This window comes from Dipteris shenzhenensis, chromosome 23 (assembly GCF_047967505.1).
Source record: "Dipteris shenzhenensis isolate YYH24624 ecotype China chromosome 23, Dip_SZ_1.0, whole genome shotgun sequence".
In the NCBI taxonomy this organism is placed as follows: domain Eukaryota; kingdom Viridiplantae; phylum Streptophyta; class Polypodiopsida; order Gleicheniales; family Dipteridaceae; genus Dipteris; species Dipteris shenzhenensis.
The window spans coordinates 35,785,692-35,854,676 of NC_141618.1; the positions used below are offsets into that span (position 1 = coordinate 35,785,692).

A 68,985-nucleotide genomic window follows, 5' to 3' on the forward strand; every position below is an offset into this window, starting at 1 on the left:
TGGGACATTCCATTGGGAGAATGGCATTAGTGCCATTCTCCATTTTCCAATGTGAGAATGGCACTAGTGCAATTCTCCATTTTCCTATTCCTAGTGCCATTCTCCATTTTCCTATTACAAAGCCAAAAAATTAGGACATTCCATTGGGACATTCCATTGGGATAATGGCACTAGTGCCATTCTCCATTTTCCTATTCCTAGTGCCATTCTCCATTTTCCTATTACAATGGAGAATGGCACTAAACCTATAGATTGACATTCCACTAATTCCAATGGGAGAATGGCATTGGTGCCCTTCTACCTTTGTGAAGCCAAAATTTTGAATTAGGACATTCCGTTGGGAGAATGGCACTAGTGCCATTCTACATTTTCCTATTACAAAGCCAAAAAATTAGGACATTCCATTGGGAGAATGGCACTAGTGCCATTCTCCATTTTCCTATTCCTAGTGCCATTCTCCATTTTCCTATTACAAAGCCAAAAAATTAGGACATTCCATTGGGACATTCCATTGGGAGAACGGCATTAGTGCCATTCTCCATTTTCCATTGGGAGAATGGCACTAGTGCCATTCTCCATTTTCCTATTCTCCAGTTCCATTCTCCCATTGCAATGTCCTAATATACAATTTTGGCTTTGCAAAGGGAGCATGGCACCATTGGCATTCTCACAAGGCAAAGTCCCAAGTCAAAATTTTGTCTCCAAAGGAAGAATGGCACTAGTCTGTTCTCCTCTTATGAAGACAAATGTTTTTCTCAAGTCAATGCATGGGGAGAATGGCACTGGTACCATTCCCCTTTTCAAAGATGGGATATGCAATTCTCCATAGGTTAGCCAAATTCACATGGAGAATGGCACTGGTGCCATTCTCCCCCTGCTACAAGGACAACTTTGTTGGTCTTATGAAATTCTTTGGTTGTAGTTTCGTCATCGTAATGAGAGGGGATGGCTACTATTAGATGCATGAATCTAGTCATGACAATGGTGAAAATAATTCATGCTTTAGAAAAAGTTTTATCAAATCGCTAAAATTTTTAGGGAAATAATTCGTGCTTTCATGAAAATTTTGTATAGACTCATTCATGCTTTATAGAGATTTGCACCAATGCCATTCCTCCCCTCTAGAAGGACATGTTTGATGGCCTTATGAAATTCTTTGGTTGTAATTTGTTCATAATTAATTCTCCGTAATCGTAATGATAGGGGATGGCTATCAGAAGCGGGGAGAAGGTCATGATGATGGTGGGGAATGAAGTGGTTGGAATTGGTGGAGTGTGTGCAATAGATCCAAAGGCCTACTGTAGTGGTGTGAAGATTGGGACAGAAAATGTATCGGTGATAGTGGAGAAGTCTATCAATAGTGAAATGCTCTTGCCATTTCCCACTATGGATGCAGTGCTTGTTGGTGAGGCAATTTGGAGCGTTGTCAAGTGGCCTAAGGGCTCTCTAAAACATGTTGGTGATTCTTTAGATGATGCGGTAACTGAAGAAGCTGCACGTGAGCCTGAGCGACCTTATGTTGAGGCAATACTAGTTTCTTCATTGTAAACTGACAATTTCATTCGTGAATCTTGGAAAGAGAAAAAGTTTGTCTTATGGGATGAGAGCAAAACAAAGACCGTGGGGGAAGGTGTGATCTTATATGTTTTCCCGGGAGACTCTATAAACTTTGACCTATTGGGTAACGATTGCATTGGTGTGGGTATTGAAAAGAAAGAACAAATTAGAGGAAGTGACTCAGGGTCTTCTATGCAAGATGTCAGCTCTCTCAGCCTAGTAAAGTGGCCCATCAAGCAGATTACCTTACTTGAAGGAAGCCCATTGCAACAATATGTGCCCATGGACCACGTTGCTGGTATAGATGAGTTGGTCAATGATCAAATGTTGAAAAGGGATGATCCAACATCAATAACAGCAATGTACAAAATGTCACTAGATTCGGTGCAGCAAGTTTCTTCCATCGATTGTTGTGGGAGTAGGTGTTGCCAACATGCAGAGCGAGATCTCTTAATGAATCTAAGGAAGAACTTTTGGGGCAGCTCCTTGGAGTCTCGTACAAACTTTATATACGATGTGTTGTCAACGGCTTGGCATCACGAATACATAGGGAGGATATGCTACAACTTCGGGATAAACGGTCGGGATGTCTGTTGTAGAGCATGGTATGAGATGCATGGAATTCCAAGGACATCATTTTATCGATACAGGGAGCAATTTGAGAGTGGTGTGCAGCGATATGTGCATGGCAATTCAGGGATTATGAAGAGGAGCAAGGAGCACATAGGTATGGGAAGGGCTCTCATTCAACACTTTGTGGATAATAGCACAGAGCATATGCCTCACAAGAGTAGAACCATGCAGGATGGTTCTAGAGAGTCACAGCAAGTGATACCTCAAGTGTATAAGAAGATAGACGTCCTACGTGAGGTCAACACTTCACTTAATCAACGTGGTTATCAGAGCCTATCCACATCCACATTTGGTAGGATTTGGAAATCAGACTTAAAAAATGTAGCCCTTGCTAAGACGAGCGAATTCTTTAAATGTAGCTTGTGCAGCCGGATCAAGGCTCAATTAGCAGCCACAAAAAGTCAAGATGAGCGCAATTCGCTGATGGAAGAGAGAAAGATGCATATGATACAGCAACAAAGTTGTAGGAACTTATACTATGCATGGTGTAGGTACGAGATGGATCCAAAAAACTATGTATGCATAATCCATGATAAGATGGACCAAAAAAAGATGGCAATTCCAAGACTTCGGGTGAGGTCCAAGGACACCGATTCTGCATGGCAATTACAGGTTTCACTCATTGGAATGATTACCCATGGGCATGGAAACGGTCATTATGGACACTTCACCCTCAATGGTTTGTGGCCATCTGATCCCAACCTGACGATTGGATCGCTCTCAATTTGTTTGCGCAACCTCAAGAGGATGATATGCATGACCTTGGAGACCTTGCTACCAATGGGATTCCTAGAAGCAATGCTCGCCTTTTGAATGCTCTATGTTTAAGAAATGCTTTGGACTCCCATTATAGTTCTAAAGGTGCACATGTTTCCACAAGTGGAGCTAGCTTGTCTGAAAATGTAGATGTCACGATCACAAATGCAAATCTAGAAACTGTATCGGAAAGTGACCCGAAGTCTGTCACGGAGGCCAGGACAACTTCCATTGCAAGGGCTACAGACACATGTGTGAATTTTTTTCCATCAAATACAAGAGAAAACCCACCCTCTTTAGAGGGGAGTGTTGCTATTGAGCCACCATTCCAAAAGTTGCAAGAGAACTTGCTACTCCAACTAGATAATTGTGGTTCTGAGAACAAAAATAGATACTTGTTTGCATACCTTTCTCTTCTTGTAGCAAGGGGCATTTTCAAGACAGTTCAATTGGGCTTCTTGATGGTAGGGCACACACATGAGGACATTGATGCAATGTTCAGCAGGTTTTCTGAGAGCTTGTGGGTGGGACAAACATTCACTTTCCCGCATCTGATGGATACATTCAAAAAATGTACATCATCTTCACTGGCACCATTTGTTCTTACACGGTTTCCTAACTTCAAGGATTATGTAGATGGCTACCTATGTGATGGGCAAGAAATGCTAGTTGGACATGCAAAGCCATTACAATTTCGATTTTACACGCAAGGTGACATACCAATGATGCATTACAAGGTACATCCAAAATCACCGAATTGGATGCCCATTGAAGGGGGAATTGAGCTATGGAAGAAAGATAGTGAGGGTCGATCATTGTTGCCAACAGGTTGTTTGGATATACTGCCAATGGCTGCATTTGTGAGAGATCACTTGCAAGTAATATCAGGGATAAAGGATTACATTAAGTTTTGGGAGAAATGTGCAAGTGGAAAGAATGCATCCTATGAGTCCTACATTAGGCCAGTGATAGACTATTGGAAAACCATGATCAGTGAGCTCGAATAGGAAAACATCTCAGAGATACGAGTGTACAGAGAGTTTTGGCTAAGAACACAATCTCCTGATGAGGAGGATGATATAGATGCTTGCATTAATGATTTCCAAGGCTATGAGGAATGGAATGATCACTATTGTGGGCCTCTAAAAGGTAAGCCGAGGGAAGAGTTTAGACCATTGGTGGATGTTAAGCAAGGTGACTTCGTCTTGGTGAGGCCATCAGATCCTATATACCCTATATGGCTTGGGGTTGCCATATCAAGTGCCGAGATGGATGCTGCTTCTCCTAATTTCAAGAAATTATTAGTTCAGTATTGGGCACCATTAGTTAAGAGAAAGGGGCTCAGTGATGCAGATGCCTATGTTGATTGCTGGAACAAGTATTGGGCAGAGAATAGGTTGGATCCATAGGTATGGGAGTGTATTGATGCAATTGTCTGGTCATGGACATCAAAATCCATAAATAGACCCAAGAAGATCAAGATTCCACAGAGCGTATGTATCAAAGCACAGGAGAGATTGCTTGGTATCAAAGCATAGAAAATGGTGTTTAGAATCCACCAACAAAAATAATATGCATTATCGTCACCAAGGTAGTAGAACCACAGCGTTTTGATTGGGCAGAGAAACTAAATGCTACCTTATGGGCATATGGAACCACATTCAAGGTCAGTATAGGGAACACACCTTTTCAATTGGTGGACGGCCTTGAAGCTGTGGTCCCACTCGAATTTATAATACCAAGTCTACGCATCACAGTACAGGAACGCATGGGTCATGACCATGAATCCTTGAAAGAAAGGCTCTATCAAAGCATACAGAGACAAGACTAGTCGCCTACCATGCCATGACAACAGAAAAATGCAAAAGAAAGGCATGGTTTGATAGAAATCTAAAAGCTAAAGACATCAAGGAAGGTGACTTAGTCCTGTTATACAATGCCAAAGTACACAAGGGAAAACTGAAGTATCTAGGTCAAGGACCCTACTGAGTACGAAAGATGAATCCCATCAGAGCTGTGTTGCTAGAAACATTGGATGGAGCCCAATTCAACACAACAGTAAATGGGAGCCGACTGAAGCACTACTACATCAACACGCAAGCCATCCTCGACAAAAATGAATATTTGGGAAACCAAGTCTTCCTTAGTTAGGATTAGATTGTATCACGAGCACTCACTAGCATATGCATGTTTTTGCACATGTAATTTGCACTAGATTGTTACACGCACACTCACTGGCATATGCACGTTTTTGCACATTTAGGAAGACCTAATCAATTTCGTATTAGGGATGTTTGAGTCTTAGTCAAATAAGCATATAGTTAGACACATCACATGCACTCACATGATTTTGCATAGGCACATAATAGATTGAATCAATAATAGTATCACACACTTTCCATACTCTCAAAGCTTGCAATGAATTCACAAGCAGTACAAGAAGCTATGTCAAAACTCAAGATGAATTGGCAAAAAAGTCTGCAGCCTCCACAACGAGATCCCCACCAAACATCACAGCCGTCTCCTATATGCAAAAATATCAGACTTGCATACTAATTGTCTACAAGCTCAATGATATGGGTGCAATCGCATCTAACATGTATGCAAGATAGCAAGAAATGCCAGCCTCAACAATGCGACCCCCGCCAAACCTCTTCGCAAGAAGATTCAATGGCAGAGTCTGCAACCTCAGCAACGAGATCCCCTCTGAAATTCACAGCCGTCTACCCCTCCTTAAGAGGAGATAAGCTTCTTGACTACAGACTATAAATAATATGGTGCAAAAGCATTACAGCAGGAATGACTCGCATGCCACAAGCTAAACAACCACTGGATTACGCACATGGCATCGCAACTCTGAAATCAAAATAAGCCATAACCCGAGGACAGGTAATAAAATGGATCTGGGAGTATGTTGACTCTGTGCCAACATGAACTTATGTGGAAAGAGAATGTGATACGACTTTGTGTTACAACTTCTATATACGATTTCTACATGTAGAAAGAGAATGTGTTACAACTTCTACATGTAGAAAGAGAATGTGTTACAACTTTGTGATACAACTTTTGTATTACAACTTTGTGATACAACTTTGTGTTACAACTTTGTGATACAACTTTGTGTTACAATTCCTACATGTAGAGAGAGAAGCTCTCCAACTTGTATAACTACCCCATAATGGAATGAAGCCCACACTCTTTGGGGCATTGTGTTGAGTCTACTTTGGTATTCCAAGCATTTATCTCAAGTGTCCATGCTTCCTTGCACTCCACATCCAAAAGCATGTCCTAACCTTGCAACTCCTCCTCCCCTCTCCTCCAACCTTGCAACCCACCCTCCCTCTCCTCCTCCCTCCTTCTCCCGGCCTCCTCCTCCTCCCTCCTCCTCCTCCGTCCTCTCTCTTCTTTCCCCCATGATCTTACACCTTCTTCCTCTCCCACTCCTATGCTCCCCCTAAACCCTTTTTTCCTTATCCCTTAAACTCCATGATCTACGAGGGAGACGAGTTCTACTCCTTCTAAACCCTGGAACTTCTTCTAAACCGTGGAACCTTCTTCTAACCCTACAACCTCCTTCTGAACCTTGGATCCTCCTTCGAACCTTGGACTCCTAAACCCTTAAACCTCCTTTTGAACCTTGGAATCTCCTTCTAACCCTGGACTCCTTCTAAACCCTGGAACCTCCTTCTAAATCCTAGAACTCCTAACTCTAGAACCTCTCTATAAACACTGGAACCTCCTTCTAAACCCTAGAACCTCCTTCTAACTCTAGAACCTCCTTCTAACCCTTAGCTCCTCCTAAACCCTACAACCCCCAATGAAGGCATAAGCCTTCATTACCTCAATCATGATGATACATGTTCCTTTTACACATGCATGCACTTTGTTTGCTTACCACACTTAAGCCTACGTCTCTCACCGGAACACGACTCGAGGTCCTAAGCTACACATATACTGCAATCGATAACTCTAATATATCTATAGGTAACAAAAAGCCTTGGAACCCTACATACTGAGAGAACCCAGCCCTTCCTTAGAAAGCAGTAGGAAAGAACCAACAGATGCCATTTTCCCAATGTAGGCTTCCCTTTTGCATCTTCTAAGAGTGGGTACAATACAAGCATGTCCAATTTGCATCTGCACTTGTATCACAACCATACAAGCACTTGACGGTCTTCAAATCACTAGCTAGATGCCATTCAACTTGAAACGTTCTATGCCCATCCACAATTAATGTTTTTCCTACCTCTTGTCTTCGAATAATCGACGGGATGCCGGTTCTCTCCAAAACCCACTTCAATGACTCGTGGCACTCCTATGGGGTCTCAAAAGGCTGCAAGCCACCATATGTTCTTCTCAAATTGGACTGAGAAACCTTGCTCAACTTCCTCATCCCCTTGAGGAAAATGCAAGGCGTCATTCATAATACAAATGCTCACCCTCTCTAGCTTGTGCTTTTTTACCAACTAAGCTTCATCCATTTTTATAACAAATACTAGCTTGCCATCTGTACAATGAAAGAGAAATTCAGTAAGGATATAGAAATCAGAAGAAATAAAGTTGAATGTGGAGGGAATTTCTCTTACCTTCTTCTCTCATCCCATAGAATTTGACCATGGCTCTCTGCAAATTCTCTACATCCACATAAACATTATTGAAAGCATTCATCTCAAACATTTGGATGCCAGATTTCTTTTTACTCTTCCAAGTCATTGTGCCACTTACACAATGGTATCCTCCAAGCTTTTCTCTAGCACATTGGTTTGTTTCTTGATGTGCAAGCCTTACAGACCATGGTGTTGGCAATGGCATTGTAGATATCCTATACTTTTCCTCCATAGTAGACTTGAAAATTTTAAAAATAGAGTTACAAGCTTCACGACTTACACCAGCAGCATCACAAGCTCCAAGCACCTCCTTTGCTTGGACGCGGCCCTTGAAATCCTTCATTACCTCTCTAGCAACTTGCTTACGTAGCCCTTTTTGTCTAGCATCCTTCAACACTTCCATGACATCACTTGGCTTTATTAAACGTCTTAGAACACATGAAGGATCACTATCGTCCATTTCCATTGTTCCCATCACATCCTCCATGAAATTCCTAGAGTACAAATGAGTCTTAGTGGAAATAATGCAACACCACAAATCTTTTGGGGTAAGAAATTTTATTGAAAATTTAGGGAACTAAACTTGCAGCCCGTATTCTCCTCTTTCGGGCACCACTATTGATTGATAATGCATCCATAGATTGCAATTGTCTTTTCCTCTCCTTCAGTCCCAAAGGTGTTCCCTTCAACTTTTGTACTCGTTCTATCGACTTCTCTCGTTCCTTCTCCACAGCACGTTGAACTTGGCCATAGATAGACCTTTCCAAATCTTGTTTGCTTCTGGATTGATTCTTCCAATTCATGTCACTCCAAGTCCAGTGCATGTGCTTTGTCACTGAGTTCTTTGTTTTGCAATTGGAGATACTGCATACTATTATGCATTGCCACAATAGTAATATTTCCCAAATGTGCAAGTTCTTCTGCTTGGGCTCTCTGCACCTCGCTTGCTTGCATAGCAAATGTCTGAGAATGGTTCAATCGATTGCAATAACCGAGCAATCCACCATGTCCCTTGCCAACAAACCAAACAACATCATGCACTGTATGAAAAGGAGGACTCTTTTGGGTGGTAGGGTCTAAAGGATACAAGTTTCCATCCACCCAAAGGTCAAGATGCTTCTTCCCTTACAATCGAAGACTGTGGAGCACACCTTGAGGAGTTCCACTATATCCCAAAGAACGTGTGCTTGCATATTCTGCCTCCAGTTGTAGGTTCACATGGTACTTGTTGGATATGTCCTTGAATGGTGCCATGAGTACTTAAAGAGAGGTATCAGTGATGCAGGCTAAAATGTAGGGGACAGCTGGCAAAGATGGAGCAGTGAGAGGGAGAGAGTAGCAAGGAAGAGGGAGGAGGAGAAGCAGATGAGGGCAAGAGTAAGAGGAGGAGAAGAGTAGGGCGACAGGTGTAGAAGGGAGGGAAGGAGCTACTGTAGAAGGGAGGAGGAGGGGAGAGATGCTACAAGAGCGAGGAGGAGGGGAGAGATTCTACAGGAGGGAGGAGCAAAGGAGAGGGATCCTGGGCGGCTGGACAGGAGGGAGGAGGAGCCAGAAGGAGGAGGAGGTGACAGAAGGAGGAGGGGAGAGGGAGGAGGGAGGAGGAGGAGCAAGACGGAGGAGGGGAGAGGAGGAGGGAGGGGGAGGGAGGAAGAGGGAGAGGGAGAGGGAGGAGGAGGAGGGAGGGACGGAGGGAGCGAGGGAGAAAAAGTGAGGGAGGGAGAGAGAGAGAGGGAGGGAGGGAGGGAGATTCGAAATTTGAATTTCAAATTTCAAAAAGTGGCCTCCTCCCCTCATTGATGGGGGGAGAGGTGGGCTCAAATGTGGGCTTAACCCACCTAGGTTGGGCTAGTTAGGCCTTTTTGGGACCCTCCAAGCCCCTTGCATTAGCCCACTAAGCATTCCCTAATCCATTCCTTATGAGGCCCTTTTGAGACCCCAATTCTCCCTTAATGCACAAAACAAAAACCATGTGGTCATGCAAGTGCCTACATGAGAATATTTAGATGCACAGAACAAAAACCATGTGGTCATGCAAGTGCCTACATGAGAATGCCTTTGAGGAATTGCTTGGGGTGAATTGGGGATGTAGGTCAGGTGAACAAAAGGGTGATCTGTTTCAATGCCATGTATGTAAGGACAATGTGGTTGTCAAGTACCACATCTCCCACCAAATGTTATATTTTGCTTTCCAATATAGGCTCTAGAAGAAAACAGGTGCCAATTGGCTCCCCCTTGACTCTAACGACGATGATAATACAGGGGTAAGTTTATGTATTGGTTCTCATTTAGGAGATGTCAAGAATGTCACTGTCACATCACAGTGACGGTGACCTATTCTCATCTCAACGATGCCTTGTTCACAGTAGCTCCCCGACCGAGATCACTCATCTCAACAATGCCTTGTTCACAGTAGCTCCCCGACTGAGATCACTCATCTCAACAATGCCTTGTTCACAGTAGCTCCCCGACCGAGATCACTCACTGGCACATTACCTTGGCCAAGCAAAAGTGCACTTTGTGGTTATCCACAAAAAGTTTTCTCCACATGGCACTCATGACCTCCTAAAGTGCAAGGCCTTGTCACAATTGATTGGTCATGCTGGCATCAATCGCAATGCTGACAAGGTCATTTTGGTGAACCGCATGGCTGCCCTCAATGCCTTTGGAACCAATTTTCAAGGTATGGCATTGACAGCAGCAGCCATGTCCCTGGCCAGCAACAACAATAGCATGGACTCTCTATCGACTAGGTTTAGTGCTAGGAGTGTATTTGGAAATTCAAAGCCCGATGTTCTCAGTGTTTTAGAGAAGAGAGAAAGGCTCTGAAGCCTTATTGTATAGAAAATTTATTTTATATGAATACAGATATACTTTTTATACATTGCCCCATTTTGTGTTCTTTTACAAAATTTATTTTATACTATCATTGTATTTTGTAACTTTAATTGTTGTTGGCATTAATATTTTCATTCACTATTATGTTCAAAAGCATGCTATCAGATAAATATTTGCGCTATAATGGTCATTTCTGAGAAATCCAATAAGAATCTCACCACGTGACAGAAGGCAAATGTGTTTGGCATCGTGCAGGGAGCCCAGAAATCCCAAAACCCACTATGGCGTGTACATCTAGGGCCTAAGGGAGGGATCGGAGCAAATGCGCTTGGCGAGTGCAAGGTCCTTGTACATCATTGTTAGTCTTTTGGCATGGATAGCACATAAGTTCACGTCTTCAAAAAGACCTATTGTCATCTGCTCCGTTGCCTCGAGAATTGCTCCCAGAGCGCCTGCAGTGAAATGCACATCATCCTTGTAATGTTGTGCTATTTAACGTACAACACGCTAGAAGGGTGCACGGGGAATGAGATTGTCCACAGTGGTTTGGAACTTGCGGATCTCCTGAAGTGCCTTCACACCCGATTTTTTACGCCTCTTAATCTTTGGGGGACCCTACACTAGCCTCTCGACATGGCCCCATGGCCGCTTGTCCGCTTTGAACTTCTTTCGCCTCTTCTCCCTTGCAACCACCTCTTCAGACTCCTCTTCCTGTGTCTGGTGGGTCCTTCAAGGTGGCTTGTCGCGCCTAGGGGTCTTCTTTGTCCTTGGTCTCTTTTCCTTTTCATGAGGTTGTGAGATAGCAGGCTGAGGCTATTGCTCATCTCGTACTAGAGGCTCCTCATATGTGATTATATCGAGGCACAGAGGGTTGATGGTGCTCTTCCGTGCAGTCTGCTTGGTTGGAGGATTGGGGCCAAGGTTCATTATATCTGCAAGCCCACCAAGTATGTCCTCTTGTTGTGGCCCCTGTAATCTCTCCATCTCCTCTCTTTGCCTTTCTTGCTCCCCTTGTTGGTCTAGATGCTCCATGCTAGGACCCCACGAAGGAGGGAGGGGCAGTTGATCACGATTGACTAGACTATTTTACCCCTCTTGGGAGACCTCTCTACTTCCATGGTTAGTTGTGTGGAAGGATTGAGAGGACCCCTGATCGTGCTTGGACCCTTCACTGTGCTGGGATTCCTCATGGTGCTGAGATCCTTGGGATCCCCCATACGATTTGGATGGTGGGTACTCGCGTTGCTTCGACTCCTGATGATGAGAACCGCCTTCAAATCCCTGTTGATCATTGCCCTCTTGGCCACTAGGGCTTGCAGTGTGTTCAGAGGCCATGGAGTTGTGAGGAGGAGAACGGGTAGCATCTAAATGGCGTCCAGTGGGTCTAGCAGTTTGTTTAACTCATTCCATAGAAATGAAGGATTTAAGGGTTTTGAAGTGCTTTATATAGTCTTTTTTAAAGCACTTTAGGGTTTTTCTTTTAAATTAGGATTTTTTAAGTGCACCCCCTCCCCTCCCAATCTTTTGTCGCCAGTTTGGTAATAGTTAATCTTCACCACCCTCCCTCCCAACCCACTCACCCCTCCGCCCTGCCATGTCGCACATGTAATTTTGCAATTTCCAAACAAATTTGTGAATTTTGGAATCTATAATTGACTCAAAATAGTCTTAACTTTATTCATCAAACATTTTACATTTTGGGCTCTCTTAGGACCCAACGCCTCCCCTGTCTGACTCTACGTTGCAACCAAAGTGCAACCGCTTAGCTCCCTGTTGAGGACTTCCAAGCAGCACATCTCCTTGTCTTCTTGACATGTTGAACGTCTTTTGCGAGACCTGAGACCTCTACCTTATCACGCTTAAGAGTCTTGGCCTCTAGACATCTATAAATCCAATCGAACATTTCGTGTACTGCATTGCTTCGCACAATACCACCCCCATGCCTTGTATTCTTGAAGTATATTGCCTTTGCTCTGTAGTGCGATTTCTCTATTCCTTGAGTATTCCAAATGGACAGAGGGCCCCATTGCTCCACAAACCATGGTGCATGTGCGTAAAGAATATGCTATAAAGAAAAACATTGTATTAGAAACATAAACTGACTCAAGTTTAAAGCATAAAATTTCAACCTAAGGAGGATTACCGTGTAATGTGTAATATGTGACTCCCCCCATGCTTCTACCATCACAAGCTTTTTCCACAGTTTTGCTCTCAAAGAAGCAATTTGCGGATGTGAAGCTTGATTTGTAGTACACTCACACAAAGCTTTCTAGTACTCCCAACCTAGGGTGCTTTGAGCCAATCTATGTTTTTCTTTATCAGCATTATGGTTGAACAAGAACCTTCTTGCCTTTCCTCCATCCATGGACAGTTTAGCAAGAAGATTTTGTGTCTTTCTTGATTGTTTCTTGTCCTTCTTAAGTTTCACATTGCCTCCATGAAGTCCCATTAGTGAGAGTAGTTCTTCAGCTTTTGCAATGCATTGTGCAGATACTTGTTGTGGCCTCAAATTCCAAGCATAAACTAGATGGAGATAGAGTAACTTATCAAGTATACGTAGTTCACATGCAAAGTACACACGTGTACCTGCTCTAATGGAATTGGTAGAATGGGGTCCCACGCAGGATCCTTTTTGTGACGATCAAGGACTGTACTTTGGTTGCAAGAAAGGATGCCATTGTCCCACTGTAGGCTTCCCTTTTGCATCTTCTGAGAGTGGGTGCAATACAAGCATGTCCATTTTACATCTGCACTTGTATCACAACTATACAAGTCCTTGAGGGTCCTCGAATCACCAGCTAGATGCCATTCAGCTTGAAACGTTCCATGCACATCCACTATTACTGTTTGCCCTACCTTTTGTCTTTGAATAATCGACAGGGTGCCGGTTCTCTCCAAAACCCACTTCAATGTCTCGTGGCACTCCTTTGGGGTCTCAAAGGCTGCAAGCCACCATATGTCCTTCTCAGATTGGACTAAGAAACTTGCTCAACTTCCTCATCCCCTTGAGCAAAATGCAAGGCGTCATTCATAATACAAATGCTCAGACTCTCTAGCTTGTGCTCTTTTACCAGCTGAGCTTCATCCATTTTTATAACAAATACTAGCTTGCCATCTGTACAATGAAAGAGAAATACAGTAAGGATATAAAAATGAGAAGAAATAAAGTTGAATGCGAAGAGGAAATTTCTCTTACCTTCTGCTCTCATCCAAGTCATTGTGCCACTTACATAATGGTATCCTGCAAGCTTTTCTCTAGCACATTAGTTTGTTTCTTGACATGCAAGCCTTACAGACCACGATGTGGCAATGGCATTGTAGATATCTTATGCTTTTCCTTCATAGTCGACTTGAAAATTTTAAAAACAGAGTTGTAAGCTTTACGACTTACACCAATAGCATCACAAGCTCCAAGCATCTCCTTTGCTTGCACGAGACCCTTGAAATCCTTCATTATCTCTCTAGCAACTTGTTTACGTAGCCCTTTTTATCTAGGGTTCTTCAACACTTCCATGACATCACTTGCCTTTATTAAACTTCTTAGAACATATGAAGGATCACTATCATCCATTTCCATTGTTCCCATCACATTCTCCATAAAATTCTTAAAGTAGAGTACAAATGAGTCTTAGTGGAAACAATGCAACACCGAAAATATTTTGGAGTAAGAAATTTCATTAGAAAATTGGGGAACCAACCTTGCATCCCGTATTCTCCTCTTTCGAACACCACTATTGGTTGACAATGCATCCATAGATTACAATTGTCTTTTTCTCTCCTTCAGTCTCAAAGGTGTTTCCTTCAACTTTTGCACTCGTTCTATTGGCTTCTCTTATTCCTTCTCCACAACACGTTGAACTTGACCATAGATAGACCTTTTTAAATCTTGTTTGCTTTCAGCGAACTTCTGGATTGATTCTTCCAATTCATGTCGCTCCAAGTCCAGTGCATGTGCTTTGTGTCACTGAGTTCTTGTTTTGCAATTGGAGATCCTGCATACTATTATGCATTGCCATATAATAGTAATATTTCCAAAATGTGCAAGTTCTTTTGCTTGGGCTTTACACCTCGCTTGCTTGCATACCCAATGTTTGAGAATAGTTCAATCGATTGCAATAACCGTGCAATCCAACATGTCTCTTACCAACAAACCGAACATCATGCACTGTATGAAAAGGAGAACTCTTTTGGGTGGCAGGGTCTAGAGGATACAAGTTTTCATCCACCCAAAGGTCAAGATGCTTCTTTCCTTGCAATCAAAGACTGTGGAGCACACTTTGAGGAGTTCCACTATATCCCAAAGAGCGTATACTTGCATATTTTACCTCCAGTTGTAGGTTCACATGATACTTGTTGGATATGTCCTCGAATGTTGCCATGAGTACTTAAAGAGAGGTATCAGTGATGCAAGCTAAAATGTAAGGGAGATCTGGCAAAGATGTGGAGCAGTGAGAGGGAGAGAGTAGTAAGGAAGAGAGAGGAGGAGAAGCAAATGAGAACAAGAGGAAGAGGAGAAAGAGAGTAGAACGACAGGTGTAGAAGAGAGGGAAGGAGCTACAATTTGAAATTCAAATTTCAAAAAATGACCCCCTCTCATTGATGGGGAGAGAGGTGGGCTCAAATGTAGGCTTAACCTACTTAGTTTGGGTTGGTTAGGCCTCTTTGGGACCCTCCAAGCCCCTTGCATTAGCCCACTAAGCATTCCCTAATCCATTCCTTATGAAGCCCTTTTGAGACCCCAATTCTCCCCTAATGAGACCATGAAATACTAGAGGAACTTAAATCAATTTGGATGCAAGTTGTGATGGACTTTGAATCTTCAGAAGACTATTATTATTTAAATATAAAAAAACAACTTAATCACATTTATGTCCTTGACTTCTTTGACAAATATCAAAAGCAAAACAATAACTGTAAACAAAGCTCATAAGCTCTATTTGGAGATATTGTCAATCCGAACAAATTTAGAGAGGGCCCTGTTTTGGAAAAACTCATTTGATTCGCATGTACATGTGCATTCCCTTCAACCCGGTGCTTGTTCAAGTATGGTCCTTTTTGTTTGAGAGCAATATTATACTACATGTAATAGGTAGGACAAGAAACTATTACTGTCAATGCTTTGTACGTCCAAAGCTATAAATTCATGGACTATTTTTTAAGATGATCAACTCTTCTAAGCAAGCAATTGATATAATGAAGGAATTGATAGATTTTAGCAATAATAATTATTTTTGTACTCCCTAGCATTAACAGATTTTACCCTGGACGTGGTATACTGAATTATTTGCTAGCAAATTATAATGTTAAGGAGCATATAGAGTCTCGAGTAAGAAAATACTTTACACTTCTATTGCTACCCATGTGGGGAATAAATTATTAACCATGATACTCATTAGCCTTATGTTGAAACTTACAAATCACTCCCACTACATCCTTTCTAACCTCTTTGACTTTCATAGGTCTAAGCTCATGAGAAGTCTTCTCCACCTGGTTTCAAGTTAGGGAAATCAGCTTGATATTATAAATTAGAAGTGAAACTATGATTACTTTCAAACTGTATCAATGTAATGGAGACATGTATCCATTCCAAATACATGTTTACAATACAATTATGAAACTATAATGTTGTCTGACTTTCAAGAGTTGAAGCATAAATCAGTTAGCCGAGTACTTTCAAAAAGACTTCCATAGCAAGAAGCACAAGCAAGAGTTTGATCCACATGAAATTGTCAAAACTTGTGGAGCGGGCCATCTTAGTCTTGCAATCATGCCAGCTTGCAAGAATCTGGTAAAAATACATACGTTTATTAAAAAGTGATGAGCATTTCAAAAGCCAAAAATCAGATGAACATGAAAAGCATATACACTTTCGTATATGTGATCTAGGAAGAGATCAATGAATATCTGAATCATGCAAATATCCACCCTTTCTTACAAGATACAAATAAGTAACAGATCATGCAAATATACACCCTTTCTTACAACATACAAATAAGAATATTGTTACTGTGTCTTAAAGGATTGCTATATAAAAGCATGGGTCATCTGTGTTAGTTGGAATGGAAATGAATGACTAAAGGGCAAGAACATCACTTCAGCTCTTGCAATGGCATCAAACTTACATGTTACAAGCAAAGAATGGTTTGAGCATTAGTCCTAAATTCTAAATTTTAACATACTTCAATTAGTATCGCTATGCGATGCTTTCCAAGAATGACTTGCCTTATACAACTGATATACATTCAATCTTTTAGCCAAGCTGTGAGCTCACTGAAAACCTGTTAGCCAAAGATTCGAACATCAATATAAATGGAGAGAGAGAGAGACAGAGACAGAGACAGAGAGAGACAGAGAGAGAGTTATGACCTGTAAAGCTAGACCCAAGCTGTAGAGTTGTTTCGGCTGCGATCTCGCATGATTTGTGCTGTTGTGACAGCGAGACCCGTACCTTAGAGGGAGCTTGCACAGTTGAGGAATCCTGAGAATCTTGACACTTTATCGCCAACGTCGTAGGGGCTCCTTGCTTCCTCAGCACCTGGACAACCTTCAAGCTCAAGGAGATTAATGTTTAGAAAGCAGTAAAGCCGCCATTCAAACTTAGACGTGATATTACCGTACCTTCGCTCTAAGCATCTCATTTTCTTGACGAAGCGCATGATCCTGGAGAAACAGAATCAAACATGGTGAGAACGACGATAGAGCAATCACACAATCAACTTCAATCACCCAGTGCAAGAGACTTTCGTCTGGAACTAATTGAACAAAACGATCACTAACCTTTCGACTAAGCTCCTCTATTTGTTCCACCAGCAATTGAGTCTGCCCAAAAGTTTAATCGGACATTTGAATGTCACTCTTAAGGAGTTGTGACATGTTATTAAGTTTTGACGTTTCATTAAGATGACTTAATAGCTTTAAGAGTTCTCTTTATATTTCCACTATATTGATTATGACCCACGTCTAGCAATGTTCTATCAACATCACATGGTTTTTGGCCCAAGCATTCATGGGATTCCTTGGGATAAACTGCCAACCTTTCTCTCCCTCACTCGATTTGCTGCAATTTCTAATTGGATTTCTAGCTTTTGTAAATCCCTAGATGATAATCCTGTCAGATTTTCACCCATCAAATGTCTGCAACATTACAAAAGGTTTCATCAGATATATTACATGTAAGGAATTTGGACTATGAGTGCACTTAAGATAGAAACTTTACACATGATATCATGGCATTTGTCTCTCGGATAGACATTTAAAATTACTCCTGCTTTCACACCTTTGGTCGTTTTCCATCAAAGCCACCTGCTCCTTTAATTTGGCAACGTGTTGCCTCCAGCTCTGAAACATCAACAATAGCAGGGGAGGGAGGCTTCAGATGCAAACTCCAAAATTATTGCATGACCACTCGGTCACAAGAAATAACTTCATAAAAAAAGATTGCGCCTCTAGATCCTCATACCCTTTAGAAAAGGAATAGAGGATACAAAGCTGGGACAATAAGGTGGAAAGTGGAGCACATAAGTTTGATAACTTAAGTTTGGCAATGTAGAAATTCAACCTCCAACTATATTGTCAAAGAGTCATTTAGTAGCATGCAATGTGGCTGCAGGTCTAGACTTTGGTTTGTTGCACATGTCCATGAATAACCGAGTGGAATTTGGAAACTCTTAACATATGACAAAGGACTGACATACTTTAAGCATGGTCACTTTGCCCCTTGTTAGCTTTGTTGACGGTGCAACCTTTTATTGGATTGAGGTTCATGTGTATGAAACAAACATACCTTGAAATTCAAGGAAGGTCTTGTGCATATCACTAGATAATCGCTATTCACAAGTCGATTTCTTTAGAAGTATCATAGAGTTTAATTAGTGGGGACTAATTGGATTCATATTAGAGCTTCCAACTTACAGTAATAGTCAAAGTTCATACAAAACTCGGTGAAAGGGGGGCATCCAAATGTGGTGAGAATCTCCATGGACTATGAAGGACTTTTAAAAGGGGGACTGGAGGGGAGTGTGGGGCATGAACATTAAGTGAAGGGGATGATGCACCCATTAAGTGAAGGGGGGAGGGGAAAGTAATGGTAAGGCAATGGGAGCCCCTTCCAATGAGAGAACACTAAATAAGAGAAAGCCGCATGCATAGTATATATAAAGTAATGGTTGGTCTAGTTTCTAGAGCCCTCAAAATTGAGCCCCTAGGTCATGAGTAGTGTCAGCCTTTTGTAAACATTTTGTGCACCATTGGCCCAAAAATTTGAATCATAGGCTCCCCAATTAATTTAATTGCATGGGAGCTTCAAAGATCATCATGACGTAGTTGCAGAACGAGACCTCAGGCAAGTTTCAGAGGACTAAAAAAGTTGAATGCTCATAATCATTCATAAGGCTTGCCTTAGATGTGGAGCATGGAAAAGAGGATGGAGAGTTGAGAGAGAGAAAGAGAGAGAGAGAGATGGAGGGGGCGTGAGAGAAAGAAAGAAAGAAAGAAACTATTATTATCGTCCTCTGGGGGCCTGAAATCGACCCATGGGACCCAATGGAGGATTTTTAGGGGAAAGAGAGAGACTCTAGGGATTATGTGGAAGTTAAACTCTAGTTGCATGTGGAATATGTCCAAATATGGGAGAAAGAATTTTTGAAAAATAAAAATCGTAATTTTAATTTTTGAAGACGAGTTTCATTACTAAGGCTACCTTTCAGGCAAGGCAGGCCAAAAAGTAAGGCACATAGGCTCTCCGACAACAAAGAGGAGACGGTCACCAGTTGTGATCTAAGGCAAACAATCTGTAGATGAGGTGATGAGGTTTGAATGGGCCGAAATAGAGCACCAGACAGATGCCGGATCACGTGACAAACGATCATCAGACTCGAAAGCATCACTCCAAGTCTCAAGATCACTCCAAAAGGACACAATGAAGACTAGCCCAAATCCAGGTTCCAGACTCTTAACCATCGGTCATCAGCTCATTATGGGTCCTGAGCATCCTGCACAATTCCATCGAGTTGGTTTGATTACAGGCACAGATGACTCCTTTCCTTAGTACAGGCACAGCTTTCCCTTTCAAAGCTCTCCAATTAGCGGGTTTTGTTCCAAGAACACCGTTCTAACTTCTCACAGCAAGCTCTTTAAAGCATCTCCTTCTTCCTTATATGAAAACCTTGCCTAAGAAAGCGTTACCTTGCTTGTCTTCACAATCAAAAGGGGAAAACGCCTTCGACCATCACCCAGAGCTTTGTAACGCCTTCGACCATCACCCAGAGCTTTGTATGTGTATTCAGAGCAAATAGCATTGATCCAGCATGTGTGTCCTTTGCCCCTTCCACGTCTGGTTTTTCAGAGATGACGTGAAGGTTTCCAGCCCCAGTCTTGCATGCAGGCTATGAAGGTTCTGGCCTCTCACCAAATATTTGAAGTTATAACGACTTCCATGGCAAACTCAGCCACATGCTAAATCTGAGACTGTTAGACTTCAACCCAATATTTCTCCACCCTTTAGTGCCATCCACCTGGATATCACAGGTCTACAAGTTAGTCTACTCGATGTGAGATTGCAACTTGCACTTTCAGAGTACACAAAGCTACTTCGTAGTTCTGAAGTCGGGAGAGCACGAATGTTGGTACAGAGCCGTTTCATCTACAAACAGATTGGAGGTGAGCTGAAAAGGGTGCCTTGGCTTGCTGATGAACCACAATGCTTTTGCTTGCCTCGTCCATTCCACACACACATCCTCCTATGGTAGGCAGTTTTCAACACTTCGTCCATATTTTCTTTTATCATTTGGACTGCAAGTTTGCTGAATGTGATTTGGGATGCCAAAGATTGCTAAGAATCTCATCTCCGTTAGCCCCATGTCTGATCAAGGTTAAGAAAATATGTGGAGATGCCACAATATTGAAGGAAAAGAGGTGCTCGTTGAGAGAAGATTAATTCGAGGGCTGTACATGCTTTAGCCCACATCAACCAAGACGCGCTTTGGCGTACAAGGGGGTAGATTGGCCCTATTTGTGCAAAGGATGAGTGCCAGCAAAACCACAAAACTATAGCATTGATTTTCAACTTCATTCATTCTAATTTGTGCAAAGGGTTTACAAATTCCAATGAGCTCATTGAGGGAAGCCGTTTCAATGTTACCTCAAAAATTCTGTGTAGAAGTTGTGAGCAAACTGTCTGAATTATTTAAAATGTTCAAGACAATCATATATAGCATTGAATCAGACATTTGAACAGAATGGTGGAATACATGTTGAACTGATTTGACGTCTACTATGACAGTCACACACACACACGCGCACACACACACAAATATACATATGCACACACACACACAAATATATATATATGTATATATATATATATATATATAGAGAGAGAGAGAGAGAGACGATTGCGCTTTGGCACTCAAAACAGAATGACAAACAGAAAGGTGAAAAGGTTTCAACATGCTGCTCGGGATCAATGTTTTTACGAGCTGGCAATAAACATAGGCACATTATATTTTGATTGTTCTACACGTCAGAGAGAAAGCACTAGTATCTCAACGCGTGAGGAAGAACCCACCGTCAGTGTGTTAGAAAATAGTTTAGGAGATGAGGATCCCCAAGGAAGTGGAACTTTTCATATGCTAACTCCCTATGGTCAATGCACTACCTATGAGCCAAGCCTAGTCCTAGCAAAGTGAACCCAAATTCAAACTTCTAGAATAGTGATGGGAACCACAAATGCATGGAGAGGAAGGAGTGGAGCACAATGAGGCAAGCACCTTATGAACCCAGGAAAGGAGGTCTTTAGTAAACAAAGGATAGTTCAAGAGCTTTGCTTACAAACCAACTAATCATGGTTTCTTGATATATAGTGTATTGGAGCATGGGCTATGCACTCCAGTTTTTCTAAGCAATAAGAAAATAATTAGCTTTTCCTATGTTTTATTCTTTTGATATTATAATCTAGATTTGACTTTCTTTAAGCTCATTTTCAATTTTGAGCTCGATATAGGATATCTAGGCCCTTCTATATTTCCTATGACCTGTGATTCATGAAGAGGTGATTGGGTTGAACCGACTTGCCTTATACAATAAAGTCCTCATGGAGACAAAGATGAAGGAGACGACGTCTATCCATGTTGGCCCATGTTCCATGGTCATTGGCTCAAACACAGTGTAACACTCACTCATGCCAATCCTTCCACATGGATGGTCCCATGAGCATATTTGTCAAGAATCTTTGTGCCAGCCCTCCAATTGTCCATGTAGTTGTCATTTGTGTTGAATATAGGGAAAAGGAAAAGCCTATGAGTCCTCCCATCCTCACATGGGCGACTAATGCTTTGATATTTGTGAAAAGGGAGGCTAAAGAGTCTCATACCCAATTAAGGGGTTGGCCCATTTAAATGCCCACATTGAAGATAGCTATAGCAACCTTTTGCATGTAGGAGACCAACCAATTGAAGAAAAAATTGATCAAGTTTGATGTAAGGCATATAAACCGCTTGTATATGATATCCCCGTCATGATTTTATACTCAAGCCTTGTTTTCTCTCTTGGTTCCATTACTTTCTCTTCCACTAATACATGTGAAGTACCTCTTCTCCATAGCTCCGTGTGTGTGTGTGTGTGTGTGTGTGTGTGTTTTTTACGGATATGTCTAGCTAGAGTCATTCTCCTTGGACCAATACCATGCATGTGCTTTATGGCTTAAATTGCCAAAGTTTGATAGGATTTTCAAATGCATTACATTACATCTTTATTATGGCTACTGGGACCTGATCTTCCACACATTTCTTTTATGTTTTATGATCACGAGAAACCATAGAGGTTGTTAATGACACTATTTGTCCCCTTTTCTTCTCTCTTTTGCAGTCGTGAAATTCAAAACAAAGAAAGAAAGAAAGCATGAAGGAGTCATTTTTCTTTATATTCTTAGAAGGAAAACAAGCCCTCCCCCTTGAATCTTCACTTCCTTCAACAAACATCTCTCCCCCCCCCCTCACCCTCCTCTTTCTTCTGCTTCCTCGTCTAGTGGTCTTACCTTGCCTCCCTCTTACTTTGCCACCCCCTTCCTTCCCCTCCTATCTTATTTTTTCTAATTACCCATTCTTTTCTCTTTGGCCATCTTCTTCATTATCCTTCTCCTTCCCCTCCTTACTACAATATTATATGAGTAGCATTCATGAGCCTTGCTTGATACTACCTCCATTTCATATTGGAATATGCATGTTAAATGGTCCTTTCACATCTAAGGAGGAAAAATTATCTCGATAAATGAGGACCATTATCAAGGTTTCTAACCTTTGATCAAAGAAGCAAATATATTTTTCGCTAGTCCTTCAAAATCCAACTTGGATAGACAATAATTTGGGTTCTTGGAAGTTTATAGGCACACTCTCTTACGTTTTTCATTTAAAAGAAGTAAGCATTACATGATGGCCTACCCATAAAAAGTAAGCATTACATGATAGCCCACTCTCTTATGTTTTTCATTTAAAAAAAGTAAGCATTACATGATGGCCCACCTGTAAAAAACAGACAATACCAACATAAGCACGCATAATTATATTTAAAATGGTAAGAATCTAATGTATCAGGGAAGAAATTTTCGAACAAGCAATCAATAAATATGATCTATACCAAAACATACCTACAGCGCATCAATTAAATAAGTTGATTTTTTACTATCCCAATGTCATTCAACTCATATTTCTTTGATGATCCTGAAGTGTAGTATTATTATTGAGGATGCATGTGAGCAAACACACACACACACACACATGTGTGTTGTACTAACTCTTAGGTATTAGAAGTAATTTTTTAAATTGAAAATTTCTTACTTTATTTGTCATGAGTGGATTTTAGTATTATATTATTTATGTGAAAATAAGCAAGCCACTTTAGTAGTAAAACATTTTTCAATGGACAATGTCAAAATTTTCTTTATATTTTCCGTAGATTAGATATTTCTCATTAATACTATTTCAAATAGTTTTAATTTATATCATCATTTGTCTTAGTTTTTCCTATGTAGAGATGAAAATCAACTATCCTTTTTATAGGAAAATCCCTAAAGTGTGAGCATTAGGTTTCCCAATAGAAGCTTGATCTTGGTATGCTATAGATAACCATATCAGATAGTTCCAAAATTTAATCTCAATGTGTCCCTTTTACTTTTCATGTTTAACCCGATCCATATGGAAGCCAACAAAAAGTTACCAAGATTTAGACTACAATCCATAATATCTAACATATTTTAAGACATTTAATGTGATGTATGGGTAGAAACTGGTCACCTATTTAGCCTCAATGTTTCTCTTTATCATATCATTTAATCTTGCTTCTTGCTTTTTTTCAATTGGTGTATAGCTTGGGACCATACTTTCTTGTACTATGTTACAGATGTTGTAGAGAAATCTTCAAAAATCTACATGGATTGTGTATGTTGAGAAAATTATGATTTTAATATTGCAATCAAATGCCCAATTTTTATCCAGATTTGTCATTTTCATGTGTAATCTCTTAATGCATAACTTGGGATGATATATTTTTACATAAGCATGTAAAATGTGTATGCTAAGAAAATCACAATTTTAGTATTGTAATTCCCCGTGCTTATGGGTAGAAAAGATACATGATATTCATACCAACTCTATATGATGGTATGTGGTTTTGTTCTTTGCATATACTGATGAGAATAATAATGAATAATAATGTGCAAAGTACAATTCTCATTCAAGATTCCAAACATATATTAAAAGATGTAAAATCCAAAGCACTTTTGTTCTATAAAGGATCTAAACTAGGAATAACACATTTTGCACAATACAAATTATTATAGTTGAATCTATACTATGAGTAGAATGATATGATTATTTCTAAATTTTCTTTTCTCTTTTAGTTTGATAAACTCAGAGATAACCGTATGATATTTAGAGGTAGAGATTAAGGCTAGAATCGAAAAATGAATCACTTTATCTCATGTACTTGATGAATCTTTTTTTATATTTTTCAATACAATGATAGTAATGTAAAATATGTTCTAACATCTAATACTAGTCACCTTTATTACTTGTAGGGTTTTAAGATAGCTTTTCATTAGGATCTAATTAGTATGTTGCCTGCCATATCATGGGATATGAATGGGTGAATTTATAATTTACAGAATTTCTTCATTTTTTAAGGACTATAACCTGAAAAGAAATAGTTCTTAGCATACTAAGGTTTTAATATGTAACAATACTTGTCGATGTTAATTTGTTTTTCTCACTAATACAAATGTAAGCTCTAATAAATATTGAATTGCACATGTTTACAGTCCGTGTTTTTGTTATGTCTAGATTGCAACTGATACCTATTCGATACTAAAATAAATAAGCAGAATATTGATCTACAAAACTTTCCTACTCCTTCAATCAACTTGTTACACTAATGATGATCATTGTCTAATAAATATTCGAATAGCTATTGGGAGTCTTAAATATTTATTTCAAATGTATGATTCTATGTTCTCATAATGAATAATATTCAAATGGAACAATACATTTATTTAATGTTTATAGTTTGGTCTTTAGTTTTTTATTTATTAAGAACATGTTCAATAACATAAAATATTTAGTAAAGATGTAAACATCAATATGCAATGTAGAAGTACTAAGGTAAGTGCATAGTGCCAAGGAAACTTATGTACTTAATTAACATAACCTATTAAGATATTATAATTTAATTAGATAGATTTCTAGTTCAATAATGGTCTATATTTGAAAATATCTCTTTCAAAAAAAAAATCTCCATCCATTCTTCTACAAAATATTTGTTTAATGTAAGAAATTTGCATGACCATTACCTCAACCTCTTGTGATACAGTACCATGATCTTGCATTCCAAGTCCACACTTTTGATATCTTTCCACAACTTTCTTCATGCTATAATAAAAAAAATAACATTGAAGTTATTAAAACATATACTAACCTCTCTCTCTCTCTGTCTCTCTCTCTTTCTCTCTCTCTCTCTATATATATATGTATCTATCTATCTACCTATCTATATATATATATATATATATATATATATAATGCATGTGAGTGTAGATCTATGTGCATGCATATGTGGAGGGAATGGAGGAGATTTGATTCGAAGGAATATCATAAATTCGTTGAAATATCTTCAAAAATTGCACACTTAACATGACAATACTTTAATATTTATATGGAGTTTAAAAGCGAAATTGAGAGTATATGTGGCTGTATGCCATATTAAATCAAGAGGCTTTCCAATGGTCGAGATTGTATAGTCGAATACAAAACTTTAGAAAAAGTAACAAAGTTTAGAGAAAGTTGGTCGTTATATTGTGTAACCATGTTACTTTTCAAAATTAGGAATAGCATGCAACATATTCATAAAAATCCTTCTTTCCATTTTTTTTATAGCTGAACATCTAATTATTTTATATATTAACATCTTGAAATTCTTTATGTGTACTAATAGGTGTCCACGATGTTCTAAAAATCCAATAATTAGTTCCACCAGTGAGTGAGGTAAGGGGTGAAAAATAAGCAATGGCAAATTCGAGAAGCAGATAATTAAAAAGGGTGGTGGCGAATTTTAGAGGGGAGAGAGGGGTGCTCCTGAGGTAAGGGAGGAGAGGGCTGCAAGGATCTTGTGTTTTTCAAATTCCATAGCCCTAGCTGCTATGATGCCATGGTTCATCCTCTCATGATGGGTTGCATCACTTGTCTATGCCAAAGTTTTTGAATATCCGTTCAAGCCCTTGCATATACTTAATTTTCTTATGCTTGTCATTGCTTAATCAAATAAACACTCACTGGCTTGCTAATTGAAACCGAGTGTTGTAAGCCATAAGGACTTCATTGCACAACTTTAGTTTTGTATCAAGATTTAAACCTTGTTCACTCAGCATTTTCAGCCTTGCAATAATTATTATGGACATGAAATGATTATGCCTTCACGTATAGACATGAAACAATTATCCCGTAGCCTATTTTGTTATATGGGACTTTTCTTTATAAAATTATGAATGCTTTGCAATTCATTTAGGATGAAAATCATAGATAGTTTGGTAGTTCTAAATTTTAGCAAATCAAATTGCCATTGAAATGCTTTATGGATACTAATAAGCAATATCTTAGAAACTTGCAAATGCAAGAAGACAACAATAATGACACATAAAGATATGTCCCTCATGTGGAATAATGTGAACCTTTAGAGGATACATGTATGAGCATGGAAAGAGGTAAATGACCCTACACAAGCACTAGCTAAAATGTGTACTAAACAACAAGGAATTCTATAACTACAAACTTGTAAGAAAGCCAATGGAAATGCACATGCCGCCTCTAGCACAATTAGAAATACAATATACTTTTTTAGTTGGATATTCGTAAGTATACCTAAATGTCTTAAGTCATTTGAGTTAAGTGGTAATTTATATATGAAACACGTATAAAACATTTAAATTGATCTATGTCTATTAAAAGAGCACATGATTTTGCATATGCATAATTTAATAATGAATTATCTTATGTGAAATAGCTATTTGTAATTGTATACAAACCTTTTTAGGGTTAGAGTTAGGGTTAGGACATCTAACGCTTTCCTTTATAGCACTGTATTGGGTTATTGCTATGCAAATATCTAACACATGGCGTTGAGATGGTTTCTCAATACCTTCCCTCAAGATCACGATTCTGGGAAATCGAAGGACTCAGAATTGCATTTCATCACACCTCTTTAATGGAAATTTCCTAAAGCAAACTCCATGGGTTTGCTTTTAAACTATATATTTAGCAATATAAGTACATTAATTTGTGCTTGAATTACATATTCTATGAATATATAATCCAATTTCATTATTTTGAGCTAGTTGGGATTATGTGTAACTATGTAGTTAACAATCCTCACCTACTTCCTCCATTAGTATGTTGATCTATACTTTCCATTTCGCTATTCTAAAGGCACTTAATCTCAACAACTCATATATGTGACCACCTATGGGAAACAAAATTGAAAATGCCTTCTTATTTTCACTAGATAAATTCAAAGAAATAACTTCAAAATTGCATGCAAAGGGGGAATCCAAATTGAAGACATTCTTTACCTAGTCATAGGGTCTTTCCACTAGGCTACATAAGATGTTAATTTTTCTTTGTAAAAGGGTTTTAAAATCTTACCTTCATAAACAAAAGGGGAGGATGGCCTTACATTGTAAAAAGAGAGATTTTCTTATTAATTCACTCTCTTCTTTTACCCCTCCCCCCCCCCCCCTGCCCCGTTGAGTTAGATTTTAGCACCACCTCCAATCATTACTAATGGCCTTAATGTGATCAAGTGCTAGCATCGAATACATAAGGTGGGGGAAAAAATTTTCCATGGGTGCAAAAGAAAACAGAAAACCCAACTCTCAAAACATAAAAAACAAGACGATCCCCATCAATTCGATATTATTTTTCAACGTCAGCACCCTATATACATTATTTTTTAGATCCCCATCTAGATTAATCAAATTTTACCATTAAAAGATGTGCTTTCATTTATAATTCTATCTACGTTGTCCTGTACAATGACCTTTTTTGTGTTCTTCATGATGTCCTCAACATGACTAGATGCAAGCATCCATTCACTTTGATTTATATCATGTGCTTTGTGAGGTTTCTGGTTTCTTTTAACTCTCCAACCCATCATTTCATCCAAGTCTTTACATATGCTATTACTACGAAGCCCCTATTTTGTAGTTTCTCTGAAAGACTTTCCAATCCTCTCTACTTATAATCTCACTTGCAAAACCAAGCAGATGTATCCAAACGATATGTAATATTCCACGTGTACTATCCTTGATAGCTTTTCTTCCCAATGTATTATCCTAAGAAACCTTAACTTTGGAAATCTCTATACTTTATGAAATTAATAATACTAATAATGATCAAGGATTCATTTTAAGGGATAGTGAGAAAAATCACATTCTCGCTATTAGTGCTTATAAAATTCTCTTTTCCCCTCCCATTCCCCATCTAGTTCTATTCCCCATCCCTATGTCATCTTTCTCTCTATATTTACCTTGTTCTTGCATCCAATAACATCCCCCATTCCTATCGCCTTCAATGCAATCGTCAAATAAAGCTTGTGCTCATACATTGCTTACAACTAAGAATTCTAATCATAATTACATGGACCAATTAACAATGTATATTGTTAATGGATATCTTTAAGGTTTTGTGGATATATAGGTTAATTCTTTGTTTTCTTATGATAGCACTCAAGTTTTTGCATCCATCATGCATGCAATTCATAGTGGACATGAACAAAGGATCATCTATCAAAAATTGTAAGATTAGAGACAATAGTGGCTAGCTTTAAGGGCTTTATAGATATATAGGTTGATTCTTTGTGTCCTTATGATAGCAGTCCAGTTGTTCCATCCATTATGCATGCAATTCATAGTGGACATACAACAAAAGATCATCTATCACCAATTATAAGATTACAAAAAAATATTTTTTGGCAAAAGATTAAGAAAGTTCTCATGTTTTCATGTTGCGTGATGCTAATTGCTCATTGAATCTTCATTGAGACAAGAAAGCTTATAAAATGCACGGATGTGGAGACAACCGATAATTTGATAAGGGGATATATATAGGAGGAGCAAGAATGAGGCTTGCAAGTCCCTTCTTTTGTGAGAATTGTATATTATGCTCAAGTAATGGAAATGGAATTTAAAGCACGCTTTTATCCTGTGTAAAATATGTGATTTTTTTAAAAGCAAGCCCTTGTGAAGATTTGAATTAGTACTACAACTACATGTGATCCTTATATAAATTTAAAGTAGTACTAAAAGATGTATGTGATTCTAAATTAATTTTTTACTTGGAAAGAATTTTTGGGCTCTATCCAAAACTGAAATAAATGTCCAAAATTAATGAAATGGATCTTGGAAACACAATATCATCTATAATGGATTGTAGCCACAAAAGATAAATTCTTACCTTTCTCTTCACAATAGTTGAACTCATCCTGCATTCTAGTTAATGTATGAAGTGTCATTTATACTTATCTCCCTCAAAATCACTAGCAATGGATTAATTGAAACTTCCTTTACTAATGGATTGGAGAAAAAATTTCTTAGTTTGACCAACCTGAGTGAAAAAGGGTCTTGGGTTGAGGAAACAAGATCAAGCTTGAGCTTGTGGCAAGTCACATGAGCATTGGATTCAATTTTCTTGACTAATTTAAACTTAAATGCTCTTTTTCACTATTTATATCAAGAAAGCTACCTTTCACTCATTTGGACTTATAGAATGGATGAGTGCATTTAACTAAATAAATGAGAATTTGATTTTCTTATAATTGATGAGATAGATATTAATGCTAGGACAAGCAAGGATTGGATTTCACTTGCTTGAATAGTTCATTTTCCCATAGTTTTAAAGCAAGGGAGCCATTTTTCTTGAATTTAGATATACATAATAGATAAGCTTCCTTGAGGCACAATCTAAGAATGAACGGAACTTGTAATTATGGGATCAAGGATCTGGCAAGGCCACTCAGGGGGATCACTCATCATATGTAACCCTATCACCTGAATTCAACAGAAGGCTATTTTTAATTCCTAAATTTTACAAAAAAAAATTTACATAATGGAGTATTTAAAGTAATTTTAGAAAAAAATTACAGATTTGTATAGGAAAAGGTACATTTTATTAAGAAAAAACCTACAGATAAGAGGGATTTTACAAATAGGCTTTGAACGCACATGATATAGAGGGTTTATACATAGTGACTCCCCCGAGCAAGGCCAAATGAGCATTGGATTCCACTTTATTATCTAATTCAATTCTAAATGCTACTTTTTCACACTGTCTATAACAAGAGAGCAATTTCCACTCATTTAGGTGTATAAAATGGGTATACTTTTTATGGACTTGAGCTTATAGCAAGGCCACACAATCATCAAATTTCACTTTTCCCTCTAAAATGTATTTTCTAACATTTTTCATATGGAGTAAATTATCTTTACTAGTTAAGTGATGGCATAGACTAAGAGACTAAAGTCAAGAAAAAAGTATACAAGGCTCACTTTCGTAAAGAGATTGATCTTGTGACAAGGCAACATAACCATCAGATTCTATTCACACCTCTCTTTAATCCATCAATTGTCCTTTTTAAGATTTTCTATACCAAAGGAGCATTTTCAATGATTTGAACTTGGAAAGTGAAAAGAAAAGGTTCTGAGTGCACAAGGCCCTCATACATGATGTTTACTTTCTTTTTCACCTCCCAACCTTCATACCTTCCACTCTTACACTTGAGTTACACTTCCTCTCCCATAACACCCCAAGTCCCTCAATCCCTCTCGCACTCACATTCCCCCTCTAACGTGCAAGTTTGTGGAAGATGCACTCTCAGTTCTCTCTCTCTCTCTCTCTCTCTCTCTCTCTCAATTTCCAAGTTCTCTCTCTCTCTCTCGCTCGCTCGCTTCAACTCTCCTTTCTACTATCTTGATTTCTCTCTCCATCTTCTCTTCCTAATTTGCTCTCTTTCATTTTCTTTAGGAAATGTGCACTGGTATTGAGAAAGTGCACCCACTCCCCCAAGAAATGTGCACTGGTATTGAGAAAGTGCACCCACTCCCCCTCTTCTCTCGTCCCCCCTCCCTCTTTCAAAGAATCCTCTCTTACTACCCCTTCGTTACTCCTCCCTTTGTCCCTAAATCTCAACGGCATTCCCTTTCTGTTTCCTACATCCTTAGGAAATGTGCATGGGGTTCTTAAATGCAATCTTTTCCTCCCCCTCGCAATTCTCTCCTCGTCCACAAGCCTCCATGATTAGGAGACTCTAGGAGATGCAAATCCAAAGAGACATGATCAGGGGGTGATGAGGCTATATGAGTCAGTGAAAGGGACAGTATGTGCCCCTAGAGGCCTATCAAATTCGATTGAGAGCATGATTGGAGTGAAGCAAGGATGAGCCCACTCACCGACACTCTTTGGACTCTACATTAATGAGATCAATCACAACTTTCATTGGAAGGGAGGAACCCTTACTATTGATTTGATGATATAGAAGCAGATGACATGGTCCTCATTTCTTGTTCATCACAACGGGCCTTTAGAGATGCCTAGAGTCCTAGAGGTGTTTTGCTAGGAGAGAGACATGACATGTCAACCTTGGCAAGACCAAGGTTATGATATTTAACGCCTAACAGGAAATATTTCATCAACACAACCTAACTTGCCAAGAAGAGCCGCCGATTAACATCGTGAAGTCATACACCTATCTAGGGGTAGTCTTGGCAAGCCCGATTTTCACGATGTCTCATGAAAGACTCGCATGAGGCTAGGAAGCGACAATGATTTCAGGCACTTTCTGAGACTCTTCAATAGAGGAATGGATATTTGTTACTCTTGTGCGGTTGCCAAGCAGGTATGCAACACACCCTTTTAGGGGAGTGACCTATCGGTGACCAATTGGCAAAGATTCAAGAGGCTACAAGTCATTATAGGATCCAAGATGATTCAGAGTAAGCCTCTTGCTTCCTCATCATATCTTATAGCAAGAGTTCAATATGACACCATGCCAAATTGATGCCATCCTCCAAACAATGATATATTTTCAAAAGGTTTGGCCCTTGCCTAGCTGAGACTATCAAGGTTAGCCAGATGACTAGCTGAAAGAGGGATTAGAAAAGCCTAATACAAACACATATCCAGATGGCTCGTAGTCAGGGTATTTAGATTGGATCACCTCCCCCCCTCCTAGTACAACTTGGAAGACCCATCCTTCTAGATCTCACAAGATGAGATCAACCGTATCATATGGGTGGATCTACTCCATTACGACTTGGGGAGAAAGTAGGAGTGATCTAGTTGTATTGCAACTATTTCTTAAGAGTATCAGAGGATGGATTGATTATCATAGCCTAGTAGCTGGAGGACAAACAAGTCTCACATTATTGAGGATTGCCATCAGATAGATGGGATTCTCATCCTATCAACTGAGGATCAATGTAGGAGAGCCACACGCAGACCTAGAGAGAAATTGATAGCAGGCTAACCACATTGGGAGAGATGGAGATGGAGAAGAGATTGATATGTACATTCCCATGCTACTATGAGATCCTGCCATTGTCTCTTTCAAGAGGGGCATGGTTTTGGGCCACTCTCTTGGCTGATCCACTTTCATAACTCTGTGCTTGTATCTATTTGATGAACATGCGGCTCTACTCAAAAGAGACAGTCTGAGCCAAGCATCACTCTTAATTTGACCCATTAGATACAGAGATCACGGAGATCCCACCACAATTTAGAGATGACTCAATAGACATAGATACAATAAATATTTGCAGCTCACAGAAGAGCCACCATGGCACCTTGCTATGTATTTTGAGCACTAATTTTGAGTAATAGTTTTTTAGATTTGAGTTTTTAAATCCTTTTAGCTTAGCATTCAGCAAGGGCCGTGGTGAGCCACTTGCCTCAGTCCACTATGAATTACCCTTGGATTGGACTTTGTCTCATAGGCCCGCAAAGCCTTTTGAAGACCTCTCTCTCTCTCTCTCTCTCTCTCTCTCTCTCTCTCTCTCTCACACACACACACACACAAATATATATATTTTTGTCTTCCTATGTTTAGGTTTTTCCCTTCCTTTGCCCACATTCTATTCTCTCTCTCTCTCTCTCTCTCTCTCTCTCTCTCTCTCTCTCTCTCATCCCTTTTCATTTCCAGTGGAGATAGGAAGGAGAGGCGCAAAGGTCCAAGAGGGCCCTCACAATGTTTCCTCTTGAAACGAGGAAGCATAATCAAATATAGAGAGGTGGAGATAGGCTGTGAGTCCCATTGTAGGACTCACATTCTTTCTTGCAAAGGTATCAATGTCCGTAAACCATCACTATACATCTAAAAAATATTCAACAGTTTGGAAGTAAAAAATTGCTTCTATATCCCTTAGCTTGCAAACCCATTGTGCCATAACCAAAGGAGTCATAAATCAATCAAATAGCCAATCTAATTGAGTAAAGTCCCTTGCGTTAACCAATGCGTCCTCAAAGTCGTTTTGGTTGATCTTATTGAGCTATAGAAAGTCCATATAATCATATACAAAAGGAGCGATTTTCTTCTCAATGTCTAGCAAGAGGTGGTAAAGTCCCCAAATTAGCCAATGAGTATGCCATAACATTCGAAGGCGAAAACCAGCTGAGAGGGGTGCGTGATGGGCGTGGTTGCAAGCATCATGACTCATAGAGTCCAGTGCCCAATTGTTAATCCTTCAACACATGGCCGATGCTAATAAAGGTGGACTCAAATGATAAGGGAACCTTGAACTACATGAGCTTCTTACTCATTATAAAGCTATGATGAAGTTATAGAAGCAAGCCAAGACAAAGAAGGATTGGGCCTTAAAGCAATTAGAGAAGGAGTTCCCTATACTTGAGGTTTGATACTTAACCATCCTCGAGATTCCATGATTCGTGATGGCTAGGGATGGCTCACTGAGTCAACCCATTTATAGCTCCAAGAATAACTTGAAAAGGGACCTTGACTTCAACAAGCAATTGAAGGTAGAAATGCAAGTGAGTCTACAAAAGTTTTGGACATCCGACATTAGTTCCACGCGGATGAACTAGGTCCATGCACCTATTTTATAAGCTCTCTTTATCCCTGCTCTTTGAAGTAAGGCAATGTATTTAATCTCTTTCTAAAGTGGTTATTCAGATCGTGTGATAAGCTCAATTGAAAGGGTTTAGGCTTTGAAGAATATAATAGCAATGAAACTCTTACATGCTTCTTTCATATTTGAAGGCATAAAGTTGATGAAATGTTCATTTTGTTTTTTATTATTTGTCCATACATTTTTTATGTTTTCATTTAGCTATTTGAACTTATTTATATTTCTAACGTGTTTATCTCACATCTTGAAGAAAATTTTGAAGATCTAGAAGCTTGTTATAAGCCAAATAAGAGGGACAAAAGATCGTATGGCTTTATAACACTCTATGACAAGGCTAGAATGAGGGACAAAAGATCGTAGCTCTTTATCTTTGGAGTTATGCCATTCTAAAATTTACTTTGATCCATAGAAGTGGAGCCATTGTCATTCCCGACTTAGAGATAACTGGTTTTGTGGCTATCCTTCCTTCAGCCCTCCTTTCTTTAGAGATAACTATAGCACGACTTATGCACGCATTGAAACGCAATTCTTGTTTTGCTCTCTTCTCTGTTATCGTGCTCCTCACACTACTTAGATAGAAATTTCTCTTTCTCATGTGGGAGTGGAGCGTTCTGCTAGACGCTGATCCGAGTCACCATAATCCACTAACATGAAATGTTAGGGCTAAGGGTTTGGAGTTTTGAAAGCATAAGAACTTCAAATTAAATTACTCATCCAGAACTAGGCGAAAATCTTAAGGGTTTGTACGCTACCTGGTGCTGGCAAACTCATACAGTCTCCCAGTGACCGAGAAGATGATGACGGCTACTTCAGCGTCACACAAGACTGACAGTTCGTGAGCTTTTTTCAGCAACCCATTTCTGCGCTTGGAAAAGGTAACTTGCCTACTGGAAATCTTCTCGATCCTCCTTATCTGTATTCTGCCACGAGCCAACGAGCATCGTTTGACCATATCCTGAACTCGGATGTCGTGCTCTCTAAGGGGAGATTTGAGGACTCCACTGATGTGGGAGATGACAGGGGCGGAGAGAGAAGAGAAAGGTGAAGTGGGAAAGGGGGGATTGTGAGGGGGAGAGGTGGCCATGGCGGCGATGAGGTTGAGGGTTGACAATGGTGAAATGGGTTGGGTCTTAGGGATAAATTGGACTTGAGGGTTGACAATTGGGCCTTAGGGATAAATGGTGAAGTGGGTTGACAATTGGGTCTTAGGGATAAATGTTTTCACCTTGGACTTACGAATGCAACATGCGAGTTGGTGTGCACATCACACAAGCATCTCTAAATCCATTTCCTTTCCTACTGCCTTTTGGACACCCTCTGCGCTCTCATGGATGGTTCACACGCTTCACAAGATGCAATTCACATCGGGCAAAAGCCCACGTGGACATATTCGTATGTTAGAATTGGTCGTGTGATCACCTCATTTTGTCTTATACATGGAGGTCGGGCATTCGAGCCCCACACGGGTGGTCCCTACTTATCGTTTTGTGATTAAGGTGCGGACATGGGAAATGTCCAGCCTCATCATGAGCTTGGAAGTAATCTTGTGTGCAAGGCTTCCATGACATGGAATTCAAACCAATCATTTTATGCCAAGTTGATCTCGCTCCCTTTCCTTTTGCTTGATTTGAACCCGCCGGTCTCAAACCTCAAGAGCCCCATGATAACAGGTGACCTTTAAAGCCTGCAAAATAGCAAGAGTTAAGTAAAACCCGCAAAATCGTCACCCTTGTTGGCCTTGTCACCAAATATGTGATTCATGAAAGATCATGAAAGATGTGAATACTTTATTGTTGAACACTAGAACGAAGGAGTCTAACAACAAAGCAAAGTCTTGGAAAAAATGAATGAAGGGCGAAGCACAAAATTTGCATTATTTGGACCAAACAATAATGAAACCCTCAAATTGCCAGAAGCAGTATACTGCATGGAAGTGTGACTAACACCATGAATGAATTTTGCCAACTACCTACCCCTGTAGCAATTTAGGCACAAGGCTCGAGGGCATCTGTGGGCTCCTTCAAAGGCAAAAATGCTTGATATGGAGTACATGCCAAGCATTGATGGTGTGTATTAAAACAATGTGTAGTTAATTGTTAGGGGTTCTCATAGTTATGTATGTTGGTTATGTCAAAGTATGAGTATGCAACTCAACATCATAATTAGTAGGTGATCTGAGTTTAGCATGATACTTAGTAGGTGATGTGAGTACAATAAATAATAGAATGAGAATTAGGTATGCAATGATAAATAACAAAAGATATGTCCATGAGAGAGTGTGGGAGGTGACAAAGGAATAGGTGTGTTGAGTGTGGTAAGAGACCATTTGTTTTGCCTTGTAAAGGATTTAAGCAATGATTAATGGAACCCCCCTTTTGTCTGACCACTATTTAGGCCATTTGGTTTTTGATGCATTAGAGCATAGACAATCAAAATACACATCTAAGAAAATGAATCAATATATTCATATCTAGATTATAGGCAGTCAAAATACACATCTAAGCAAATGAATCAATATATTCAATGCTTCATAGCTAATATCCATGATAGGTTGACTAGATTCTAGTGACAATTACCTAAATCAGAAAAGGATATGATTCATGAAAGATAAAAAATGTGTATTAATCATAATTGCATAATCAAGACATCGTACCGAAGACATGGTTTGAACATCTAATGTGGGGTTGTAGAATTGATTACATAAAAACTTATGGATTAGAGTAGTCCTCTCATGAATCATCCATTGCACCTAAGCCTTTATTTATGAATGATCGAAGCTGTATAGTTTCCATCAATCATGAATAGACTATTAGTTTGGTAGACAATAATCAATTGCATATAATGATTAAGTGAGTGCATGTCTTCAGTTCAAAGCTTTCATCATGGTATCACTACTCTGACTGATCCTTGAATAGGTTGGAATAAGAGAAGCATTATGATGGAAATGTTGTAGTGTATATCAACTAAGAAATAGTCACACAAGATTCAACAACCTTTTTTTTTTCATCATTGGGCTAAAATATGTGATAGCGAATTCGTTGCATGTATTGGCAGTTAGTCTCCATCTTGTAATAACAACAATCAATGGCAAATAAGAAAGGATGTTAGAACATATGGATGCAATTGCTTTAACTACCTTCTTGAGTGTAACGTTTTTCTCTCATAAATGGATAGAAAGATATGTTATTGACTCATTGCGCCTTGCTTCCATGCTACTCTTAATCGGCAAGACAAAATTGACATTTAAGTCTTGCAATCTTTATCCAAGAAACCTTTAAAGCGATCACTTGCAATGAAATGAACTTGATCAAATCTTGATGAATTTATACTCCAATAAAATAAATTGTATTAGATGGCACCAAAAGTTCTGCATAATCCTTGAGGATAACATCACTATGGGGATTGGTGAGGGATAAAAAGCATCTGTGATTAAAGAGATTCCACGACTAAGGAAATCCAATATTTCATCATACAATAGTAAAAGTTTTGATGATAAACTTTATTCTTGCAAAGGTACTTGTGAATCTGCTATAGAATACCATGACTTCATAAAAAGTGAAAAGGCCACTCTGTCCATCACAAGACTTCTCCAATTAGGAGAGGACTTTGATATGATGAGATTGCTCCTGTGCCCAATCCACTACCTAAAAAAAGGTAAATATGTTGTCCAAAATGTTACAATCCTTTAAAAAGCCTATCTAAGTGTCATGGATAGTGTCAATGAGGTGGGGACACAACTACAAGCTCAATGCCTTAGCTAAGATCTTATAAGAAGTGTCCAAAAGAGCACCATTAATGTATATCCCAATCGAGCTCCCTCCTAAACAAGATCAGGTAAATCCAGCCTCGATTTAGTGACTAAGGGATCAAACTAGATTAAAATATCTCCTTGATGGTCAACCAAAGGGGAGCATGAATGAAATCCGAAAAGCACATGAAGAAAGTTGGTTTTAGGATATCCTTTCTTCAACACTTATGCATTGGGAATTCCTTAAGGGCCTCCACTAGCTCCTCATTGTGGACAAGGCATTGAGTTGTCCATTCATGCCCTAAGAGGCCACAAAAGGGGTGTGTTCCCATGTGGTATCATGGGCTGTGAGGACCTATAGGGTCTCCTCCACTGACAAAAAAAACTAGCAATCAAAGGACGTGGTCATCTCTATAATCTCTTGTGGGTATGAATGGATCTAACCATTCTCATTACATAGCTGCTAGGGTTGGGTTCCTGCAGACCATGGGGCAATGGACTAGAAGAACTACCAGGTCATCTTGCAGACCATGGGGCAATGTACTAAAAACATTACCAAGTCATCCTATCTCCTACTGGACTACTTAAGCGTGCCTTGGAGGAGTAGTAAGAGAATGACCACTCTATGAATCTTGTTGACTTGAATGTCAAGAGCTATATGCAAGCCCCTGTGAGTCCAGGTATTACTCCCTAAGTCTCTCTATGGAAGCCAAGTCAAATATCAATTCCCTCTCCCTTTCATGAAGGGAATATCACCTCTATATCCTGAGATTGTCATTCCTTGCTACTCCTTTGGCTTCGTAGCTTCTACCCCACTGGCCTAGCTATTCCAAGGTGAGCAACAAGGCTAGATACTACTAATTATTTTTATTTCCTACTAAACTTCCTCCTCTTATAGTAAGGCATCAGGGATCCACACACTGTTTTTGGGAGTCCAAAATGGCTATGCTCCTCTTAGTGACAAACTATGGAAAAATGATCTGACATCAATTGTCCCAGCTAGGATACCCACGAATCCTCCTTTGTGCATTGTCCAATCTCCAACATAGAATCTGTCAAGATGCTCAAGTAGGCCACCATGCTTCCTCTGGAGAAAGGAATAGTGAAGTTTGCTAGGAGTCTAGAAAACTCTACCTCCAGCCACCATAGATCTATGTCATTACCATAAAGATGAATTGCTCCCACATACTACCATGTGATGGCATAACCCTTGAAAAGGAGGATCCTCCCTTCTTTTCCTCCTTGAGCTCTAGATTGTTAAAATATCCTCTCACATTTTAGGAATCTACATCTAGGAGGCACTTTGCGATCCATCTCCAAAAGATAGGCCTCTAGTGCCAATATGCTAGTGTGTTAACATTCACGATCCCAATCCTAGGCTTTCCCATCCTTAATCTAATCTAGATCACTCGTCTTCTTATGACCTCACCTTGATAAAAAAAGTCCTAGCCATAGTCTTGGAAACTGATATGCACACTCCCTTCTCCTTTCATGCTACTTTAATCATAATTGATAAACATTAATGACCCATTAAAGCAAATGTGAAAACTTGAATGGAATTGCAGGGTGTCTAATTCAAATCTGAGTATCTACTGTATAGGATAGCATTAATGGGCCTTAGCCTCACCTTGTTTAAGTCCCATGAAAAGTATGATGTGTATTTCTCCTTTTTTTCACCACCCATCATGCACAAGGGTTTTAAAAAATGCATAGCGGTATCTCATTCAAATGTGTAAGTCTTGGATGGGCATGATACTTTGCATGAGCCTCAATCATATCCACTTGGTGGACAATGGAAATTTTTATCGATGGAATCTTTGGCCCTTGCCAAACTAAAGGTAGTGTTGTTGTACAATATCAAAGGCTAAGAACATGTTCTCTTGAATCAATATAACAAAATAAAAATAATTCACCATACCCGCCTATATTCATGGTGTAGAATAACCTACTACCGGTGCTAACATGCCTTGTGATGAAGGCCATGCATATTCCAACTCACCATGGTCTAGCTAATGGGGAGAAGGGGGGTGGAAACAAGGCCCTTATATTCATGGAAGCATGTGTGACAATTGTGGACTTTTGTGACTTTGGTGGGGGCTTGCATGGGGAGTAATCTTTATCCATGCAATGGCATGTCAAATGCACAATGTGATCTAGCATTAGGAAGGAGGTATCCACTCCTGGTCAGTTGACACACATGCGTAATAGCCAGTGCATGATCTACTTAAAATGAAAATCTAGGAACAAGCACATCACAACTACCGCACGGCCCAAGCCAATCTATTTCCCAAGAGAGCTAGCTAGAATGTGTGGTTGTGTGATTGTGGGTCATCCATCGCTCCATCCCTTGCTGTCCTAGTCACTCCTACATGATGTGGAACATATGGTCTCTTATCATAAGGTCAAAGATAAATTTGCTTCTCCTCTTCTATTGATGCAAAGTTGAAACTCGGGAAAGGATACGAGGGAAAACCAAGGAACCCCCTTTCTTGGACTATAGATCATGATCAACATCGAGCCCATAGAAATGGGGTAACCATCCAAGGCCCGAGCTTCCAAAACTCTCTTAAAAGGTGCTATCCTAAGTGATGATTTGGTCTTGGTGATTGAGAGAAACGACAAGCTACCTTTGTTGGCTTTGTAGAAGCTGAGTCCTTAATCAGTGAGGGATTGGGCTGAGACTACTTGCGGATGAAGCAAAAAGTACCCATGCCAGATGGACTAGGCATAGAGGATGCTAAAGCATGTAGGAGGAGGGATCTGGAGAGTACAAGGTAGTAGTGGGAGTGGGAGGCATTGCAAGATGGGGAGGAGATGACAGGTATGGTGCTCAAGCATGATCACTAGCTGTGTTGTGATGGGAGTAGTTAGAGGTAGGTGTAAAGAAGAGGGGGGGTGGATGGGAATAAGGGTAGAGGCAATGAGATGTGAAAAAGGAATGGTTGGAGGAAGGGGCAAGGATTAGAGCAGCTAATGAAGGGTGGCCATGGGGTGGATGGAAGAAATAGGGGAGTCGTTTATGACTTGACTTTGGTGTAAACTTTAGGGCGTTATCTAACGGGTCTGTTGGAATGTCTAAGAAGATCTCACCCTTAAGTGTCTGGGAAAATCCCAAGGGGGCCATATGGGGCTCTCTATGATTGTTTCCCTTGGGAAGGGAGAGTTGATGGAGTACCTGTACTTGCCTACTGCTATCGACGGTGGACACAAAGTTTGTGGTGGCTTCTTTTGATCCACCCTGATACATGACCCCACAAAATGCCTCCATACATGAAGTCTAATACTCCTATTGCTATTTGGCTAGCTATATGCAGATTTTTCTATTGACTTGCATGACTAGCATAGGTAAGGTATGGGTGGGTGGGGGCCCAAGCTACCCCTTCAGAATATGTACCGGCAATGCAAGCACTAATCAAGGAGTCTAAACACGTTGACCCTCTACCGTAACTCTCTCCCAAGGAAAATCTCCTCTGATAGAGTCTATGAACTCTCTCCTCCAATAGGGCCAGTGGATACTCACAATTCTCCTAAGCCTTAAGAAACCGTCCTTGGTAAGAACCGAAGCTGTTTTGATAGGCAGGAACTCTAGTACTATTCCAAAATGACCTCTGATGGAGGATAAGATGAATTGATACACCTTCAGAGGCCCCACAAAATGAAGCGTCATTGAGAATTGTGGCACGATATGCATCGTTTCCATGTACTTGATTGTGAATCCATGATACCATGGAAAGAAGAACACTAGGTGTGGGCAAAAGAAAATGGAATTTTTTTCCACCAAGTTATAAGTGGTGACACGGGAGCTTAGCTATATAGAAAAAGGTCCTCTCTTATAGATGGTTACCCCTAAGATGGTGAGCCTGGATCCTCATAAGCATGATGCCAACAATATTCCCACTAGTGCTTTGACTTAGGAGGATTAAATATGGGGGTTAAAGGTCACTGTGCCTTTACCTCGGTTATGTATAATACTCAAATACATATATAAATGAATGTAAAAGAAGATTAGGATGTTCTACACCCACCAAAACTTGTGTGGCTCTCTATTTCTCTCTCTCCCTCTTTCATTCTTACTTTCGTTGAGAGCACTCTCAACTGGTATCAGAGCCCGGGTCATCTAGCTAAGCGAGCGTGAATGCCTGGAAGCTTAGCAGCTCTGTAAGAGGAAGGAGAAGCTCTGTGGGAAGCTTTGTGAGTGATTTTACTTGCATCGGAGTATGCAAAGATCTTAAAGGAACCTTTGGAAAAGTCACTTTGGTTTAGTGAAGTGGTTTTTAGAGCCTATTAAGTATTTTCAAAGAAAAAGTCGTTTTTTAAGCTTTTCCCTGTTCCGTTCGACGACAGAGATTCTGTATTGACTTGTAGAGGCAACTATTGCTTGCTTTTAGAGTCCACTTCACTTCAGGAGCTTGGAAACACCTTCATTCTTGAATCTGGGATCATTTTATTGGATTTCTGACTCACTGTGTCAATTCTTACGTTTTTCTGCCCGGGTATTGGAACTCAAGTTTGGAGCAACCATTTGTAGATCTATCAATTCTGGTGGACTCAGGAGATCCTAAAACTTCTATATTGCTCATCATTCACACTCCGGTGGAGTTTACAAACAGTTCTGCTTCTAAAAACTTTTTTCAGTCCATGTATTGGACCCAGTAATTAAGACCACGGTTTCTAAAACCGTCTGTCCCATTGCATTTCCGACGCCCAAAAACCCCTATCTGTCAGTCCTTATGCGATTCAGTGGAGTATTTTCAAAGTTATAGATCTCTGTGTATTGGATTTCATCTCTCTGTTATGCATTTTTCATTCTAAGGTTTTGAAACCTTAGATTTATGCCACATGGCAGTGAATAAGTGTTGACTCCCATTTCTTACTCATCGGTTGGGATTTGGGAGTTCCAACAGAGTAGAGATATTTATAGATTTTCTTGCTGAGTCTGATTATGCAATGGCACCCATGTTTTAAGGCATCTCAGGTTCTATTTTCAATAGCGGTCATTGCCGTAGGACCATGATTTCTTGAGCATACCTTATGCAGATCACTCTAGTTGCAGTTTGAGCCATGTGTGCTCATTTGTGGTGTGCATTGGATTGTAATGGATCATTTATAGGCCATTTGGATGCATTGTGATCCTTATTGGATGCGCTGATAGACCCAGATTGCCTTGTGGGATACGATTTTTTATGAATGCTTTGCACATGGATGCTATTTTATGCTGAGAGACAGCTTTGACACATGCAGGTGATGCACTGATAGTGCTATGCTCTCTTGGATGAGATATAATTGATGCATATACCTATGGACGATGTTTATACTTGAGCCATTTGGCACTTATTAGCATTTTGGATTGCCATTGCAATTGGCATTTTCTTTTGGGCCAAATTTGCTCATATGGATGCATAGTACATGCATTTGAGTTAGTTACATCTTTTGATGCTTTGAGCTTTGAGTTTTGGTGACATTTCACTCTATTGTGGCATACACATTTGGGTGCACCTGGTATTTTGTATGATTCTCTTAACATTAAAAAGTTTGATGAGATAAACTTTCCTTTGTGGAAAGAAGAGATAAGGGATATGCTTATTCAAAAGAAGCAGATTAAACCCTTGGCAGGTATTGAAGCTAAGCCTGCAGATATGTCTGTGGATGATTGGAATGAGTTGGATGCATTAACAAAGTCTACTATTAGACTTCATCTTGCAGAGTCAGTTTATTTCACAGTAGTAAATGAGCAGACTATGGAAGATTTATGGAAGAAACTGTATGCCACTTATGAGAAGGAAACTGCCTCTAATAAAGTTTACCTCATGAAGAGGTTGTTTGAGCTGTAGATGAAGGAAGGGGTCTCCATTGCTTCTCACTTGAATGAATTCAATATTATTTTCAGCCAACTTCAAGCTTAGAAGATGAATTTTGATGCGGAGACTAAGGCAATATTTCTCTTATGTTCATTGCCTTCCTCATGGGATACCATCCATACAGTTGTCAGTAACTCTGCACTTGGTGGAGTACTGAAATTTGATGATGTTGTGGATAGCTTGCTGGCGGAGGAGATTAGACGGAAGTCTATGGATGGCAACAAGCAGGATGCAGCCTTAAATGTGCAAAGGGACAGATCACAGTTCAGGGGGAAGTCCCAAGAAAGAGGAAAGTCTCGTAGCAAATCCAGGACATGAAACATTGTGTGTTACCACTGTGGCAAGAAGGACCATATGAAAAAGGATTGCTACAAGCTGAAAAGAGAGCAAAAGGATAAGAAAAAGAATGCAAATTGGGGTACAAATCAGAAGGAAGAGAGTCCAAGGGAGGACAAAGGAAAAGTGAAGATCGAGGAGATCAATGCAGTCACATATGATAGTGACAATGACATTCTCTTCATGTCTAGTTTATCTGCAGAGTTGCTTACCACTTCAGATGATGCATATTCCTAGATTGGATTTTGGATTCTGGTGCTTCATTCCATGTTACTCTCCATAGGGAATGGTTCTCCACTTATGACAGTGGAAAGACAGGTTGTGTGCATCTTGGAAATGACTATGCATGTGACATAGTGGGAGCAGATGACATAAAGTTTTCTTTTGCAAATAGGTCTGCATTTGTTTTGAAACATGTGAGACATGTGCCTAAGTTGACCAAGAGTCTTATTTCAATGGATTAGCTAGATGATGTGGGTTTTCACACCACTTTTGGCTTTCAGAGTTGAAAAATTCAGAAGGGCTCTATGCTTTTGGCCAGGGGTGCCAAGTGCGGGACTTTGTATCCCTTACATGTATCAGGGGTATTTGATCATGTTGTTGCAATAACCAAGCAGCCAAGCACTTCTTTATGGCATTGCTGGTTGGGCTATATGAGCCAAAATGGAAGGAAACTCTTATGCCGTTTGGATTATGTACCGCATTTGAGTTTCTCTGATTTTGAATTTTGTGAGCACTGTCTCTATGGGAAGCAAACTAAATCAGCCCATAAAAGAAGAGGAAAGAAAGAGTTTGAAAAGCTTGATTTGGTGCATTCACATGTATGTGGTCCCATGCCTACATGGTCATTAGGCGGGGCTGAATACTATGTGACATTCATTGATGATGCAACTAGGAAAGTGTGGGTTTATGCTATAGCTCGAAAGAGTGATGTGTTTCAGGTATTTTAGAAATGGCTGGCCTTGGTTGAGGATCAGTCAGGTAGAACGCTTAAATGCCTACGGGCAGAAAAGATGAACCGTACCATTTAAGAAAGGTTGCAATGCATGCTTTCCAATGCAATTCTTTCTGCAATGCATGCTTTCCAATGCAAGTCTTTCTGGTGGTTTTTGGGCTGAGGCAATGAAGACTGCAATGCATGTGATCAATAGATCACCTAGTAAAAGTTTGGATGGTGGTATTCCTAAAGAGACATGGAGTGGCAAGAAGCCCTCTTACTCTCATTTGCATATATTTGGGTGTGAGGCATATGCACATGTGCCAAAAGAGCTTCGAAAGAAGCTAGATCCTAAGTCTAAGAAATGCATCTTTCTGGGTTATGGTAAAAGTGGAGAGATGGGCTATCGTCTCTGGGATCCAGAAGCAAAGAAGACCATACACAGCCATGATATAGTCTTCAATGAGAAGAAGATGCATAAGACACCCATGAGGGATGTGGAAATGAGGAGAATCACTTTCTAGGACATGAATCCACCTGCATATGTTGATAGACAGCAAGCTGTCCATGCACCAAATGTGCAAGAAATGGTACCACCAAGTACTCCCATAGATATACAATCAAGGGTAGATGATGTATCATCTATTGGTGGAAATGATAAGCCAAATGTGGCGGATATGCAGGTGGGATAGCAAGCTGAAATGCCCTTGAGAAGATCATCTAGAGTGTCTAGACTGCCTGATAGGTTTGTTCCAAGGGTAGACTATGTGATGCTTACTGATTGCGGGGAGCCTTCTTACCACAGAGAGGCTATGATGCGCGAGGATTAATGCAAGTGGGAGTATGCTATGCAATCAGAGATGAGTTCACTTATGAAGAATAAGACTTGGGACTTGGTTTCTTTGCCATATGGAAAGAAAGCATTGCCATGTAAATGGGTCTACAAGATGAAGGTCACAGGTGATGATGTGCCTAGGTACAAGGCCCGTTTGGTCGCTAAAGGATTCAAGCAAGAGAAGGATGTGGACTTTGATGATATATTCTCTCCGGTTGTGAAGATGACCACACTTAGATGCATGCTTGGACTAGTGGCAGCAGAAGATATGGAGCTTATGCAGATGGATGTCAAGACAACTTTCTTGCATGGGGATCTGCATGAGGAAATTTACATGGTGCAGCCGAAAGGCTTTGAAGAAAAGGGCAAAGAGTTTGCAAGCTGAAGAAGAGTCTCTATGGTCTTAAGCAAGCACCTAGAGAATGGTATCAGAAGTTTGATGCTTTCATTCGATCCTAGGGTTTTAGAAGGAGTGAAATCGATCACTGCCTCTACATTAAAAGAGCTAAAGATAATAGCCTGATAATCCTGGCACTATATGTGGATGATATGCTATTGGCTAGCAAGAATAGTTATGAGCTAGATGCATTAAAGTCCAAGCTGCATGAGGCCTTTGATATGACAGATTTGGGACTTGCAGGTCATATTCTTGGTATGCGCATCACGCGTGATTGGAGTAGGAAACTCCTTTCGCTTTCACAAAAGGAGTACGTTACAAAAGTATTGCAGCATTTCCATATGGAGGGAGGGAAGGCAGTGAGTACTCCATTGCCTCCATATGTGAAACTGAGTCATACAAATAGTCCCAAATCAGATGAGGAGAGGGCCATAATGGCCAAGGTTCCTTATGCATCAGCAGTTGAGAGTCTTATGTATGCTATGATAGCTACTAGACCAGACATTGCATTTGCAGTGGGAGTTGTTAGCCGGTATATGGCTAATCTAGGAAAGAGGCATTGGAAGGTAGTTAAGTGCATCATGAGGTACATGAAGGGTACCAAGGAGATGTGCATCTTCTTTGGTAGAGGAGACATGCGTGTACTTGGGTACACTGATTCAGACTATACAAGGCATGTGGATAGTAGGAGATCCAAGGTGTACCGACATTACATAGTGATTCCATGAGTGCTATATTTAGCTAGCACGGAATCCGGTCTTTCATGCAAGGACCAAAAACATTGAGATCAGGTACCATTTCATCAGGGAGGTATTTGAGTACAAGCACATAGAGCTTGTCAAGGTTCATGTAGATGATAAGCCTACAAAGATGCTGACGAAGAGTCTACCTAGTCAACGATTTGAGTATTATCATATATTGATGGGCATTGGATAGTATGCTCACTGATTGTTTTTTCTTAAAGGCACATTATCCTTTAAGTGGGAGGTTGTGGGGTTTAAAAATCACTGTGCCTTTACCCCGGTTATGTACAATACTCAAACACATATATAAATGAATGTAAAAAAAGATTAGGGTGTTTTGCACCCACCAAAACTTGTGTGGCTCTCTCTATCTCTCTCTCCCTCTTCCATTCTTACTTTTGTTGAGAGCACTCTCATTGAATGGCATGATTCGCCTATTGTTTATTCTCTGAGAAAAGTTCAATTTGAATAGCTATGGAGATTGCAAAACATCCCATGCAAGCCCTTCTTGCTAGATCAAGGATCACCACAAAGGTAATATTTTCCAAAAATCAAGGAAGGAAAATGCAGGGAAAAGATTAAGGGAAATGAAAAAGTCCAGAAAAATGGAAAAAATGGGATACTATAAAGAAGAAAAACAAGAAAAAGGAAAACCTATAAAGAAGAAAAATTCCATCAAATAGGCCAACCAAGGGATGGATAGAGTAATAAAACTCTTGCAACAAATGATGCCAAGCTTGACTAGAATTACATTCATTCATGGTCTCAACTAGCTTGATAAAGTCCACATTCAAGGACCTTCACTTCATGGTTAGGTCTACCTTCATGATAGGTAATAAGAATAATGCAATATTGTCAATGTTTGCATAACTTCTATATCTATATTGGTCTCTAGTGGTAAGCTTTGCTTGTTTTTTTGGCTTTCCTAGCTTGATGTAGTGTAAGGGATCAAAGAGCATAATCATATTCCTTGCTCAAACTTTGAGCTTTTATCTATGGTCCTTTATTATTTGATGATGGATTATACCTCTATCAAAATTCATGCTAGGTAGATTGCAAGCCCCTATGGAACTAGGAGGTGCAAATATCTTATGTTATAATGCTTCTCTCTCCTTTTAAATTAACTTGGTCAAATCATAAGAATATATGAAATGACATGAGATCTACCTTGAGCTTCTAATTGCTAGTGGTCCATCTATATCATCAGAGCAAGTGATTGATATAATTATTATATAAGAGAAGGATGATGAGACCATTGCAAAGTGTTAAGTCTCCATAAAATTTTAAATACTAAATAATGCAAGATATGACAAATCGGGGAATCGAGCTCTCCTAGTCATGAGACAACATCCTAATACAACACTAATCTAAGGAGGATGCAACCTAAGTGCAAACATGATGAAGAGAGTCATCATGACATGTACCTCAAGTCAATTAGGTTCCAAGATAGATTAGCTTAGACTCATAAAGAGAATCTTGAGATAGTGCAAAGTGCTTGATTGATATTACTTTAAATGAACCTCCCTTTTATAGGTGAGGGTACTTACATCCATTTGCTTGCTCACATGTGGGATATCTCCTCCATGCCATGTGGCAGCTTTCCTTTTACTCATACCTTTGCTCTACATGTGCTCATGGCACCACAACTCTCAACACCTCCCCTTGGTGCCATGATTCTTTGGCTACTGCAAGGTGGTCAGATGTGAGTTACAAATCCATCACCTCCCCTTAGTGCATGCATTGCTACTTAAGGTGGTCAAGTGTGGGTATTACAAGATCAAATGCTCCCCTGGGTGCTTTCATTACTACTCTCAGGTGGTCAGGCTTGATTTATAAACTATAGGCAAGGTTGGCAAGGTTTTTATTTCTCAATACATTCCATTGATGGCACCTTTTGGCTCATGTCTTGATGATGATGGCGTTTGCTTCTTCGCTTGATGTAGCTTCATGCATGATGCTTTGTTCTTCCATGTGCATTGATGCTTTATGTGTGGATGCCATGCTTATGACAATGATGTGTGCATTCATGCTTTGCTTTATCATTTGTTGCAAAGGTCTTACCAATTGATTTCTGTCAATATTGGTAGTGTCTAATTGCTAACAATGATTCTTATCTGACAAGTACATAGAGCTCAAAAAGACGATCACTTTTCCTTTTTGGAGCATGGCCAAATTCTTCTTTGATTGCAAGTTATGGCTTGTCGAAGTTTCTGTGAAGAAGAGGGCCTTTGATGATGTGGCATAGGGATTCACATGCTGAATTCCATACTGTGCTTAGATGGCATTGTGCTTAGGTGGCACATGGTGATGTGGCATAACTAACCTTCAACTTAACCATGGTTGTAACTTGACTAGAGTTCAAATCTATCTGCCATGTGGCTATTTCTTGGCCTAGGCTACATATACCCTATGGTTAGGTGACATGGTAGCTAAGATAGGTTTGGTTTTAAATATGCCATGTGTCATTTTTCTAAGATCTAACCTTAGGGAGAAAATAGAGAATAGCTTTGAAGCTTCTTTGGCTGTCGATGACATGGACGATATTGATGGAGGATCGCGGATCCGTCGCCTCATTTGGAGAAGTGGAGTTGTGGCTTGCGAGGAGTATGGAGGATTTTAGCTGTGTGTCGAGGTCATGTAGGAGCTCGAGGCTAGCAGGAGGGCTGTCGGCCATTCGTTGAGGCTTTTCTATCAGCTCGCTTCCTCTTGTTCGTTTGTAGTTCCTTGCAGAGGCAAACATGAAGGTTGGCTGGCTGTTCGGAGATGGCTATTGTTGCAAGAGATGGCTGCTGCGCTGGAGCTCGCAAGGACGTATGAGGCGGCTGAGGCGTTGCTTGGAGAGCCAGTGTAGAGGCTCTGTTGGAGAGCTATAGGGAAGCCTGGAGCATCGCCTTGGATTGCATGGAGTTCAATTGGACTTTCCCATGAGTCGGTGGTGATGGAGCTGGCCTTGTTTGCTGCTAGCAAGTCGAATATGGAGATGCAGAGGCCATTTTGGTTGTCAGCTAGCTGCAGGGCACTCTGGCTGCATGGGTGCCGTTTCACTAGAGCTTTGTAGAGAGCTCTTGAGTTAGCTCTTGAGTTATGGCACTATGTGAGGTTGTGTATGCTACAACTTTGTTGGTTGTGAGCCTGTAGAAGCCCGGCTCTACTGGGGTGCCGTGAAGAGACTGTGGTGTCACTACTGCTACCGGTGGAGAGCTTATCTACGCTAGCTAATCGTTGGTTATGTAGGTCATCTGTAGAAAGGCTGAGGATATAGTTCGTTGCCGTTTCAGAGGAGCTTATCTATAGAGCTTAGCTGAGGAACTTGTTGCTTGCATTTCGGTCGAGGTTGCATGTAGGAAAAGCTTAGATGTGTGGGGTTTGGTAGAGCTTCGGGTTCTCTCTCCTTCTCTAAAGCTTTTCTCTTAAATCTCTCTAACACAAGGATCTCTTAGCAAATCTCTAACATGAACAATCACTTAAGAGGCATGAACATGAATCTATTAAGAAATGGATGGACAAAAAATGTCTCTCTCAAGGGATGGAAATTTGTTCTCAATCTAAAACTAAAACTAACCTAGGAGAAAAGACATGAGCTCCTAAGACATGCCTATAACTAATCTAGGAATGGAAGCAATCCTAGTAAAATACTAATGAGCTAAACTAGGAGAGCTAAACCTATGCTTTGATACCATGACAAATCGGGGGATCGAGCTCTCCTAGTCATGCAACAACATCCTAATACAACACTAATCTAAGGAGGATGCAACCTAAGTGCAAACATGATGAAGAGAGTACTCATGACATGTACCTCAAGTCAATTAGGTTCCAAGATAGATTAGTGCAAAGTGCTTGATTGATATTACTTCAAAAAAACCTCCCTTTTATAGGTGAGGGTACTTACATCCATTTGCTTTCTCACATGTGGGATATCTCCTCTATGCCATGTGGCAGCTTTCCCTTTACTCATACCTTTGCTCAACATGTGCTCATGGCACCACAACTCTCAATAAGATAGATGTCTATAAATAAGCTCACCAAGCACAAATAGTATTATGCAAGTTTAAAGTGAAGTAAAGCTTCATTAGGGAAGAATTGGGGTCTCCAAAGGACCCCCAATTAGTGTTTCCTAATTTCAAGGCGTTAGTGAGGGATTTGAGGTGTACCAATGGGAATGCTCCTTTTTGTGGGGCAATGCCATGTTGAGGTGGCATGTGCATAATAAATGCCAAAGAAAATAGGTGGTTTCAATTGGAAAAACCATGGTTTGTGCTTAAAAAAAACAAGGGATTTTGAGGAGAAAACCACCAAGTTAGGGGAGAGAGAAGCGTGTGCTTCCACATGTCCTTAAGCACCAAAAATTTGAAATTTGCCCCTACAAAGGTCCAAAAAAGATATTTAATGCATGGCAAGTGGCCTTGCAAGTGGAAGGAGTGAGGGAATCCCACGAGAGTGACATGTGGCACTTCGCTTCCCAAAGTAAGAACCAAAATAGTGAGCAACCCAGTGCGACTGCCACATGGCACAATGTGCCACCACCTGCCCACGCCGCCTACCAAAAATTTATTACATGACTGGTGCACCTACAGAGAATGGAACCCACAACCTCCTGTACATCATTCAAGAGCCTTGACCACTATGCCACCAAGCCAATGGTGACACTTCTCCCTACCACGTAAGATATAAAATAGCCCTGCTTCTTCATTTGGTGGATCCTTGAGCATAAATGCAAGGTAAAACCATGTACAGTCTTCTAAAACCACCTTGTCATCCTTTAGGACCCCTACACGTAGGATTGTATTAGGGAGACTAATCTTTTCCTGATCCATTCCTTCCCCTAATGCATGGAATCAATTATTAATAAAAATTAGGTTTTTTTAAAATGGTAATCTTCTAGGTTACATTTTTTGGCTTGGTAATGTCTCTAAGTCATCCTCACACTTCACAAGCTTGCTCTCATTCTACACAAGTTGTGTCCGCTTTCCTTGGTTAGAATCCCCCCTTTGCCTCTTATCCCATTGTCTAAGATATCCTTGCCTTTATTTAAACATATTCTCCTTTCTCAAATGTGCTTGTTATTCGGTTATTAATTGTGTACATTTTCAATACTTTCTATTGTTGTTAGTAAGGCTTCATGTTTCGTCTTTACGAAAAAGTCATTTCTATTCATAATTTTTCATCATATGCTAATACTACAAATTAAAAAATGCAAATATGATAAGTTTTTTCAATTGCATTAAATTGTTTTTGCAATATTTAAATAAGTACAATGGAAAGTCACTACATAAGTTTTCTGCTTGAATACTCAATGGTTGAATCAAGGCATCATGTTAACATGCAAAGAATACTAACATGCCATCAATAAGAGAACTCTTTGGGTGATGCTCCCTAAGATGCAATATGCTTTTCAAAATATGCAACAATATTCTACTTAATAATAGCATCAATGGTGCAGCTAATTTGAATGAGAATAAACTTTTTATAGTTACCTTTACTTGCTAGTTGATGCTAGCATTGAGTCTAAAGAAAATATGAAAAGAACTTATACTTTTAGCAAGATATGTTGCTTAGCCAGCCAATGCTAGCATCAAGCATTATCCTGCTGACTGTCGCTATCCACAGATCCCACCATCCTTCGCCGTTCATAGATCTCGTTGATCACTACCATAACTGTATCCCGCCAACCGTAGCTATCCATAGATTCGCTAACTATCGCCGTCCACAAATCCCATCGATCGCTACCATAACTATATCTCGGCAACCGTCGCCATCCAAAGATCTCGCTAGTTGCTTCCATAACCATATCTCACCGACCGTCGCCATCCACAGATCCGACCGACCATCGCCATCCACAGATCCCGTTGGTCGCTACCATAATCGGATCTCGCCGATCGTGGCCATCCACAGATCTCACCGATCATGGCCATTCACAAATCTTGCTGACCATTGCCACCCATAAATCCTGTCGGTCACTGCCATAATCATATCTCACCGACCGTCGCTATCCACAGATCCCATTGACCGTCGCCTTATGCCATCCCGTCGACCATGGGGATAGCAAAATCTATATAAAGGATCCCTATCCCACTGGGTTGTCACCATAGTAGTTTCCCCCAGACTCTACCAAAATTCTATTAGAATTCTCACAGCCCCCTGCCCTCTTCCACACAGCCATCTAGCAATCAGTTTATGTCCTCAAACTCTTCCTCTTCCACTGATTCCCTTATCACTCGGTTGCCCTCATTCTTTTCCATGGATCCAAAAAATGAATTCTTCGAGTTTGAGATGGATCTTGGACTCCACCCCCGACCTCCTATTCCATAGGCCATCGATCCCTCCGACTCACAAAGTACACCCTCGACCACAATCCGCATGCCCTTCAAATTTCCAATCAAAGATTTACAAGCGGACGAGAAAGTGTCTATGTGACAGGCCACCCAAGAGGGTCCGACAATAGCAGGCATGTCTCTCTGAAGGACATCAAGAAAGCACACCTCAGCTCTCACCCAAGGCAAATACAAAGTCGTGCGCTCACAAACGTACTCGCTGCTCAAGGAGGCCTGGCTCTAAGAACTAGATGCATGCGCCATCCACTGTCGCTACGCCTATAAGGGGCATGACCTCTGTCACTAAAAAACGCATTTCGGGCAGTAGAAATGTGAAGAAACATTTCTACCCGAAACGTTTCTAAGAAATGTGCGAAACGTGAGTTTTTTTGAAAAATTTTTAATAAAAAATACACTATTTTTATTATTTATATAAAATACACTAATTTTTCACGTTTCTAGATGAAACGTCTGTCAAAATCTCGAAACATTTCTAGAAACGTTTCTTGTGACACTGGGCATGACTATACCCTCCACTACCACATAGCAGCAGCTTATGCGGCACTAAAGGAGCTAGCAGAGCAAGACGCACTAGCAGTGACAGACTTGAGCATAGTGTGGCAGATCGCCTTCTATGCCACTTGGACGTGAGGCTCTTGGGAGAGCTCCTCGAGGCCTACAGCACCAATACAAATGCGGGCATCCTTCAAGACGCAACGGGCACTCCCCACTACTACCACCTAAATCAAGATGTGGTATGAGCCGCCCTAGGCCTACCGGTCGTCAGCGACAAGTATGCAATGAAGAAGAAGATGCTCGAGGCCCTTAGTAAAATCTGTCATTATGACCGCAAGAAAAGCAAAGAGCGCATCCACTTCACAGAAATTATGAAGCCGGAGGTTGAAAGACCAGCAAGGGCTCTGCAGTGGTTGATGCAAGTAAGGCACATATGTATGATCTTGAAAGAATTCAAGCATGTTGTCTTTGTATGATGATTGGGACTTAGGCACTCAGAAGGGTGAAAGGTTCAGAGCACATAGCTTATGGCCTCGAGATCTGAGAGCTTACATTAGTGTCCTTGTACTCATGATTGATTATGTGGGAGAATTATTTCTTCAGGTTGGTATTTGTGGGTGATCAGTGTAAATTATGCCACTTAGAGGTGGTTATTGAGAATGTATCTGCTGAATCATTGGCTACACTTTTACGGTCACCAGGGACGATGAATGGTTTAGGTATGTTTCTAGGGCTTTTAGGTTAAATTTCGTGAAAGTATGATATGTGGCATGAGGATGAAAGTTTTATGTGCTAAAAGAGAGTAAGGCTCTCTCATCGTTGTATGTAAGCATCTCTTTATGAGGAAACTCTCCATCTCCTTTTACTCGGACATTAATTTGAATCTAATTGTCACACCAAGAGCGCGCTCCTCACGGTCTAACGTCCACGTTGATCGAAGCCTAGTTGCTATAGAGCGTAGGTCGAGGGGAGTCAGATGGAGCAAGCATTGCTTTCACACGGTGAAGTCATGGGGCTGGATCCACACCGTGTGATAGAAATAACCACCGTACTAACTTTGCAGGTGCAGCTTTCATTCGAAGTGTAGGAGCTGCAATTAAATTACCAGAATTCAGGACCACGAAGTAGATTCCGAGATCGGCGCGTACCTGGAGCTGGCAAACTCGTACAATCGTCCCGTTGTCGAGAAGATAACGACGCCTACTTCAGCGTCGCAGAGGACGGAAAGCTCGTGGGCCTTTTTGAGCAAGCCATTTCTGCGCTTGGAAAAGGTAACTTGGCGACTGCTAATGTTCTCGATGCGGCGGATCTGAATTTTTCCACGGGCAGGGGATGATCCTTTGTCGATGGAGTGGGGGGGGGGGGAGGGCGGGTGGTGGGGAGGAGGTGGGAAGTGGGAGGTGTCGTGGGCGGTGTGTTGGAAGAAGCCAGGGAGGTGGGAGAGGGAAGGGGCGGAGAGGGAGGAGGAAGGTGAATCTTGAGGGAGAGAGGCCATGGCGGGGATGAGCTTGAGGGGCTGGCTATGGCGCTGCAGCTGAGCTCAGAGTGCTTCAAATTCAAGTCTCACGTACTCCCAACAAACAGTTGCTCCTTTCATTGACTCTTTAGTATTCCAGCACCTCATCTCATAGTTAGGGCTTCCCAACAACTAGTCTAACTCCGTCAACGGCGGGGGTTGGCGGAACACCCCCCATCCCTGCCTTTCATATTCATAATGGGCGAGGAAAAAATCCACCGGTTGAATTCTGCGACTACCGGCTAGCACCCGTCGCCTGTGCCATTACGGACAGACTGCCCTAGCTGCAGCAGGAATTGCACGGAGTCCCAAATCGAACCGCCATTTCGTCCACTGAACTGAAAACACGTGTCACATTGGCGCCCCCTCCGCCCTCCGCTATTGACAATCGGAAATCGACATCGGTCGCTGATTTTCAATCGAAAAGCCGGTCATCGGTGTGCCCGATTTTCCTCCCATGAATCGGCTCCCGATGCCGATTCCCCACTCCATACATATAAATCACTCCATTATGGTTTGGACTTTTGTCTACCTATAAATAAATACATAAAAAAATTATATGTACGTGGCCCTTGTCTTGTAGTGTTAATTTGTCCTTACAATATCTATTAAAATAATGATTATAGCCTTTGATTTGTTATCTCAAATTTTTGTGACGTCTTAAGGATGACCTTGATTAGCTCCGTGTTAACCATCTCTCCAAAGCATTGTTCTTGACCATGCTTAGAAAGATCAATGATTTGGATTCTAAAAATTCATGGAGCCTTTCTTAATTCCATGCATCACATGGTAGTTTGAAGCTATCCTCCAATGAAGGGCATCTTGGAGCACTTACCCTTCACTTATGAACTCTAGTAAAACTAGTCGAAAAGGTCTATCAATTTTCTATCATTCCATTTTGAATGAGTACTTTGCTAGTTGTAGTCCATGCTTCTTAGCCATTTATAGGAATATTTTTTGCATTTGGTATGATATAGTAGTTTATCATCCATGACCTTCATTATCCTTGGTATGTTTACTAATTAATTTGAGGCCTTCTACAATTGACATTCATCCAAATAGTCAAAGACTCTTATATTTGAAATAGACAATAGCTCATTTATTAAGGACGATAGGTGCATGGAGTGATGTGCTTGAAGATGTGGGGAGCATGGTGTTGGGATGGACACAAGTGATAAATAAGAGATAATAGTCGTGGGTTGACAATCAATGGTGCAGTTACATGTTTTTCCTATTGGACTCCTTGTTTGTTCACATAGGGAGACGAAAATTGGTTTGAGCTTTTTGTACATGTATTCAAGCTAGAGCTGGACTAAACCTTATAAGGTGACGGAGAGATATGAACATATGCATATGTTTTCCAGGTTTCATGGATGCATTTGATTTGTTGGTGCTAAGTAGTGTGCTAGGATTCTTGGACAAGCACCAAACCTCTATATTGCCCCTCAAGTTTGAAGCAACAACCTTGTGCAGTATTATACCTTGAGCATAGGTGCATTTTGATTGGAAATTCTTTGTAGCAAACACTTTAATTCTCAACCCATCTTGCAAAAGTGAGATATAATCAAAATTCTTAGTGGGGGGAAGGGACTTTGTGTATAATACATACATACATATTAACATGTGCATTTGTGTGTGTGTGTGCATGCGCATGCACACGCATGTGCACTCTCTCTCTCTCTCTCTATCTCTCTCTCTCTGTGCTACAATAGAAAAGGCCAAGCATAAGAAAGAAGCCCCTCACACGGATGTGTGCATGTACACACACACTCACTCACATAAAGACATGGCTACAACAATAGAAAGAACCAAGCATAAGAAAGAAGCCATAGACACGCGCGCAGGCACACACATTCTTTTCGACGCTGTCTTTCGACACTTTGTGGGCACTGGCACAAAGATCGTCGATATGACTATTGGGCAGGGAAGGTGCCGGTGTAAAATAGCCATCAAGATGGTTGTCGGTATATCTATCGGTATTGGGGTCGACATATACCAACCCCTATACCGACATATATAGTGACTACCATACCGACTGCTAGCAACCCTTGGACTGACATTTTCACTGATGCCTGGGTATGATTTTCCATACTGACGTTCTTATAGAACGTCATTTCCAAGGGTCCCAAAATAATTTTGGACCACAAGTTTGGTCATTTTCATCCTCTACTTCACCGGCCTCTAGTTGTCCCTCTTCTTCCCCAAAGTCATGATCTCCACCTTCCTCCATTACAGTGTCCTTATTGGTCATCTTCATTGTGGCCCATATCATCATCTTCATCCTCTTCCCTAGATCCATCGGCATCATTATTTGGATCTTCTGCTGGCATCTCCGTATCCACATTCCTAGAGCATTCCTATCTTCAAAAATATGTTTGCTTCGAGGAGCAACTTGGACCATGTACCACCATATTGGATCCAAATGATCCATATGAAAGACCACCTACATTGAAGATACAAATTAAGTGCTAGTAATTATATTCATTTATGCTCAAGTATAAATATATATATATCTGAAAATATACCAACATTTGCTTGAAAACGAAGATATTAGCTTTTCATAGAAACCACATTTGTCTCTCCTAACTGTAGCATTGAGACCATTGTAGATAGTTCTAAACCATTTGACATCAGGAATGAAAATACTAAATCTTCTAAAAAAGTTAGCCATGACTCCCACAAATTAACTGCAAGGAAAGAAGATTGGTATCAGAAGCACTTGCTCGACTATCTTGTACAAAGTTAGCCATGACTCCACAATCATCAGTGACTCTGCTTGAATCAATGCGTTCCACATGAAAATTTTGTCCATGTGACGACAATGCACTATACTTTTTGTACTACAAAAGAACATGATTGAAACAATGAGGATGCATTTTGTAGCGATTGTGATCATAAATATCCAAATTAAGTAGAAAGGTTAAAAATTTACATGTGGCATACATCTGACTGCAAGCTCCCACTCACGATCAACTACGTCCTCTCCATCATGTTCGGCTTCACGAAGAGAAGTTCTTGTAGCCAATCATGGGACAAGTGTCTGGGAAGAAGAGCAAGGTTTGGTGGATATGGCACCCTTTGCCCATGCATGACTCTAAATCTCGTCCTATCATTTATTCTTTTTGCTTTGGCCTCTTCTTATCTCTCCACCCATCTTTGCATCTTGAGACTATTGAGGATACAAAACTTATTGAATTTCTCTCTTTACTCTTGAATCATCTTTCTTTCAACCCCTTTACCTTGGGGAGCCTCTGTAATGACACAATCATTGTCGTTGATGTTCCATGCATGTGGCATATCGAGATCCATGGATGCAAGGAACTATGTGATGTATTGCACAAGCCATCCCTCTGCCATACTTGCTTCAAATCTAGCTCTTTTCCTTACAAATCCCTTCAAAGTTTTCATGTGAGATCCACCTATTCCACATGCACTTGTAAGATTCAATATTTTATACCCATCATTTAAAATTGTATGAAATATAATGTAGGTGATATGATAGTAAGCATACCTGACAATGCCACTAATCTTGTAGATAGCGATTCTAACGTCTTCTTAGAGGCATTCTCTCATTGTAATTGGGAGGATAAACTGCCCATGCAACAAAGGAGTTATAACAATGTGTCACAATCATATAAGTTAATTACACGAAAGCATCAAAATCTTAGTTCTATTCTTCTTTCAAGCTAACATGTAGAATACCTGTAAGACCTTATGCCAATCATGGGACTTGAGGCCACTAAGCTTAATGTCCCTTGTAAATGCTCCCCTCAGGCAATGCATGTGTCCCATGGGTGCCCGAAAAGATGCAATATCCACCTTGACCCTTGGCTCCTCTACCTTAGAAAGGATCCATGGTGCCTTTGGGAGAACGATTCGTGGAGTACGCTCTTGGGTTCCTGAACCACCCTCTTAAGTTGTAGAACCATGCTCTTGAGTTCTATGCACACCCTCTTGGGGCCACAAGTGAGGCATTCTACCCATCTCGTGCAAGTGTTCTCGCACTCCCCTTGTGTCTTTGTCACCAACCAAGTGTGCCCAAATAGAGGCCCCCACATTCTTGAAGATATGCATGGGATCCAAGAGGTGATTGATTTGTAACTCACCCAATATGTAAGCTCATGAAAGATAGATAGAAAATGTACAGCACAAATATGCAAGCCAGGAAAATGCAACTCAAGCAGGAGTTGCAAAATGTGCAGAGAGAAAATATGAGCATCAATGACTACCACATGAAGGTGAAGAAAATTGCAGATGCACTTGCTTCCATTGGGTCACCAGTGCAAAGAAAATTGCAGATGCACTTGCTTCCATTGGGTCACCAGTGCAAGATGATGATCTAGTTTCTGTGACCTTGAATGGTTTAGGAAAGGATTATGCACAGTTCCGGACATCCATTGCCGTCCATGAAAAATTTCCTGATTTTGAGGAGTTGTTAGCTCTTCTAATCTCTGAAGAGCAGAGAAATGGGGGTGCATCTTCTTCAGGAGGAACTTCAAAAGAAACTATCTTCTACTCAAATGCTAGAAGAGGTAGAGGCAGAGGTAGAGGAGGCCGATCTTGCCGACTCACAGGAGTCCAAGTCAGTGCAATAGCCATGGAAGCCATAGTTTTCTGAAAAACAATCAAAAATAAAAAATGAGAATTACAACGATTTTCAAACTCAAAATATTAAATAAATTTTTAATTAAATATTATTTTAAGTTTTATTTATTTTTAATTTTTAAAATAAAATAATTTTTTTCTTTTTTAATTATTTTATTTTAATTAATTAGTTTATTTTTATATTTAAAATTTAATTTAATTTTTTAATTTTTTTAAGTTTTATTTATTTTCACTTTTTTAATTTTGAGGGGATAGGGCGCAGGGAGGGAAAGGGAAGGCGCAGGGAAGGGGGAGCGGGAGGGGACGGGGCGACGACGAGGGAGGGGCCCCGCGTGCGCAACAGGTGGGGGTTCCCCTCCCCTCCCCTCCCTGCCCCGGTCCCGCATGCGCAACAGGTGGGGATCCCCTACCCTCCCCGCCCCCACCCCCTCCCCTCGCCCCCGCCCCACCCCCTTCCCCTCCCGCGCCCGCCCCCTTCGCCTTCCCTCCCCTCCCCTTTCCCCCCCTTCGTCAAGCCCCCTCCCTGTGCCCGCACCCTTCCCCTCCCCTTCCCCCTTCACCTGTTGCGCACGCAACAGGTGAGGGGGACATCGCCCCCCCTCCCCACCCCCGTCCCCTCCCCTTGCCCCCCCGTCCCCTCCCCCTTCCCCCCTCCCCGTCTGCTCTTCCCCCCTCCCTATCGAGCCCCCCTCCCCCGTGCCCGCCCCTTCCCCTTCCCCTCCCCTGCCGACTGCCCCCTTCCCCTCCCCTCCCCCCCCCTCGTCGAGCCCCCTCCCCGGTGCCCGCCCCCTTCCCCTCCCCCTTCCCCCCCTCCCCGTTGAAGCCGACGGGAAGGGGGGGGAGGGGGCGGGGCGGGGGCAAGGGGACGGGGCAGGCGGGGGGCAAGGGGGAGGCAGAGGGGACGGGGAGGGGGCACGGGCGGGGAGGGGGATATACCCCCAACCTGTTGCTCAAGCAACAGGTTGGGGAAATATCCAAGCTGTTGCACAAATCCAAAATATTCTAGATTTGTGCAACAAGTTGGATATACCCCCAACCTTGGGGGTATATCCAACATGTTACACAAATCGAGAATTTTCTTGATTTGTGCAATCAAGCAACAGGTTGGGGGTATATCTAATCTGTTGCACAAATCAAGAAAAATCTCGATTTGTGCAACAGGTTGGATATACCCCCAACCTGTTGCTTGAGCAACAGGTTGGGGGTATATCCAACCTGTTGCACAAATCTAGAAAATTCTAGATTTGTGCAACAGGTTGGATATACCCCCAACCTGTTGCTCAAGCAATAGGTTGGGAGATATATCCAACAACAGGCATCCAACCTGTTGCTTGGGGGATATATCCAACAATAGGCCTCCAGGTTGGAGGGTATATCCAACCTGTTGCACAAATCGAGAATTTTCTTGATTTGTGCAACAGATTGGATATACCCCCCAACCTGTTGCTCAAGCAACCGGTTGGGAGATATATCCAACAACAGGCCTCCAACCTGTTACTTGGGGGATATATCCAACTGTTGAACCTTTTGCTTGGGGGATATATCCAACTATTGCTTAACCTTGCACAAATCAAGATTTTTTAGTTGTAGGTTGGATATATTCCCCAATTGTATATCAAATTGTTGCACAAACAAGAAAAATTATTGATTTGTGCAACAAGTTGGATATATCCCCCAACCTGTTGCTTGATATATCCAACCGGTTGCTCAAGCAACAGGTTGGGGGATATATCCAACCTATTGCACAAATTAAAAAAATTCATTAAATTTTGGTTATATTTTAGGGTTAAGGTTTACGGTTTAAGATTTAAGATTTAGGGTTTAGGATTTAAGATTTAGGGTTTAGGATTTAGAGTTTAGGGTTTAAGGTTTAGGATTTATTGTTTAGGAGTTTAGGATTTAGGGTTTAGGAATTAAATGTTTAAAGTTTAGGATTTACGGTGGTTAAGATGTTTTGGTATTAATTATTTAAAGTTTAGGATGTAGGGTTTAGGTTTAATACCTTCTCTGAAGAATCAAAAGTGGCTATCTTAGAGAGGATGGTAGATTGGAGAGCATTCATAGAGCCACATTTACAAACAGGAGATGATGCCCTAATAGGACACACAAATCCACACTACTTTCGGTTTCACATGCATAACAATATTCCAGTGATGCAATGGAAGCACTACTCAGTAGATGGAGATCATTTATGGAGTGAGTCATATGCTTTATTACAACGAATAATTCCATTGGGGGAAACTAGTTTTGTTCTTGCAAAAAACAAATCACTTGACATAGATGAAATGAAAGGCTTGAAAGCCTTCATTAAACATCTTCAAAGTATGATGCAGAAATATCCTGAGCAATCAACTAAGAATTTGGAGACAATTAAATCAACTGAAGCACTTATCCAATCTTTAGAAAGACAAGAAAACTTAATGAGCATTGAATACTCTGAATCCTTTTGGCCAGAACAAGCTAGGTCACCAAGTTTTCCTTGGGATATAAATATGTTAGTAGATATGGAGGAAGCAGAGGAATGCCTTTTACCTCGAAAATATTGTGGTAGGAAGGGAGACAAACCCTTACCAGAGTTTATACCATCTAATGAGATTGAAGAGGGTATATTTGTTGCAGTTTGGGCATCTGATCCAGGTTCAGAGTTGGATGACCAAGGTGGCCCAATTTGGGTTGCAAAGGTTGCTAAGATAGAAAGGGATGACAAGGGAACTCCTATAACATTTACAGCTTTATGGTATGAACCAAAGCCATTGAAAAATCTCCCGAGAAGATATACAATAAAACAACTCTATGAGGGACGCTTGCAAAAGAAACGTGAATGGGTTCCAAATAATGAGGGATTAACAGAGGTGGAAGTCAGTAGCATTATTCATTGCTGGAAATCAAGGACACGAAGTTTTAAAAAGAAGCATGGATACAATGTTGAAAAATGTATCACAATCCCTGATCCAAGTCGTGTCCATATTAAACATCATTTGGCAAGACTTGACCCATCAAGCTCAAATACATTACATGAATCGGATGACTCTGAACGAGATTCAGATGCATAAGATAATGTTTTGTATGCTTTTTCCCATACAAATGGTGTATCTATACACCACCAATAAGATAATTTATTGTATGGTTTGTTTTTCAAAAAAAGGGTGTATCTATACACCACTTATATATTGAATTCAACAAACTCTTTTTTTTCAAAAAAATGGTGTATCTATACACCACTTATATGTTGAATTCAACAAACTCTTTTCATATGGTGTCATATTTTCACTTCATAGTGTTAAAATTGAACTTGAGTTAGGAGACTACTATTATTATTATTATAGTAATTGGATGGGGGCACCATGCACGAGTTTGGGAATTATAGCTTCACTGAGCCATTTTTTTTAAAATTAGAGGTTTCCACTTGACTTTTTACTAGCTTAATAAGGCCATATTTGTATATAAGTGACCCATTTAGTGCTAAAAAAAACCCAATTTTTTAGCTCACTAAGTGAAGTTGAGTGGAGAGGATATGCTCCAAAAAAAAGTCCAAACCAAAAGAGAAAGTCCAAAAATTTTGAATAGTGTGTTTGTAGTATTTTGAGTGTATTTGAGTGGAGTCTTACTCTCATGGCAATGAAAGTCAGTTCTTATCATTTTCCTTGAGTCTCCATTCCTATGTTCTTTTCTCTCTCTATTCAAGTCTCTAAAGTAGTTCTTGTTCGGCCGATCACTATGCACACATGGTCCATCCGTTTCTTGAGCCACCATGCAAGCTTATTCCTCTCTTTTTAGGTGAATTCTAGGGGTATTGGATGGTTGACAATTGTTAAGCCTTGAGGGAGTAGTTTGCTTAGGCAAAATCTGCATGGGCAAATGGCAGTTAATATAGCAGTTAGACCCCCTGTTAGTATTTGGCCTATAACTTTCTCGTTGTTGGTCCGATTTCAATGAAACTTATATCAGTGCGAAGCTGTATTTAAGGCTCCCTTGCATATAATTATTTTTTTTCATTGGGTCTAGGACAAGAAGTTATGAGTCTTAGTGTATGACTATTTATTTCTATAGCAGTTTTTACCCCCTTTCAGCAAACTATCCATATCTCTTCAACTGGTTATCTATTTTCAACCAACCTTATATCAGTACGAAGCTCACTTCAAGGAACATACTTGTATGTACTTTAATTTTTGATATTAGATTTTTGGTGGAAGTTATATACCTTTGTGTTTTCTAGCAGTTTGTAGAATGATTTTGAGCCATTTCTAGAGGCTTCTGTGAAGGAGGTGCCATGTTTCCGCAAAATTTACCCATCCAGCCAAATCAGCCCCTTCAAGCCCCTAGATATATATCAATTCATTTCATATTGAGCCAAAATATCTTCTTCCAACAACGCATCACTCTTCTCTTTTGGCGCCGACCATCTTGGTGAGATAATGGCCTTTGCAAATCCTTTTCTTCTCCCGATGCTGGACTACAACGTCACTTGGGATGTTACCATATTCATTCTCCTCTAAGGGAAGCAAGGAGAAAAATATGTTGTTTTTTTCTTTGCATGAAAATATTTTCTTCATCTCTCTTTGCAAGTGATAAGGGTCTCTATTATTAAGATTGGGAAGAGTAGGAAGCTAAGAGGTGCATGAAGTTTCATTACCCCCAACTTCATGTCACATCTTTTTGGTGGAGATGCCATACATTTGGTATTGGATGCATCCCACCTTACTAAATGGTCTGGGGTGTACTTGATTGCATGTTATGCCTAGTATAGGCATGTGTTTTCTGATGTGATGCCTAGAAGAACTCTGTTAGAAGAGATTGCAGCCCGTTTAAGAGAACTAAAAGATTGTGAAGGCGATGCTCAAGCTATTTGCACAGCCATCATGATCATATCCTTTATGTTTGCACTCTTGAATATGCTGTTGAATCGACAACACTGTCAGGAGGCACAATGATAGATTGGGGATTGTTTCATGCACTGGCGAGGTACTGGCAGCTTGGTATGAAGAAGAGTTGAGTCTTTGGGTAGTTTTTGACTATAACAATGTAGTGGTGATTCTCAATGCTTTCAACTTCTTTTGCTATGCAAATGATGAAGAGTACAATATCTTGAAGCTGTTATGTGCACTTCCAATTGTGAGAAGGGTGATTCTTGAATGCATGTATACACAATGTTTTCATGGTGCTATTTGGTCACTTATTTTTGAAGATTTTGTTGAGGATCACATATTTGTGGAGGGTTTTCAACAAGTGGTTATGCAGAATAGTTTGGTCTTGGTATACTAAGGCTCTATGGGATCTTGTTTGGGATATCAGTTGGACCTTGGTGTTTCCTTTTTGTGTTTCATCATGCTAGGCGGTCCTCCACCTCCACCTCCAAGTCCATGTCCACCTCCACCTTTACCGCCTTCTACTATACCACCTCCACATCCACCTCAGCCTCTTCCAAGAGATCATCTCTTTTGTAGGTTTGGAATTGACTCTCCACCAGTTTTTTGTCAAGCATGCTCAAGTTGTGTCACCTTATCTCCTGGTCAAATTGATTTCTCATTTGCCTGGCTTCTTCATGGGCTGTGGCCCATGAATCTAGGTGTTGTCTTTTGCACGCCTGCTCTTAGGCTCTTCGGTTGCCTCTTCTCATCCCTGAGGGTTTTATGATTCCCTTGGATCTTGCTTGATGTGCTCATCCTTTGACTCTGTTGTCTTCACCTCCTCCTCCTGCTCCTCCTCCTCCTCCTATCTCCTTCTTTGTCGTTCCTCAAGCATTTTCTAGTATACATCAGGGAGGATTGGGTGTCCAGTTCTTTTATCAATCAGTCTTTTGGTTTGCTTGGTTCTCACCATATGGGTGAGGGTAGGGCTATAGACTTAGTATTAGTGAAAAAATCAAGATATTGACCTTTATATAGGCCTCATTTATCTTAAGCATCCTTGTCATCATTAGCCCCCCCCTCCCCTTTCCTTAGTCATTATTAGTCACCCCACTTCCTTAGTCATCATTAGCCTTCTTTCGCCACATCATTATCATTAGCCCCCCCTCCCTCCATGAGTCCCCCCCCTACAACCAAGGTGAATGAAGAAAAATTTATTTCTTCAATATGCATGATTGTAAAAGGAGATTGATGCTTGAATAAAACATTATTGGTTGAATATAATGCTTGTATAAAGGGGGAAATTGAGCCAAGGAATTGAATGTGTTCTCAAAACACTACAATAAACATTAAATTAAGATTTGGATTGAAATCAATGTATAGTTTATTTGGCGATCCAATACTTTCCTACATGACTTATGGTTGCTAACCACCTTTTGTGTTTTTGGGAAGCTTGCAAAGATTTGCACAACTCCTCTTTTTACTCATTTGAGTCCTGACGAGCTGCCTGGGCAAAATCTGTATGCAAATCTTTTTTTATTGCATAGCAAGACCCAATTATTCCATGATAGAACCATTCAAACATCTCAAGAAGAGGGAATTACTTCCATCAACCCCATCTCTATGACTTGTACTTTTGAAATAAGCACCTCGAGCTCTATAATGTGACTTCTCCATCCCTTGGGCACTCCAAACATTCAACAAACCATATTGCTCTAGAAACCATGGACCATGAGCATTCTGATTCTGCTGCATCCATAAGAAAGGAACATGCAATAATAAATATCTAAGAAATAAGTCTGATTGCAATTAAAATTTTGGAAGAAGGGACGACAAACCAAACCATGTAATGAGTAATGTGTGACACCCCATTCTTCGAACATGGCTTCAATGAACTCTTTAGTGCGATGACTTTATATGGAAGGCTCTCTCCAAATCTTCATCATGTTATCCAAAGCTTTCTAGACACATACTTAAAGGGTTCTCACAAGAGGATCCGCTTCAAGATTGTAGTACAATCACATAACTCTTTCCAATAATTCCAATGCATATTTAAGTTTTTGTCCATGATTTGACAAAAATTGTATTGCCTCTGAGCCTCCCATGGACACTTTGTTTGGAATATTTCTTGACTTTCATGAGAGTTGTGTGTCCTTGGATAGCTTTATATTCCCTCCATGTAAACCCATGTTCGAGAGAAGAGCTTGGACCCTTGCTACAAATGAGGCTGCCCTCTCTTTCGGTTTCATGTTCCACACATACACAATGTGCAAGTATAGCAACTTATCACTGAGGTGGATCTTGACATGCAATACACAGAAATGCATTCTTTGTAATGAGATGTTTAAACTTGGGTCCCAACTCGTATCAATTTCATTTCTATGGAATGCAGCATCTTGATTGCAGCTCATTACTCCATTGCTCTAATATGTCCATTTGTTAGCATCGTCATCTGTGATGTCATTCATCACATCTTTTTTTGACTCTTTTTATTTGCCCTTTTCCTCTACGTTATCATGTGGTCATGTCGTTACTTGCTTGAACTTTTGTGAGTGCATACAAAAATAGCATGGATATGAAGGATCCAAACCCTTCAACTTGAAGCAACTCCTCTTTTGTCTAGGCATCAATGACACTTGGAATTTGAGATCTATCAAAGAACCATTTCAAGAAGGAGTGTGTCTCTTTAGGAAGTTCAAATGTAGCAAGCCACCAAATGTGCCTTTCCAATTGCACACTAAAATCCTCTACAACTTCCTTATCTTTGGCATGTCTAAGGGCTTTGTTCATTAAAGTAATACTAACCCTCTCCAATTTGTGTCCTTTTACAACTTCACACTCATCAAATTTGATAACAAATACCAACTTACCTTCACAATTTGAAAAGTTATAATATTTACACCATTAGAAAATAATTTTTTTAAATTATGCCTCAACTAAATAATATAAATCCATATTACCCCATGCTTTAATATTGTAAAACTCTACCATTGTAGCTTGGACCCTACGTACATCTAGAAAGACATTATTACACTCTGTGTACTCAAAGCTCCTTGGTCCTTGCTTTGTCGATTTGGTAGTTTGTCCACATTTCATTTTGCTCAGTTTGCCTTGCACCTTCATTGCACCTTCCAACATCATGCTTTCTAAAATGTGTATAAGCTCACCTAACAAATCTTGGACATTAGAATTTGTTTTCTTCCTGGCATTCCTAACATGTAATAGTCTTGGTAATAAAGGATTGTTTACACCTTGTTCTTGAAATGCATTAAAAAAGACATTATATATAGCTAAGTACCCTTGCGGACTAATGCCAGTAGCATCACATGCATGGACAAGTTCTGATGGATCTACAAAATTCTCTAAATCAGCAACAATGTCTAGTAATATTGCATGTCGCAATGCACATTGATGGGGATCCCTAAGAATAAAAATGAATCCTTTCTTCTTCATTACACTTTTCAAGGCATAAAGTTTGTCAGTTTTTTCTCTTCCAATAACCTCCTCCATACAATTTCTACAAAAACCATAACATTTTAAAAATAAACAACTACTTTGTTTGCCAAGTAGCATTTCATAATTAAGCATACATACCATGTAGCTTGCACCCTGTGCTTCCTTGCTCCACCACCATATGTCCAACTCTCCATTGAATGCACAAGTTTGATCCTATGCTTACCACTTATTTCATTAATTTTGGACTCATATGTCTACTTTTGGACTATTCCTTAAAATCCTTCCCAAATGAAAAGTTTACTTTATAAAAATGTCATTCGAGAATCAAAAGTTTACTTTCTGGCACTGTCATTTCCACATAATACATTTCAAAATCTCTCTTTATAATGTTGCACTAATAATGTAAAAACTACTATTAAATCCTAATTTTGTATTTCTTGTTTTTAAGAATCATGTTCTTGAATTAAAAAATCCCTGGAGTTATTAGTTTAAATCTATGAAAAATCACACTCTTGAAGATTCACAAAATTTATAAAAGGTATACACAAGAGACCTACAAGACTCTTTTTACTTTCAATGCAGAAAACTATAACACTCTTGAATATTCAAGAAATTAAAAGGTTTATATAGACATGAGCCATGATGGAAGCCTCTTTTGTACTGTAAAAAATAGCGATAGATATGCTTGCAATTTTACATTATTATAAGTTTACAAGAAATATTGCTCTGGATGAGTCTTTGTACAAAGGATCTATCGTGGCCTTTTCAATGATTTATTTTTGCCTTTATAGTGAGTTAAGTACAAATGGGCGATCCAAACA

At 40.3% G+C, this 68,985-nt stretch overlaps 1 protein-coding gene across 5 annotated transcripts; it reads right to left on the bottom strand.

Annotated features, from left to right (window-relative positions):
• Nucleotides 1-16,315: 16,315 nt before the first annotated feature.
• On the bottom strand, nucleotides 16,316-55,376 carry LOC147887317 (MADS-box transcription factor 23-like). Of its 5 annotated transcripts, none has more exons than XM_087394370.1 (8): nucleotides 54,889-55,376; nucleotides 25,225-25,303; nucleotides 17,665-17,726; nucleotides 17,423-17,522; nucleotides 17,166-17,207; nucleotides 17,007-17,048; nucleotides 16,755-16,923; nucleotides 16,316-16,666 (listed from the first exon to the last, which is right to left on the bottom strand). In XM_087394370.1, the coding sequence occupies exons 1-8, from the start codon at nucleotides 55,233-55,235 to the stop codon at nucleotides 16,656-16,658; spliced, it is 852 nt and encodes a 283-aa protein (XP_087250496.1). In that variant the 5' UTR covers nucleotides 55,236-55,376; the 3' UTR covers nucleotides 16,316-16,655. The 5 variants fall into 5 exon arrangements, with proteins under 5 accessions (XP_087250496.1, XP_087250495.1, XP_087250497.1 ...); XM_087394369.1 differs by having other exon boundaries at nucleotides 16,755-16,932; XM_087394371.1 differs by lacking the exon at nucleotides 17,166-17,207 and having other exon boundaries at nucleotides 16,755-16,932.
• Between the last annotated feature and the right edge of the window lie 13,609 nt (nucleotides 55,377-68,985).

Excerpts from the sequence above, each read along its gene's own strand:
- LOC147887317 (XM_087394369.1), bottom strand. The coding sequence starts at position 55,235 with ATGGCCTCTCTCCCTCAAGATTCACCTTCCTCCTCCCTCTCCGCCCCT. Across the intron at positions 17,523-17,664 it reads TTGATGGAAAACGACCAAAG|ACATTTGATGGGTGAAAATC; the intron begins GTGTGAAAGCAG and ends GTAATGTTGCAG. Across the intron at positions 17,049-17,165 it reads TAGAGGAGCTTAGTCGAAAG|GATCATGCGCTTCGTCAAGA; the intron begins GTTAGTGATCGT and ends CTGTTTCTCCAG.